The sequence below is a fragment of the Melospiza melodia genome, unplaced genomic scaffold (assembly GCF_035770615.1).
Source record: "Melospiza melodia melodia isolate bMelMel2 unplaced genomic scaffold, bMelMel2.pri scaffold_62, whole genome shotgun sequence".
Classification (NCBI taxonomy): Eukaryota; Metazoa; Chordata; class Aves; order Passeriformes; family Passerellidae; genus Melospiza; species Melospiza melodia.
The window spans coordinates 548,720-602,396 of NW_026948801.1; the positions used below are offsets into that span (position 1 = coordinate 548,720).

At 49.4% G+C, this 53,677-nt stretch overlaps 2 long non-coding RNA genes, 2 other non-coding genes and 1 pseudogene across 5 annotated transcripts; 1 reads left to right on the top strand and 4 right to left on the bottom strand.

The window, feature by feature from the left end:
• Positions 1-11,940: 11,940 nt before the first annotated feature.
• Positions 11,941-16,368, bottom strand: LOC134413956 (uncharacterized). 2 transcript variants are annotated; one of them, XR_010026619.1, is made up of 3 exons: positions 16,319-16,368; positions 14,757-14,849; positions 11,941-12,936 (listed from the first exon to the last, which is right to left on the bottom strand). It is a non-coding gene; the product is annotated as an uncharacterized LOC134413956 (long non-coding RNA). The 2 variants fall into 2 exon arrangements; XR_010026620.1 differs by having other exon boundaries at positions 14,757-14,852; positions 16,319-16,352.
• On the bottom strand, positions 14,539-14,621 carry LOC134413972 (small nucleolar RNA SNORD45). The gene has a single exon (XR_010026627.1). It is a non-coding gene; the product is annotated as a small nucleolar RNA SNORD45 (small nucleolar RNA).
• On the bottom strand, positions 15,625-15,707 carry LOC134413973 (small nucleolar RNA SNORD45). The gene has a single exon (XR_010026628.1). It is a non-coding gene; the product is annotated as a small nucleolar RNA SNORD45 (small nucleolar RNA).
• Positions 16,369-16,666: 298 nt separating the features above from the next.
• On the bottom strand, positions 16,667-20,894 carry LOC134413957 (uncharacterized). The gene is made up of 2 exons (XR_010026621.1): positions 20,716-20,894; positions 16,667-17,249 (listed from the first exon to the last, which is right to left on the bottom strand). It is a non-coding gene; the product is annotated as an uncharacterized LOC134413957 (long non-coding RNA).
• A 755-nt stretch (positions 20,895-21,649) lies between these two features.
• LOC134413970 (antigen peptide transporter 2-like) lies at positions 21,650-44,646 on the top strand (annotated as a pseudogene).
• Positions 44,647-53,677: the final 9,031 nt, after the last annotated feature.

Consider the following 53,677-nt stretch of genomic DNA (forward strand, 5'->3'; position numbering starts at 1 on the left):
TCTCCTTCTTAGGAGCTTTGCCTTCCAGGGCAGGAATATGTTTTCCTGCCTGGGAACTGGAATTCCCGCCCCTGGGAGTGTGTGCCATGGATCCCAGAGGGGCATTCCTGAGGCTCCCAGGGTGCTGCTCCTGCTGTGCCTCCCAAGGAGCTCTGCAGGGCCAGGGGACAAGGTCCAGCAGCTCTGTTGGTTCTGCAGTGCCACAATGGCTCCTGGTTCCATGAGTTTCCATACCGCAAACAGCCGTTCCTTGGTTCCCATGATGCCCTGCTGTGTCACCATGGACATTTGGGGTCATGAAGTTCTTCAGTGTCACAATGGCCTTCTTGGATGGGCAGTGCCACCATGGACCATTGGCTCCATGCAGCCCTGCTGGGTCACCATGGACTCTATGGTTCCATCAGGTTCTGGGGGTGTCTCCATTGTCTTCTTGGATCCACAGTGTATCACTGGACCACTGGATCCACGTGGCCCTGCTGTGTCACCATGGCCCCTTGGTTCCATGGGACCCTAGGGTCACAATTGACTCCTTGCTTCCACGTCACCTCCTCAGTGTCAAAATGGCCCCTTCGTTCCATGAGGAACACAAAAGTTTTGTAGCAACTTTGAAAAATTGTGCTTAATACACCTGGGAACATCTGTTTGCATTCAAGAGAGAGGTAAAAGGTGAGGATGGCACCAGTAGCTTCATCTGCAACACAGATCCAGGGAAAGGACAGGGACACAGAATTCAGCTGCAAGACTCAGAGAATTCTGCTCCCAGAGATCATTTATGCTCACACTGTCCCTTGTAGAAGGGTGACATCATTCCAGGCAGCCTGGACTGAGCAGGTGGTTTCTGAGGTGGGTTTGTTTTTCAGGAAACCCACTCAGGCTTTTCCATTTGCTCTGATTTGAAAATAAAACCAGAGAGAGACTCAAAGTCAGAAATACAATTTATTAGGAAAAAAAATAATGCAAAATAAAAAACACCGATAAAGTCAGAATATAACCTGTCACTCTGCTGGTCAGGGTGTTGGTAGCAGTCCAGTTGGTATGGTGGCTGCAGTCCTCCTGGAGTAGCAGATGTGGTTATGCTGGAGCAGCAATCCTGTAGTAGGGTATAGCCTACCTCTGAAAATCCAGTGGAAATGGCAGCTGTTGCTCTGGGGAATCCGGTGGAAAGGCAGCTTGTTTTGTCCCAAACCCCAGATAATATCCAAGGGGGCATGCTTAGCTCTTCCCCCCTGGGTGGAGCATCTCACAATGGGCTGATATTCTATGAGTCATGAGGTGGTCCATTAAAGGGAAATGGCTCCTGGAGGGCATTATCTCTCAGTCATGCAGAAAGGCATTGGGCCTGTTAACAGGAGATAAGGAATAAAACAATGCCCCTCCTGTTTCAACAGCTCTTGAGGATGGGAATAGAATACATCTTTATATTGTAACCTAGGACATCTCTCACCAATGGAAGGGTGAGACAGAATAACTTCATATTTGGCGTCATTTCATGCTCTGCTGGGAGTTTCCTGAGGGCTGGTAGTGCTGTTGGCTTCAAGAACAGTTTGGGTAATGGCTGTGGGACTGAGGGCTGGGTAAAAAACCAGAACAGTATTCTTGTATTTAGAGTCTTTTGCTACATGTCCAGTTTTCCTGCAGTTATAACAGTTTCCACTGCCTTTATTACATTCTGTATTGTGGGGAAGCACATTTGCTGCAACCAGCATTTCAATTGCACCCTTGGCTAGGCTGGAGTCACAGTCTGAGATCACCTGGCAAATGCAAGCATCAACCATCTGAGCAATGGTTGGCTCAGGGTCAAGGGGGAGGCTGTGAAGAACCTTTCTGCAGTCAATACTGGCATTACAGAAAGCTAATTTGCTAATAAAATAATCCTGGACCTTTTGATCATCTACCTGTTTTTCCAGGGCTTTCATAAGGTGCCTTATGATCTTGATATAGCTCTCATCCGAGCCCTGGTGAATGTAAGTGAAGTCAGTGTGGGGTGTAGAAGCATCAGGTGTTTGGAGGAGGGTGGACTGTGCAGCGCCTTTGAGATCTTCCAGTATTGACTGGGGGATGACTTTAGCCTGATACTGCAGTCTAGTATAGTCTCCTTCCCTGGTAATGTGGTCCATTGTGAGGCGTTGTCACCCTTCTTCCTCAACATAACCTTTTGGTAACTCATGAACTTTATTTATCCCAACTCCTTTCCAGAAAATAAATTCCTCAGATGACAATATAATTTTCATACACCATTTTAAATTTTGTGGCACCATTGTGTGGGTAGTAAATGGCACGTCCAGCAAATTGTTAAAATAGGGAGAACCCCTCCCATAATCCTTGGCAGCTTTACTAAGTCCTTCATTTCCCTATGGAGGTAGGGAATCCAAGATTCAGGTCGCACCTGTGCAGTATAAGCAGGGGCCAAAACCTAAATGGGAATCTATTCCCTATGGATTCCCAGGGGCCAAAACCTAAATGGGAATCTATTCCCTATGGATTTCCAGGGGCCAAAACCTAAATGGGAATCTATTCCTTATGGATTCCCATTTAGGTTTTGGCCCCAGCTTATACTGCACAGGTGCCACCTGAATCTTGGATACCACCTCCCAGTCCCCCTCCTTTGCAGCTTTTCTCCGCATCCTCTGCCAAGAATCCTTGGGCTCATCCTCACTCTCAGATAAGCTATCACTCTTTTCCTCTGTAGAGGAGGCAGGTCTGCTGGCAGAGGCGCAGGCCTTTGTGCCGACCGGCAATGCCTGGCATTGAAGGCTTTTGGTAGCCAAAATGGCTTCCTTCTAGTTGGTCCCATGTCCGGTTCCAATGATGTGGGAACTGGAAGAGGCTGGACTGGAGAAGGGGCCTGGAAGTGGAGAGGTGCAGCCTGCATTGGGGAGAACCTTTCTGCTGATAGGGGAGGGACTAATGTGGCAGTGGAATTCAACATTAAGGTGAGACCTGACACAGAGGAGGCACAGAGGAGCAAAGGTGGGAAATGGGGATGAAGGTGGGAGGGAATCAAAAATGGCGGCCTCTCTAACAGGAGTATTGCCATCTTGTGATTTATAGGAAGGAGGATTAGAACTAGGGAATGAAGGAATGTGGGTGAGGGAATATCTCAAGGCAGCATGGCCACTACCACCCTGAGGAGAGGACAGAAAAGGAGGGGAGATGGCAGACAGCAGATGGCTTGTCTGTGCCGAAAGGCGGGCTCCATCTCCCATCCTGTTCTCAGGGAACATGGGTTCGGGAATGTGAAGGGTGGTTTGAATAAACCAGGGCAAAGGGTTGGAACCATGAATTCATTAAATGATCCTATAAATTGAATGAAACAACAGATAAAATTTCTCAACTTTTAAAACCCCTTGTTTTTGTAAAATATAAAGCTTATCCCCAACAGCATCCCAAAACGATAACTGATAGATAGAATCAACAGAGATATCAGGAAGCTCCTCAAATAACCATGAACAATACCTTTTAAACTCCCTTCAGAAAATTAACTCCCCTCTAAATTTAAAACTCTCCAAAACTTAACAAAAACATCCTTTTCAGCTTGGGAATGAGTATTTCCCATAGCTGCCCCCAGTGGAAGAGGGAATGCCCACCCACAGGAACAGAAAATCAGAAGCCCAAACCCCTGGGAGCTCTTTGCCACTCAGTCACTCACTCTCAGTCTCACAGGCACAATCTCCAGCCAAAGTGGGGCTGTCAGAGAAGCAGGTCCCATAGATGTTGAGGGGATTGTCAACTTCTTCTTTAGCGAGATTAGATAAAACTCACTTCAGTGTTGTGGCTGACCCGAAGGGGTACAGCTTCCAGTGACGTCTGGCTGGCAGGATCACTGCTGGAGACACAAGGACCTCAAGGAATCTGGTTCCTCTTCGGGTGCCATGTGTAGCATCATGGCACTACTGAGGCCCTTGCAGCGTCCAGCACTCATAAGCCCAAACCTCACTGCTACCTTAGAAAGCTGACAGAATGAGCAGGATGGGTCTTCATATGATCTCCTGCAAACTGGGTTTATTGGTACACAAACAGGCTACACAGCTGAACAGGCTCCAGGGACAAAGGCAGGGTGTAGACTGAGGGAACAGGGCCTTATATGGGGTAGTGAGGGTGGAGCTGAGGGTGAGGGTCCAATGGATATGGGGGAAAATGGTGCAGAGGAGGGGTCAGAGCTGAGGTCAGCCAATAGGAAACAAGGGTGGAGGAATACAGCAAACTAGGGCAAATGGAGGGACAGAGAGAGAACATTCTAGGGCCAAACAAACGTGGGCAATAGGAGTTGAACTAGGGTGATTAGGCCAATGGGCCAATGGGGTAACCTAATGTAACATAAATCAGCATGCAAAGATCAATATGAGAAGAAAGCATCTCACCCTAACCTGAAAGCCTATTTCTCTTATCTAGAACCAGTGCTCCATGTCTGGGGGATTGAGATTCTGATGCTAGGCCTCTGGGCCTCCACATATCCTCACAGCTGGCCCAGGGCAGGTCTGGAGGGGTCTTGATGGCAGCTTGGGCTTGGCATACACTTGAGGAGGGTGTCTGTTTTCAACAGGGAGCTTAGGAGTTTTAGAGCGCTAAAAGAAAAGAAAAAAAAACCTCTTTGCCTGAGAGCAGCCAGTTCTCCAAGCTAAGCTGATGCCAGGTGAGTGAGGAGAGACAGGATGGGGTTTGGAAATGTGGAGCAAGGCTCTCCACACTGTGTCAGATCTCAAGACACAGCTTCTCAGAGCAGGCCAGAGCTCCTTAGCAAAGTCCCGGGGTCAATATCAGTCAGAGAAGGCTGCTATCATTTCTTCTCTAAATAGAACCATACACCCTTAAAACAGGAATGTGGATTTATTAGAAGCTCTTTGAAATATTTCTCCATAACAATAGAAAAAAAACTTCCTAGTGAACTGCACTTCAGTAGAGCAAAATCAAGGCAAAACCATGGTTTGTCAGGACTTGCTTGATTCTAATGAGCCCCATGGTGCATTTGGAGCTGAGCCCTTGAATCTCAAGGTCTGAGAGGAGATTGCACAAACCTTTCCAGGAGTCAAAGACAGAAGAAAACCCCAGAGTGTCTCAAAGCATGAATGAGTCCCACTGAGGTCCCTCCCCAAACATGGTCCTCATGACTCCTTGGAGGAGAGAATTGGAGACCAGATGGCACAAAAACCTCTCAGAAGCCTCACTGAGGAAAGGAAATTCCAAAGCACCTTAAAAACCATTCTTACCTCAAAGTATTAATGAGTTCCACTGAGTGTCAATACAAAGCTCTCAAGGAACTCGTTAAATCAGATAACTGAGGCCATGATTGCACAAATCTCTCATGGAGTCTCTATCAAAAGGGAAACACCAAGTACCTTAAAATAACTGAAGTACCTTGAAGCATTAATGAGCTCCACTGAGGGTTGTTACTGACAAAGCCTCTCCATGGACTAATTACAGCAGAAAATTGGAGGCTATGATTGCACAAAGCTCTCAGAGACTGCAAGGCCAAAGCAAAACCCAAAGTCCTTTGAAAAACCTGCAGTCCCTGCAGGGAGCATTCAGGAGCCCCCAGCGCCATTGCTGAGCAAGGCTCCCCAGAGACTCCTTCCAGCACATCCTTGAGGCCACTGGGATGTGGGCGAGGGGGGGATGCTGAGGGCAGGACAAGGGGCTGACAGTGCCCAGCCTGGATGGGGCTGTGCCAGGAGGCCCCCGTGCCTCAGGACAAGATGTCTCCTCACAGCCCTTGGTGGCACAGACCCTGCTGTGCCCCTGGGCAGCAAGACTTGGCTTCTCTTCCAGCTGTCATCAGTGCCTCCAGTTCTCTGCTCTGCCTGGGGCCTGGGGACACTTGCTCAGTCGTGTCCCTCAGAGAGAGCCATTAAAAGTCAAAGAAACTTTGGAGTTGGATTCTGACTTGGAGTTCTGGAGAAGTTTCTTCAGCTCCCTCTCAGGGACTGATGTTCAGGGCCTCAGCACAAAGCCCCAGAGGCTCATTATAGTCTTTGTGCTGTGTCTGTGCTGCTGAGCTGGGCTGGGCTCCTGGCCCAGAGGTAGCTCCTGGCAAGGGCAGCACTGCAGAGAGACAGCTCTGCCCAGGAGCAGCTCCTGTGCACAGCCCAGCAGGGCTGGGGCACTGCCTGCAGCCACCCCAGGCACAGTACAGAGGCACAGAGAGCTTCAATCAGGCAGGGCTGGGAAGGGGCTGAGAAGTGCCTGGGGCAGAATCACTGCCAGCCTTGGCACAGGAACCTCTGGCTTCAGGAAAATGCAGCTGCAGCTCCTGCAGTTATCTCCTAAAGCTGCAACATCCCAATGTCTACAGACTCTGTGAGTACATCTCTGAGTATTTCTGGTGCAGGGGAGGTGAAATGCTCATGAAGCTCTGATATGCTGACAGCTTCTGATCAGTCCCAGAATATTTCCAAGACAAGGATTTTGATAAAAATGAGGACATTTCCTAAGATTTTGTCTTCAGATTCCTAATACTGGAGAATGACATGGAGGGGGGGATAAATATTAAAGGACAATTACGAATTTTGACAAGTGCCTGAGACATCTGAACTGTTCCTTTTAGTGAACAATAGGTTCACAGGAGATCCCTGATGTGCCTTCAGCCACTCTGCCTATGGTCAGCAGCAGCATCACCCTTGCTGGAGTCATCAGGCTGAGTCTGAGCTGTTCTTCCTCCAAGCTGCAAACAGAACCTGCCCCCAGGCAGTGCCCTGCAAACAGGCAGGGCTCTGTAGGGCCAGGGAGAGTGCACAGAGATTTGGGGTCTGTGAGGGCTGGCAGGGAGAGATGAGGCACAAGGAAACTCCTGCAGGAGGAAAATCTCCAGGAAGCAGAGAGAAGATCAGGCAATGAGAGAAAACAAAACCCAGCAATGCTGTGGCAGGGAGAGTTGAGAGATGTCCACAGGATCCCCTCCAGTGCAGGCCCTCCCTCTGAACAAGCCCCCTCCCTCCTGTGCCCCAGCCAAGCCTCTGCCCTCAGAGCCGGGGCTCCAAGGCGTGCAGCTCCTCCTGTGCAGGCAGAGCTGCAGCAGAGCCGTGGGGCAGCTCTGCAGCCCTGGGCCCAGTTCCCTCTGCAGAGCACAGGGCTGGGAGCAGCTGCCTGGCACTGGGGGCTCTGGAGGGGGCACAGCTGGCTCAGGGTGACGCTGTCCCCAGTGCCCAGCTCTGGACAATGCTGTCAGTGCAGCCAGGGAAGGAGCTGCATCTCCCTTCATCCAATGCCATCATAAGGACACTTGGAAGTCCCTCTGAGATTTCAGTCCAGGCTGGGAGCTTCAACCCAGCATGCAAACCTGTCCTAGAGCATCTCTCAGTGAAAAGATCCATGGGGAATGGCAGAGGTGTTGTGACACTGAAAATGCTGCTGGGTTGGTGAAATGAGCAATGTGAGTCCTTGGCTACAAATTTGGAGCTGGGCTGTGATGGATCCATCTGCGCTCAGCAGTGCCTGGGGGTTTTTAAGAGAAACGTGGGACTGTGAATATCCTCCACCTGAGAAAAGTGAAAGCCCAGAGGAACTGCAAACAGAATGAAGTGACAGATCATCTGCCCCCAGTCTCCACTCATTATCTTGCCTCAGGGAAATCACTCTGTTCTACCAGAGGGCAGCAGAAATGCTGAGGGTTTCTGATATCCAAGAATACCAGGAAGTACATGGAAAGAGCTTAAAAAGAAAACATCAGAACTCTTCAACACAAGAGCATGTCTCTGTGTGTTACAAAGGAGGGTGTATGGGAAATTGCTTTGATTTTGGTTACTGGTATCTCCTCTAACCCTTCACTGTCCCTTTCTCCATGAACAGGTGCCCAAGTGCAGCCACAGCAAATGTCCAACAGCAGCTCCATCAGGCACTTCCTCCTGCTGGCATTGGCAGACACGCGGCAGCTGCAGCTCCTGCACTTCTGCCTCTTGCTGGGCATCTCCCTGGCTGCCCTCCTGGGCAACGGCCTCATCATCAGCACCGTAGCCTGTGGCCACCACCTGCACACGCCCATGTTCTTCTTCCTGCTCAACCTGGCCCTCACTGACCTGGGCTCCATCTGCACCACTGTCCCCAAAGCCATGCACAATTCCCTCTGGGACACCAGGACCATCTCCTACTCAGCATGTGCTGCTCAGCTCTTTTTCTTTTTGTTCTTTATCACAGCAGAGCTTTCATTTCTGACCCTCATATGGTCCAACAGCTCTGTGTCCATCTGCCAAGCCCTGCACCACAGGACCCTCTGCCCCCTGGGCAGCAGAGCTTGTGCCCACATGGCAGCAGCTGCCTGGGCCAGTGCCTTTCTCAATGCTCTCATGCACATGGCCAATACATTTTCCCTGCCCCTACGTCATGGCAATGCCCTGGGCCAGTTCTTGTGTGAAATCCCCCAGATCCCCAAGCTCTCCTGCTCACACTCCAGCCTCAGGGAACTTGGGCTCATCGTGCTTAGTCTTTGGTATTTGGTTGTTTTGTGTTCATTGTTTTCTCCTATGTGCAGATCTTTAGGGCCGTGCTGAGGATCCCCTCAGAGCAGGGACAGCACAAAGCCTTTTCCACCTGCCTCCCTCCCCTGGCTGTACCTCTGTTTATCAGTACTGCAGTATTTGCCTGTTGTTGCAGGCTCCCAGCCAGGTAATAATTAGCATTGACTCCATGATTGCGGAAGGCTGATCCATCGTTTTATTCTACTACATTACATCATATCATACTGTACTTATTAAGAAACTCATCCACTTTCAGACAGTCCAATACAGCTTTGATCTAATTGATCAATCAATCCTAACACCATGCAGTGGCCAGGCAGAGCTGTCAACAAAGGAAAGGCCCAGCCAGGTGGGGCAGCCGGGGATGCCGACAGCCTGCAGGGACAGAGGCGCAGGGCAGGGACTCCGTGGGACAGCCTGGGCTGCACAGGGCACAGGGATGGGCAGCAGCTGCAAGACAGCCCTGCCAGAGCCAACTTGGGCAGCACTTTGGCCATAGCTGCTGGCCCTGGGGCCAGGAGGGGACAAGTGACCCTTGCAGGCCTGGGGCCTCATTGCCTCCTTGTCCCTGCTCAGCAGCCTGGCAAGGGGCCGGCCCATGCTCCTGCCCCTGGCATTGCCCATCCCCACATGCCAGTGCTCATCCTGGGATGAGCCCTGAGCAAGGAGGGAGGGACAGGATCTGCCTGGCCAGGGGCTGGGGCTCAGGCCTTGGCCCTTTGCATTCCTCAGCACCAGAGACACCTTTGCCTTGTTTGTCCCCACCTGTCATCACTGCCTGCAGGGTTCTGCTCTAGCTGGAACCTGGGGACACTTTCTCAGTTGTGTCCCTCACAGGGATCTATTTAAAGTCCAAGAAACTTCAGTGTTTCAATAGAACTGAGTTCTTGAGAGTTTTGTGACATCACTGAGGGGGTTGTGACATCACAGAGCTAGCTGTGACATCACAGAGCAGGATATGAGGCTATAGAGCAGAGTCTGCCATCATAGAGGGTGGCTCTGTGGCATCAGAGAGTGGGTTGTGACATCACCCAGTGGCTGTGTTACATCATAGAGCAGGCTGTGACATCAGAGAACAGACTGTGACATCACAGGGTGACTTTGTGTCATTGGTCTTCTGTGATGTCACAGCACTGCTGTATGACATCACAAGGTGACATAGAGTTGGCTCTGTGACATAGCAGGAGGCTGTGTGACATCACAGATATGGCTGTGCGACATCACGGGGACAGTGTGACATCACAGAGATGGCTGTGTGACATCACATGGTCTGTGTGACATCACAGGGGCTGTGTGACATCACAGGGGCTGTGTGACATCTGAGGAGCTGTGTGACATCACAGGGGCTGTGTGAGGGCACTGGGGAGGTCACTCTGCCCCAGCTCCCCTTACAGCTCCCCCCAGAGCAGTCCAACCCTGCTCGGGCACAGTGGGGTCCCCTGTACCCCCAGGTCCCCCCGCCCCCGGCTCCGCAGCCTCCCCCAGAGGATGTTCCACGAGATCGACCCCAGAGCCTGACATGGGGACGGGGGGACGGGGCCCTGGGGGTGGCACAGGGGGACAAGGACCCCCCGGCAGCGTCCCTGTGTCCCCCAGGGCCAGAGCCTGGGCCAGGGCTCCTTCACCCTGTTACAAACAAGGGGCTGAGAGCGCTGAAAAAATCTCCAGCAAGGGAGCAGCAAAAACCAGATTGAATATTAAGGGAAAGCAGCACAGAGTTCCTTGGCAAGAGTCACTCTGCTCCTGACTGGACACTTCAGGCACACCAGGGAAACAAAGCAACAGCAAAACCAAACAGAGTCCAGGTAATCAAATCAGAAATGAACTGAGAACTGTCCCTGTGTGTGTGACACAAAGACAGTGAGGGCAAGGATAAAAGGAATACAGCCTAAAAGCTTAACAGAGCTCAAACTTAACAGGACTTAACTTGTACCTTAATGTTAACTGATACCTTCAAGTTCACAATTTTGCAAAAGAGCAGAGTGTAACAGCATTTAACCTAACTTAAACCTATGACTTTGCAATTTAACAGATGAAAAACACTTTACAATATTTAACTTAGCTTATAATTATATTAAAGGTAACAACTTAGTAACTAAGAACTACTCTTAGCAGCATTTAACTTCACTTACAGCTTGTGATTTAACCTTACCTACAAGCCTGACTGGCTCAGCTATCCAAGGCACTCAAACCCCTCAGAAAGCAGCATTTCTGCCACATTTCCCCAGCATAGGCACTCCTGTGTGCACACAGACACAAAGAGTCAGGGCAAGGCATCTGTGAGCAATTCCCCTGAGGGCAGGGAATGCTCCCTGAGGATGCTTTGGCATCTCCCCAGCGGGCAAAGGATTGAGCCTGGAGGAGTGGGAGGATCAGCCCACGCTCTGTGGTTGTTCAGGATCCCCGAGTGCAGCAAACGGGAGAGTTCCCGGCTGGGAGAGGCCCCACTCAGAGGAAGTCGCTGGCCCAGGAGAGCTCCAAGGGCTCCTTTTGGAGCGCTGTGCGCAGGGCCCCAAGAGAGGGGCTTCAGTCCCAGCAATTGCTCATCCTGGCCGCACTTGGCACCAACAGCTTTCTTTGGCAGGGTGAGAACAGGGATCTTGTGCCACTGAGGGAACAAAAACAGTTCCCAGGGCTGCTGCTAAACGAACCAGGAGCTGGCTGGGCAGCAGCAGTGCCTGGAGCAGACAGTGTTTGTGATGAGCTGCAGAGGAGCTGAGCCCAGGGGCTGTTGGCCAAGGCCAAGGCACAAGGAGCATTTCTCAGCTGGCAGGGCGGCCTCAGAAGGGGAAGGGGGGATAATTCACCCTGTCAGTGAGCTCCCAGTCACTCCCAGTATTTCCACATCTGAGCTCCAAGTGCTGCTCCCAGCCCTGATCCGTGGGGATGGGAATGTCCCGCTCCCTTGCTGGGGCAGGCTCACACCTGAGCCAGGTCTGCAGGGCAGGACCTTGCCCTGACCCCAAGCCCTGTCCCAGCTGCAGGATCTGCTTCCCATCGGCCTCTTCCTCCTGCGGCCCCAGCCCAGCTCGGTGCTGAACAAAGGGGCTGGGCTGGGGCCATCCCTCAGCAGGGGCTGCTCACCCCCTCTGCCCCCTCCCCAAATTTCCTCTGGGGCAGCAGAGCTGGGGCAGCCCTGTGGAGAGGGACAAGGGGGTGATACCGGCATGGGGGGTTCACACACAGCCCCTGGGGATCCCCCCTCACTCCCACAGTGCCAGGAACACAAACCCCTCCACGGAGCCCCTGTCCCCCAGCAGCACCTTTTGCGCAGGGTCTGGGGGCAGCTCTGGGGGTCTGGGGGGTCACGACTGCCCTAAAACTCCCTCCCAGCCCCACAGCCACTCCAGCTCCATCAAACCACCCCCCAAATCCCTGCTGTCCCCCACACCCCGAACCACTCTGTGCAATAGAAATGGCCCCAAGATCCATCAAAACTCTTTCCCACCTCTGCCAAGACCCACCCAAGTTCTCTCCAAGCCACACAGCCCTTCCCAAACTCCCAAAACTATCCCACAGACCCCTCCAGAGCCCCCTTAACCCCTTCCCAGCTCCACAAATGGAGCCAAGAGCCACCAAAACCCCTTCCAATCCTCTCAGGATCCCCTAAACTCCTTCCCAGCCCCCCGTGGCACTGACCAGGAGAGGCTTGTGGACAGGAACATCCACAGGTGAGAGCAGCTCAGGCACTTCAGCAGCGTTTTAGGCACTTCCATCCCTTTGGGCTCTTCCCAGAGGCTTAGGGATGTTAGAGGGAGGACTGCAGATGGGGATGAGGGATGCCAAGAGTGGGATTTTGGGGACTAGCTGTTCCTCCTGCCTGACTCCATCTCTAGAATTCACCAGGTGTTTGATGTCCATAAAAACCTCCAGACCACCAGGATTCAGCCACCCTCAAAAAAACCCAAACCACCAAAATTCAGCAAAAAAACACCCACCAAGGAGTTCCCCTCTCTGGTCTCCCTACTTTGCAGTTCAGGGGCTCCCTCCTGTCTGGGCTCCTGCAGCCCCAATGTGTATTGGTGTCCCCTCTCTCTGGGCTGCTGGGGCAATCCCAGAGGTTCCTTCCCTGGGCTCCCCAGGTGAGTCAGAGGGGCCCAGGGGTGCTGCCTGTGCAGGGTTCCCGTTTCAGCACCCAGGGTACCCAAGGGTGAAAAACGCCAATCACTTGTTTTTAAAATTTTAAAAGTTTAATAGTAATAAAATGGTTATAAAAATAGCAATATAATTAGAGCATTAGTAATTTGGACAATTAGGATTTAGGACAATATGAGACAACAAAAGCAAAGAGCAACAGATGTCCAGGTACCTTTTTCTGGGCAGCATAAGCCCATAAAAGGACACACATTAACCGAGGATTAACTCTTAAAAACAATAACCTGTTGCATATTCACACACCTCATACATGATGCATAAATTCCATTCAAACACAGGATTCTGTCTGGTCAGTGTCAGCTTCTTCCTCTGAATCCTGATGGCATCTTCAAGCCTGAGGGAGGCAGGAAGCAGTTAGTTTCCTCTGATAAGAGAGCAATAAATTCTCTTTCTCTGAAAGATTTAGGTGTCCTGTGGCTGCCATCTTGCTGCGAGTACCTCATTCCTTTCTTTAAAAAATACCTCACATACACAGTTTCTATTTTAACATTATGTTATAACCTAAACTATATTTAACACACTTAAAAAATCAATTAATAAATCAATACAGCATAACATTCTAACATAACACATAATATTCGTTTTAATATTTGCAAAGAGCCAATCATAAAATATGCATTCTTCACACCATGGGTGTCCCTTGTCCATGGTGCCACCATCTCCGGGCTCCTGGGCTCCCCCTTATTGGGGTGTCCGACACCGCAGGCTGCAGAGGCTCCCCCAGCTCCGAGGCCCCCTCTCCGCTGTGCCAGCCCCCAGCCTGCCAGGCCCGGGCCATCCCCCCGTGGCTCTGGGCTGATGCTGCAGCGCCTGCCCCGGGCAGCCCGACTCCCCCCCGGGAGGGTCCCCCGCAGCCCCGGCCCAGCGCTGGTGCTCTGCCGGCACCAAACACCGGGACCCCCAAAATTCTGCCAGGCCGGAGCCACCGAGGGGTGCCCGGCCCTTGGCCTGCTATAGATACAGATTGCAATATTGGCTTTGTGCAAATGTTAACATGGATTTTATATGGGTGCTGTTAAAATAACTTTGTTATAAAGATACAGTTTTTATTTCTGTTGTTAATTATAAGCTTAGACATAATAGTGATGTAGTTGATATAAGTGTGCTTGTGTTACAGTGCCTGCTTGGATGGGATAACATCCAATGAACATGGGATGAAGACACCTGGTACAGATGTGCCAGCTATCAGCACTCATCCTCTGAAGGCAGTGTGGGCAGCGGCCAAAACTGAAGATGATAAGAAAGGACCAAAACCACAACCAAGGAATACACATGCCCTAAAAAGGTGGAACTGAGGAGGACTCATGCTAAACAGGTCTTGGAATATGGAAACTTCTTTGGGAAAAAAGTTTACTATGCATAAGTGTCACAGACATCTTTTATGGAAAATCCTTTCCTTAGGATTTTTCCTCCTGAGAAGCTGAGAGGCCTCAGGAACAAACTGTAAACATTGATTATCTGCTGCTGTGAAACACAACAGGGGGATCTGTGATTGGTCTTATGTGGATGTTTCTAAGTAATGGCCAATCACAGTCAGCTGGCTTGGACAGAGAGTCCGAGCCACAAACCTTTGTTATCATTCCTTCTTTTGCTATTCTTAGCTAGCCTTCTGATGAAATCCTTTCTTCCTTTCTTTTAGTATAGTTTTAATATAATACATGTCATAAAATAATAAATCAAGCCTTCTGAAACATGAGTCAGATCCTTGTCTCTTCCCTCATCCTTGGACCCCTGTGAACACAGTCACAGTCAGACTAAACAGCAAGCTGCAGACTGAACTCACAGATGCACATTTCACCTCAATCCAAATGGATTTCTCCTCTGGAAAATTCCCCCTCTGCCTCAGAGCCCTTGTCTCAAAGTGGTCCCAGCCTGGCCTGAGCACTCGACGCCAGCAGAGGGAAAAGCTGCACTGCCAGAGGGATTGGGGGCTGGCCGGGCCTCAGAGTAATTCAAGAGCTAAAGTGTGAGAGACATCAGAGCCGCTCAGATAATACATGCCAGCGCTCATCCCGGGCCCGGCCAACGCCTCCTCCTCCTCCTCCATGGGAACCCAGGGTCGGTGCTTCCCCAGCCCTGCGGCTGCAGCCCGTGCCCGGTGTGTCCGTGCCCAAGGGCTCTGGGAGATGTTGAATTTTCATCTCTTTCTCTCACCTGCAGCTCTCCAGGCTGCTGGTCAGGATACCCTCTGGGCACCAAGGCTTCTCCACGGGTCTCCCTCATTTGGCTGTTCCCTGTTCCTCAGCACTGCTGTGACCAAACCATGGGAAAAAACTTTCATTATAGATGTGTATTTTTGAATTGGCTTCTGGCAAATATTCACATGAATATCTTCTGTGTGGTGTGTTATAAAGTTATGCTGCATTAATTTTCCTAAATAGTGTGTTAAATATAGTTTTAGGTTGTAACAAAGCAGCAAAATAGAAACTCTGCTATGTAGAATACTATTTTCTTAAAGAAAGGACTTGCAGCAAGATAGCAGCCACAGAACACCTAAACCTTAGAGAGAAAGAGAATTTATTGCCCCATTATCAGGAGAAATGAACTTCTTCCCCCCTTACTCAGCCATCAGGATTCAGAGGAAGAAGCTGACACCGACCACACAGAATCCTGTGTTTGAAAGGAATTTATGCATCATGTATGAGATGTATAAATATGCAACAGGCTGTTGTTTTTAAGGGTTAATCCTCTGTTAACCTGTGTCCCTTTTCGGGCTTATTTTGACCCTGCTTTCCACAGCAGCCTCTCTCTCTGTTTTAGAGTTCAAAGGACTCCCTTATCTCTGTCCTTGGCTGAAGCAGTTTCTTAGTGCACAGGCTTTGGTGAGAACAGGCAGTCAGACTAAACAGCAAGCTGCAGACTGAACTCACAGATGCACACTTCACCTCAGTCCAAATGGATTTCTCCTCTGGAAAATTCCCCCTCTGCCTCAGAGCCCTTGCCTCAAAGTGGTCCCAGCCTGGCCTGAGCACTCGATGCCAGCAGTGGGAAAAGCTGCACTGCCAGAGGGATCGGAGCTGGCCCGGCCTCAGAGTAATTCAAGAGCTAAAGCGTGAGAGACATCAGAGCCGCTCAGATAATACATGCCAGCGCTCATCCCGGGCCCGGCCACCGCCTCCCCCTCCTCCTGCTGCTGCTGGGGCCCTCCCAGCCCGGAGCCGCCGTTTCCAGCGCCGAGGGCCGCTCTCTGTGGCTGCAGCCGGGCCCCGCCACAGCAGCCCTTGGCCCGGCGCTGGAGCCGGTGCCGCTGTTGGCAGCAAAACCCCCCCCGGGCAGAGCCGCCCCGGCCCGGCTCTTCCCGCGGCCCCGGCTCGGCGCCGCCGCCATCGCCCTCAGCGCCCTCAGCCCTCCGCCGCCTCGCCGGGCCCTGGGCCTCAGCGCCCTTCGGGGACCGCGCTCGGGGCAGCGACCGCTCGGGGCACCGCGGATCGGTCCAGCCCTGCACCGGCCCCGCTCGGGTACCGCGGATCGGCCCGGCCCTGCACCAGCCCCGCTCGGGCACCGCGGATCGGCCCAGCCCTGCACCAGCCCCGCTCGGGCACCGCGGATCTGCCCAGCCATGCTCGGCCCCGATCGGGTACCGCGGATCTCTCCAGCCATGTCCGGCCCCGCTCGGGCACCGCGGATCTGCCCGGCCCCCCCAGCCCCGCTCGGGCACCGCGGATCCGCCCGGCCCTGCACCAGCCCCGGGCCCGGGCCCGGCCCGCACCACGCACCCGCTGCCGCCGCCGCCGCTCCGCTGCCAGGGACACGCGGCCGGAATGGGCAGAGCCGGGCTGGCAATGGGACCCGCCCGCAGCCGCCTCCGCCTGCCCCGGCACCAATCAGCGTCTTCCACCCAACGCAATGGGCATTTTGAATAACGCGCGGTTTCTGATTGGCTTCTGGCAGATATTCAAACGAATACTTTATGTGTTACGTCAGAAAGTGATGCTGTATTAGTTTTCTTAAGTAGTGTGTTAAATCTAGTTGTAGGTTGTAACAAAATGTTAAAATAGAAACTATGCTATGTAAGATACTTTTTTTTTTAAAAAAAGGACTCACACCAGTCAGCAGCCTAAATCTTTCAGAGAAAGAGAATTTATTGCTCTCTTATCAGAAGAAACGAACTTCTTCCCGCCTCACTCGGGAAGAAGCCGTCAGGATTCAAAGGAAGAAGCTGACACTGACCAGACAGAATCCTGTGTTTGAATGGAATTTATGCATCATGTATGAGGTGTGTGAATATGCAACAGGTTATTGTTTTTTAAGGGTTAATCCGTTGTTAACGTGTGTCCTTTATCAGGCTTATTTTGCCCAGAAAAAGGTACCCGGACGTGCATAACTCTTTGCTTCTATTGTCTCTTATTGTCCTAATCCAAATTGTCCAAATTATTATTACTCTAATTATATTGCTATTTTTATAACCATTTTATTATCATTCAACTTTTTGAAATTTTAAAAACACATGATTAGCGTTTTTCACACTTTTTAACACCAATTCGTACATTAAAAGCAGGCATAGCTTTATTTTGTCGCTGGGATCACCCAGCCCCAGCTCTTTCACTCCCCAGCTGTGTCACAGGTGAGCAGGGAGATGATGCTGCCTCAGGAGCTGGGGCCCAGCACCCAGGTGCAAGTGAGGTGCAGCAGTTCTTTTCAGGGATTCTGAAGGTGAAGGAAAAGGAAGTTTATTTTCTGACTGTAACATTTATAGGTTTTTAAAAGTGACCATGGATTGGAGGCTGAAAGTGCCACCTCTCCAATGACACTGGACAAACCAAAAGTTTAATAAATTTCTTTTCTTCTATAAAAGAATGCAAAACAAATCTCAGGAGCTCATTCCTTCCAGAAAGATTATTGATACTGCTCTAGAAGGCACCTGGGAACAGCATCTCAATCCTGCCCATGTTTTCCCAAAATCGCTCTCTGCAGCAGGAACAGCTGGGTGCAGTTGTCACTGCAGATGTTCAGGCACCCAAAGCAGCTGCAGCTGTTTGTGAGCAGCAGAGCAGATACTCCCTGTGCCATCACCTTTCCATAGGGATACAGAAGCTCTGGTTCTGGGGTATGTGATCCTGGCTGCTGAACTCCAGGGAAATCCACATTGGTCATTGGAAAACCCACCTGAACTTTTCTTTTAAGTGTGATGGAGAATTGTCTCTGCATCCGGGGACTACTGTGGTGCTCAATCACCTGAGGAGTGTTGGGGTGTGCAGGAACCCTACAAGTAAGGGATCAATAATCCCTGGACAGAAACTGGGTAGCTCAGGATCAATAATCCCTGAACAGGAGTTGGGCTGCTCAAGAGAAATAATCCCTGGACAGAAACTGGGTAGCTCAGGATCAATAATCCCTGAACAGGAGTTGGGCTGCTCAAAACCAATAATCCCTGGACAGAACTTGGGCTGCTCAGGATCAATAATCCTGGATAGGAGCTGGGTTGCTCAGGATCAATAATCCCTGAACAGGAATTGGGCTGCTCAGGATCAATAATCCTGGACAGGAGCTTTGTAGCTCAGGATCAATAATCCCAGGACAGAAATTGGGCTGCTCAGGGTAAATAATCCCTAGACAGAAGCTGGGCTGCTCAGTTTTAATATAATATATGTCATAAAATAATAAATCAAGCCTCCTGAAACACGGAGTCAGATTTTCATCTCTTCCCTCATCCTTGGACCCCTGAGAACACAGTCACATAGCTCCCTCTCAAATACATCTGCATGCAATTTCACAACAGGTTCATAACATATTCATTCTACTGATTTCCTGTTACATTTCCTGTGAATTTTTCTTTATCAGAAAGAATTCCTGGGGTCATTTTGACCCTGCTTTCCACAGCAGCCTCTCTCTCTGTTTCAGAGTTCAAGGGCCCTCCCTTTATCTCTGTCTTGGGCTGCAGCAGTTTCTTAGAGCACAGGCTTTTAACAGAACAGGCAGTCAGGCTGTCACAGATATCTCTCCTGAAAAATCCTTTCCTTAGGATTTTTCCTCCTGAGAGGCCTCAGGAACAAAATGTAAACATTGACATTATTTACTGCTGTGGAATGCAACAGGTGGATCTGTGATTGGTCTCATGTGGTTGTTTCTAATTAATGGCCAATCACAGTCAGCTGGCTCAGACTCTCTGTCCGAGCCACAAACCTTTGTTATCATTCCTTCCTATTCTATTCTTAGCTAGCCTTCTGATGAAATCCTTTCTTCTGTTCTTTTAGTATAGTTTTAATGTAATATATATCATAAAATAATAAATCAAGCCTTCTGAAACATGGAGTCAGATGTTCCTCTCTTCCCCAACCCAAGAACCCCTGTGAACACAGTCACAGTGAAGTTCTACCTGTTTGCTATTGTAATCACCAGTCGTTTTAGTTAATCGCTCCTTTTGTATCGGGATGGCCCTGCCTGAGGCTAAATTGATGGCCCTTCTCTCCAAACAGTGAGAGGAGGGGATATGGGGGGGGGGCATCAGAGAAAATGCAAAATAACCTCGGGACCAGCATGCCATGGGAAGCAACCCCACCAAACTTACCGAAAAAACCCCAAAAACAACGAGCCAATACAGAATTAAGAGATCAGAGTGATGTCTGGAGGTGAGGAACAAAGTACCGAGCCTGCAGAGATGCTGAGAACCTTTGTTGCCTCTCACCCTGAGCAAAGACCTCAGCTGCCAGGCTGTCACAGCCCAGCTCTGTGATGGCTCAGCGGGGATGGACAGAGGGGTCAGGGGTGTTATAAATAAAAAAATCTGCCAATTTTTTGGGCAAAAAAGGGTTGCAGAGTGAACCAGTTATACCAGTTGCTGCCAAGGTGAAGTGTCGCAGACATCTTTTCATGAAAATCCTTTCCTCAGGATTTTTTCTCCTGAGAAGCTTAGAGGCCTCAGGAACAAAATGTAAACATTGATTATCTGCTGCTGTGGGATGCAACAGGTGCATCTGTGATTGGTCTCATGTGGTTGTTTCTAATTAATGGCCAATCACAGTCAGCTGGCTCAGACTCTGTCCTAGCCACAAACCCTTGTTATCATTCTTTCCTATTCTATTCTTAGCTAGCCTTCTGATGAAACCTTGTCTTCTATCCTTTCAGTATAGTTTTAATGTAATATATATCATAAAATAAAAAATCAAGTCTTCTGAAACATGGAGTCAGATCCTCATCTCTTCCCTCATCCAAGAACCCCTGTGAACACCGTCACAGGTGGGACCCCCAGCTCTGCCCTTTAGTGGACAAAGCTGCACTTTCCTCCTCCTCCGAGTCACCCTGGGAGCAGTTTCGGACCCATCGAGCTTCCCAACCTTGAGCTGATCACTTTTAATAAAGGCATTAAAAAGGAGAAAAAGTCTCCTGCCCTGTTTATTTCACCCGGTGTCACCCACCTACCCAGCCCCAGGGGCCACACAGCGCCTGAGGCGTCCTCCTCCTGTGCCACCCGGTCGGTGACATGGCCCGTGAAGTAGGGGGCGGCCACCTCACCGGTGAGGACACAGCATCAGCATCCCCACGATGGGTGGTGACCCATGAATTGAGGGAAGAGGACTGGAAATTGTATCCTGACCACTGCCAAAATTGTGTGTTGAACCCCAAAATCAGATCCTGATTTCCCAAACTGGGTGCTCAAAACCTCTAAATTGGGTCCTGACCCCTCAAATTGGTTTCTGACCTCGCTCAAATCAGATTCTGCCTCCCCCAAATTGGGTCCTGACCCCTCAAATTGGCCTTGCAACCCCCCACGGCATCCTGTCCCCCTCCAGTTATGTCCAAAAAGGCTCAAAATCAGATCCCAAAGCCTCTCAAAGGGGTCCTGTTATGTCCAAATCGGATCCCAAAGCCCCTCAAAGGGGTCCTGCTATGTTCAAATCCTCCAAATCAGATCCCAAAGCCCCTCAAAGGGGTTCTGCCATATCCAAACCCACAAATCGGATCCCAAATCCCCTCAAAGGGGTCCTGTTATGTCCAAACCCACAAATCGGATCCCAAAGCCCCTCAAAGGGGTCCTGCGCCTCCGGTCGGGGTCCCCCCGTACCGAGAGCAGAAGCCGACATCAGCTCCCCATCAGCGTCCATCGCCCGCGCTCGGGCCCCAGCAGGGCCAGGAACCGGCGAACGGGGGGAGACAGTATCGGGGACACGGGGACCTGTGGGTTCTGCTGTGTCCGGTGGGTCTCGGTCTGTCCTGCTGGCTCCCGGTCCTGCTCCCGGTTCTTCTCGCCGGTGGTTCCGGGCAGTCCCGGGGGCCCGTGTGGGCCCCGGTGCTGCTCGCAGCGTGTCCCGGTCCGGACCGTGTCGCCCTCGGACGGTCCCGGTGTGGTCCCGATGCCGCCCCAGTCCCTTCCCGGCAGCCGCCGCCGTTTCCCGGAACGCGCGCGCGGGAATCCCGGCCTGACACGCCCACGCCTGAAATAACGCCTGTGATTGGTCAAAGCGGAGGTGACATCATCGGTTGCCAGGCAGAGGGGGCTGGAGCGGGTTGAGAGGCGAAGGAGGCGGTGCCCGGAGGGGGCGGGGTCTGGGCGGGAGGAGGCGGGGTCTGGGCGGGGTTGGGGGCGGGGTATGGCGGGGAGAGGGCGGGGCAGAGCAGGATGGGCGGGGGCTCGAAAGCGAAACCTTAACGGAGCTTTTGGGAGCTGAACTGGGAGCGCTGGTGTGGACTGGCAAGTGCCCCGAGCTGGACTGGGACCACTGGTGTGGACTGGAGAGTGCCCCAGGCTGAATTTGGAGCACTGGTGTGGACCACTGAGCACAGGGGTCCGAACTGGGAGCACTGGTGTGGACTGCTGAGCTCAGGGGGCCAGACTGGTAGCACCATAGTCTGGACTGGGAGAACTGGTGTGGACAGGGGAGCGCCCCAGGCTGGACTCAGGAGCGCCCCAGGCTGGACTGGGAGCACTGGTGTGGACTGGTGAGTGCCCCAAGCTGGACTGGGAAGTGCCCCAGGCTGAACTGGGAGCACTGGTGTGGACTGCTGAGCTCAGGGGGCCAGACTGGGAGCACTGTAGTTGGACTGACAGCACTGGTGTGCAGAGGGGAGCGCCCCAGTCCTAACTGGTTTTAACTGGTGTCTCCACAGGCTGTTGCTCATTCCCCGGGAACCCCACAGAGAGCACTGTCCGTACTGGTCCCACCATGGCGCTGCCACCCGCCGCTCTCCTGCCCAGTGTGATGCTGGTGGCTGACGCCCTGGCACTGGTGTTACTGGTGCCGCTGGTGCCGCTGCTGGCGCCGCTGGGTGTGCTGGGCGTGTGGCTCGAGGCTGCCCTGCGCTTGCCCATCCTGGCCGCGGCCACCCGGCTGCCAGCCCCTCGCCGTCCTTCCGGAGCCACTGCGGCTGCCGTCACGGCCGCCGCCACCCCCACGGTGTTCGGAACCTTCCGGAGCCTCCTGGGGCCGCTCGGGGCTGGCCTGGGGCTGTTGGCGGCCGCAGCGCCCGCCTGGCTCGGGGTCACCCACGCCGCTGCCGCCCTGGCCATGCTGGCCTGGGCCGCGCCCCCAGCCCCCAGCAGCGTCCCCGAGACCCCCGGAGGCATCCCCAAGGCTCCCAGCAGCGTCTGGCGCGCTCTGGCACTGACCTGGGAGCAGAGGAACGTCCTTGGAGCTGCTGTCCTCTGCTGGCTGTCGTTGGTGGGTGACTGTCTTGGTTTAGGGCAAATTTGGGAGAAAACCTCCAAAAGGGGCCCCTCCAGAAAGCAAACCCACACAGCCCGTCCCCAAACCAGTTCAGGAAAGATTCCTCAGAGAGAAGTGGAAAGAACCTGTTTATTTAACAGGCAAAGCACACAAAATGAACAATACCAGATGACAACATTCTTTCACCACTCTGAAAAAGATGACAAATTCAGAAAGTCTCTCTTGGGGGTGGTTGCTCTGTTCTCAGTCCCTCTGGTCCTGGGGCAGCTGCTGCAGCCACAAAGTGCAAACTCTCGGTGTTCTCAGGTCCCGGTCCGGAGCAGGCTCAAGTAGGTCCAAAAAAGGGAAAGGAGAAACAGTCCAGGGAAAAATTCAGACTGCTTAGCTAAACTAAATAATGAGGGGAAACAAAAGCAAGAGCGAAGCAGGAGCAAAGCAGAAGCAAGAGAAAATCAAAACGCCCAGCAAAAAGCAAAAGCAGCACCATGTACAGCCCCGTGTCTGTGTCCCGCCAGCCGTGGGGGAGCGGCTGATAGCAAAACCAAAGTAAAACTTTCACTCTTCAGTGCCAGTCTTGAAGGCACAGAACATGATATCCAGCATAAACAGAACACACAGATGGGGATACAAACATCCTAATGTCACCTTAGGACATTGACATGTGGTGACAGGCATTGACACCCCCGATTTGGGCTCTGCAGCCCCAAATTGGGAACCCCCCAATCTGGGATACCCCACCAAATTGGATGCTGGCACCTGAAAATTGAGTGTTGAGCTCCTAAATAGGCAATGACCACCCTAAAATAGAGTGGTGGCCCTCCTAAATTGTGAGTTGACCCCTTCAGTTGGGTGCTGACCCTGCAAAAATGGGGTGCTCACTTTCCAAATTGGGTTTTGACCCTGCAAACTTGACTGTTGGTCCCCCAGAATTGGGTGCTGACCATCAAACTAATGGTCTGATGCCCAAATATGGATGTTGACCTCTAAGACCTGGGATCTTAAGGTCCTGATCTCCTATGTTTAGGTTCTAATCCATAAAATTGTGTGCTGAACCCCCCCAAAATTGGTACCGACACTTTAAATTGGGTGTGAAATCCCTAAATTTTTCACGAAACCCCCCAAATTGGGTCCTGACTTCTCTAAATTGTCTCCTGCCCAAATCGTGTCCCGCCTTTCCAAAATTAGATCCCCGCTCCCCAGACCGGATCCTGCCCCCCACAAATCAGGGTCCCCCTGTGTCAGTGGTCTCACCTGTGGTGACACAGCCTCGGTGACACCCAGGGGAGATGGCAGGGCCGTACACCACCGGGAAGGTGCTGGATGCCATCGGGAGTGGGGACGGAGTCACCGCTGGAGCTGTCGGGATGGCGGCGGCTGCTGGAGCCACAAGGTGGGTTGGAGCATTCCCAGGGCCTGTCCCCATGTCCCCAATGTCCCTGATGTCGCCGTGTCCCTGTGTCCCCACAGGGTGCTGTTTTCTGGCTGCTGGGGGTCTCTCTTCATGCTGTTGATGGCGCGTCTCCGTCAGAGCCTGAGCCTGCGGCTTTTATCCCACCTGGTGCACCAAGACCTGGACTTCTTCCAGGGAACACCAGCAGGTAACAGGGTACGGCCCAGCCCCATCCCACCCAACCCATCCCACCTGTTCCATCCCATCCCAGCTAGTCTGTCAACCCAGTCCCATCCCCACCATCCCATCCCATCCTATCCCATCCCATCCCATCCCATCCCATCCCATCCCATCCCATCCCATCCCATCCCATCCCATCCCATCCCATCCCATCCCATCCCATCCTATCCCATCCCATCCCATCCCATCCCATTGATCATATCCCATCCCACTGATCCCATCCCATTGATCCCATTCCATTGATCCCATCCCATCCCATTGATCCCATCCCATCCCATCCCATCCCACCCCACTGCCACCATCCCATCCCATTGATCCCATCCCATCCCATCCCATCCCATTGATCCCATCCCATCCCATCCCATCCCATCCCATCCCATCCCATCCCATCCCATCCCATCCCATTCCATTCCATTCCCACCATCCCATCCCATTGATCCCATCCCATCCCATCCCATCCCATCCCATCCCATCCCATCCCATCCCATCCCATCCCATCCCATCCCATCCCATCCCATCCCATCCCATCCCATCTGTCTGTTATCCCATCCCACGACTCCATCCCCATCATTCCCATTCCCACCATCCCATCCAATTCCATCATATGCCATCTTCCTGGCTTCATTCTACTCCAGTGTTCCATCCTGTCCCCATCCCACTTTCCCATTCTAGCCACTGTTCTGTTCCCATTATTCTCACTCCCGTGCCTCCACCCTGTTGCGTATCCCCAGCTGCCTCCCACCATCCCATCACCCCATCCCACCATTTCCTTTCCCACCATCCCATTTCCCCTGTCCTGCCCCATTCCACCCTGACCATCTCCACAGCCATTCCCATCATCCCATCCCACTGATCCCCATTACATCATTCCCATCCCAAATGGGATCATCCAGGATAGGATCATGGTCTCACCCACCACTATCCCAACCTCTTTTCCCACCCTACAGCTGACCTCCTGGCTCAGTTTTCCACGGAAGTGCCATGGGTGTGCAGGGCAGCACCGAGTGGAGCCAACCAGCAGCTGCGGTATAGTAAACCCCTCAGGTTTAGCCAGGGCCCCTTGGAGAATAGAATGCTGACACAGCGGCAAAGAAGTTTCCTGTCTCCAGGGACATCTGCCTTGTACCTTATCCCTATAGCCATGTAAGGCAATATGTTGTTAACCCTACTATTGGGCACTTATGGTCACTCTAACACCTTTGCCATTGGTCAGGATTGGATCCGGGCCAAGGGTACAAAAGTAGCATACTGTACCCCTACTAACTCGGAAGAAGAAGAGCTGAGACCCTTCACGGACCCTCCAATAAAGCCATACTCGTGGAACAGCCAGCGTCTTCTGCTTCTCCTCTCTCTACCGTCTGCTGGAGCCTTAGGCCAAGGGAAAAGCTACCTAGCAAGCAAAAGAGCTTGAAATCATAAGAGCTGCCTAATCACTAAGAGCTGAATATTCCCTGCTTGCTAAGGCTGTCCCGCAGCCTTAGTCTGAGAGCGAGCTGGCTTCTAGCACCCAGTCCCCTTGGGGACTGAGCTCTGGAACTGTAACAGCTTGCATAGGATAAGACCAAGCAAGGCTCATTTACTGCGGAGCCTTATGATGGCCCTGGTGGTGGGGGGGTTCATGGTGGGGCTGGCACCGGGGCTGGCACTGCTGGCACTGCTGGAGGTGCCCCTTGGAATCGCCACCCGCTGCATCCAGAGCACCCGCAAACAGGTCAGGAGTAGGAGGGAAAGAGTGGGAGGGGACTGAAGAAAGGTGGGAATGGTAGAGCTGGGATGGAGGCTAGGGGAATGGGATGGTGGGGATGGGATGGGATGGGATGGGATGGGATGGGATGGGATGGGATGGGATGGGATGGGATGGGATGGGATGGGATGGGATGGGATGGGATGGGATGGGATGGAGGTGGAAATGGTGGGATGAAAGGGGATGAAGACGAGGGGAATGGGATGATGGGGATGGGATGGAGAATGGAAAGGAGGACGATAAATGGTGGGATGAAAGGGGATAAAGACCAGGGGAGTGAGATGGTGGGAGTGCTGACATGAGGATGAACAAAATGGTCGAGATGGGACTGGTGTGGATGAGAAGAGAAGGATGAGATAAGGTGGGATGGTGGGTATGGGATGAGACAGTGGGGATGAGGATGGTGGGATTAGGAGAATGGATGGGAATGGTGAGGGTGAGAGAGAAGGGTGTGGGATAGCGGGAATGCAATAGTGGGGATGCAGTGGGTGTGGTGGGATGGGATGTGGATGGTGGGCCAGGAAGGTCACGTGGGAAAGTTGGAGATCCCCTGTTGCTGCCACAGGCACTTCAGCGATCCATGCTGGAAGCATCCGCCCGCACAGCCGCAGGGGTGCAGGAATCTGTTGCTGCCATCGAGACCATCCGAACCTTTTCGGCAGAGGAAGAGGAGCAGCACAGATATAACCTGGCCAAGGAGCTTGTTGCCCGATTGATAAATGACACAAAACTCGGATAAGTTTTGTGGGTGCTTTATTAAGGGCCCGGGGAGCTGGGGGACTCACGTCCCAAAGTCCGAGCCCCCAAATTCACGTATGGGTGCTTCCCTCTTATACATGCGATTCACAACAAAGTCTCCAAGAAATAATTTCCCGTTCCCCTTGCCTAGCCTCCAAGAAACAGTTCCCCGTTCCCCTTGCCTAGTCACAGACCCCTTGTGATACATTCCTTGGTTCACAAACAAGATCATTAATCTTCTGCTTATCTTATTCTAAGAGCATTGTATACTGCCTCCAGACAGGTTAGCATTCTTACTTTCCTGCACTAGTTTAATTATTTATTAAATCCCTAAGACTACCTGCTAGGTTACACACAAAACCCAACACACTTTCAATGGCTACAAAACTACTTTTTAACAAGCCAGTTCACACAACTCACTATAATTAAACATTTTGCTAAATTTCATTTCTTTTCCAACATTTCCCCCCTTTTGAGCATCCTTCAGTCCTGCTGCAAGGATGCTCAATCAACAGTATTGACAGTAACATCTTCATAACGAGGTGGGGAGTGTTTTTCATTCTGCTGCCCGCGGGTCATCGCCTTCAGCAACCGGAGAGATCGCCTCTTTTCCTTTTCGATCACACCTAAGAGGCATCTATATACAATCCATATAGTCACTAAAAATACTAAAAGCATTAGTACATACTGTGTAGCAGATGCAATCCAGCCAGACAGGTGAAGCCCCAAAGAATCAAATACTGCTTCTATCCAGTTATGCTGTGCTTCCTTTTCAATTTCCTTGGTTTTTGTTTCTAGTTCTGCCAGTTGAGAAATATCTTTCTCAACTTCAAGTGTAACATTTGGAATGTGTACACAGCAATGATCTATTCTCCTACTCAGGTAACCACAAACTCCATGCTCTTTTAACAGTAGCAAATCCAATGCCATTCTATTTTGTAGGGTCATTCTTGATGTAGCTTGCAATTGCAAATTTAGATCTTTAAATCCCTTCTTAGTAGCTGCTGCCAACCTTTCTGTCTGTCCTAACAAATTGTTGAGCATTTCCCTGTTTCGATATGTCGCTACCGGAGGGAATAATGACTCCAATATCCATCCAAATTGTACTCCTGAGCCAGGTTCATGCCACTGCTCCTCTAGGGATTCTTCCCTCTTTCTGAGTCCTTTCCTTTGGATCAATCTATTCTGTTTCCAGTATGGACACAATGTGGGAACCCCTAGGGTGATTTGTGTTACTGATCCATCTAGAGGTAAATGTGTGGTCCACTGTCCATGTCCCAACACCCAGACTAGATTTCCAGGGCTGTGCACAGTAGTATATCTGCAATCTATAGGTCCATCCATAGACTCTCTGCTAACCGTGTGATCATACCCCCTACACTCGCATCCCCACTTTAATGCCATTTTCACCGGTACCAATCCAATTCGGTCTTCTGGTGTATCACATGTAAAAACCTCAGTACAATTCCAATCCTCTTTCTGCGATCTGAACTCTCAGGAAGATGTAGACGTGAGAAGGGCCCTATAATGTGACTGATTCTTTACTCCTGACCATTGGATGCACCATTGTACTTCCCCAAGGTAAATATAGTGTTCCAAAACACTAGGTCCCCATAATGTCTTCCAACTATTCCAGGAGTCAAAATTCTGTGTGACATTCTGACAACTCATCTCATTTCGTTGGGATTTCGTTCTTATTCGTACTGTATTGCATGGCTCATCTATTGGGGTTGCAATTAGACACCTCCTGGTATTTTGAATCCAACCATAATGATTGGATTTCTTTTCACATTCCTCTCTAGTCATAGCCCGAATGGTCATACACAAATCCCTCCATACATCTACTGGTTTGGGAACTGACTGGCAGGACCATGAAACATTCTTGAATGTTTCAGGCATTTTGGTTACCGGTATTATTCCCCAGGGAATTTGTTCACCTGCAGCCTGTGGTAATGGCAGGCAAGCTGTTATTTTAGTCACATTCTGCATGATCCCAAAATCTCTGATTAATCCTACCACTAAGTTTTCCTGCTCAGTATTTTGTTCTATTGTATCATTAACCTCCCGTCTACTCCTTCTACCGTGTCTCTGTAAGGATAACATCATTCTGTCATGCCTCCACCATGCATTTCTTATTCTAGGATTAGTGACACTCGACCACCCACAACCTTTGCCTTCCTTCCCCCACCAACTTGTCCCGTCCTCTATTCTGTCCCAGGTCAGTCCCTATTTTGCTTCCACCATTTGACCCAAAGGTTCCTTTGATATCTTGATCTTACTAGGAAGGAACAATTTACTCTGAGAGGTGGCCCATCCCACATGTCCACTGCCATTGATACTGGATTAACCTTTATGTTTTCAGCACGATCCCCTGTCCATGGCAAAACCCTCATACTCACTCTTTTGTAATCAAAACTATCCCGTATTTTGACCAAACATGTATATTCTCCCATATCGTTTGTGGTTACCTTGGTAAGATGCAGTACTGTGTTTCCTTGTTGTTTATCCTGATCCCAACCGACTCCTATCTTGCCTCAGCTTCTTTCAGCCCCCTGTTGCCATATTGCAATAACTTCACCGCCCTCAACTCTCTGGCTGTCAAAGATAACACAAGTTAGTTGAACATCCATCCCTTCCATGACTGTAACCTTTGTTTCTTCAACCTGTACTAGAGTAGACCCTTGAACGGGTACTAGTCTCATGATCGCTAGCAGTAATATAATTAAGAAGGCGGCTTTGCGCAGAAGATCATCCGGGTTGGAGACACTATCTGGGTTTCCCATTGGAACGGTGCCTTCTTTACCCTGGTGTAATGGATCCAAGCATCCATCCCCTGGACCTTCACCGCCGTGTAGGTCATCATCATCACCTGGTGGGGTCCGCTCCATGATTCCTGTAGCGGATCCGTGATCCACTTCTTGACGTACACCTGGTCCCCAGGCTGGATGTCGTGGACAGAATTCTCCAGCGTGAGCGGTCTATTCCACTGTAACGTATTTCTTAAAGAATTCAAGATCTTATTAAGTGACATAACATACTCTGCAATTGCCTGGTCCCCACTCACATGCACCTCCCCTTTTAATACAGTTGCATGATATGGTTTGCCATATAATATCTCATATGGACTTATGCCTACCTTTTCCCTTGGTTTAATTTGAATCCAGAGTAGGGCCAAAGGCAAAGCTTGAGGCCAGTGCAGTTTAGCTTCCTGGCAAATCTTTTTGATTTGTCCTTTCAGGGTTTGATTCATCCTTTCCACCTGCCCACTAGACTGAGGTCTCCAGGGGGTACGCAAATTCCAGGTTATATCTAACAGTCGTGCTAATTCCTGCACTACCCCGGCTATAAAATGCGGACCCCTATCTGATGACAATCCTAAAGGTACTCCAAATCTTGGTATTATTTCTTTTAACAAGGTTTTTACCACCTCCTTAGCCTGATTAGTTCTACATGGAAAAGCTTCCGGCCACCCTGAGAACGTACATACGTACACTAACAAGTATCTGTATCCCTGTGCCCTAGGCAGTTCAGAAAAATCAACTTGCCAGTAATCTCCTGGTTGTGGCCCGACTTGCAACTTTCCCATTTGTATTTGTCTCCTAACTACTGGATTATTTTTCAAACATACCGGGCACATTGCATTAACTCTTTTTGCCATTGTTAACATCTGATTAGAGATTATCTCATTCTTCAAAAATTTTACCAATACTTCTGCCCCCCAATGATATTTATTATGTTCTGATTCCAAAATAAATTTCATTATGCGGGTAGGTACCACTATTTGTCCCATTGGTGTAACGTACCACCCAAGTTGATTCTTCTGTGCCCCTAGCAAGTTTATTAGTTTTCCATCTTCTATTGAATATTTGGGCTCCTGATTCAGGTATGGGGTAGCCGGATTTGTTCTTACCGGTACCAATGCCATTTGAGTCCATACTTCCCGTGCCACTTGCCGTGCTGTAACATCAGCAAATCGATTTCCTCTGTAAACGTCTCCTTCCGCAGTCTGATGTCCTCTAACATGCATTACTGCAACTGCTTTGGGACTGTGTACTGCATCCAGTAGCTGTAGCACTTCTTCCCGGTGCTTGATGTTGGTTCCCTGTGAATTCAAAAGCCCCCTTTCCTTCCATAACGCCCCATGTACATGAACCACACCAAAGGCATATTTAGAATCTGTCCAGATATTAACCCTTTTGTCCTTGCTCAAATACAGGGCTCTGGTGAGTCCAATCACCTCTGCCTTCTGGGCCCAAGTTCCAGGTAACAAAGCCTTTGCCTCTATTACCTGATCCAATGTTACCACTGCATACCCGGCATAGCGAGTCCCATTCTCGACAAAACTGGATCCATCAGTGTATAGTTCCCATTCAGGTTCTTCCAATGGTTCATCCTTTAGGTCAGGTCTCCTGGCATATACTTGTTCAATTACCTCTACGCAATCGTGCACCAGTCCCCCAGCCTCCTGGTCACTGCATAAAAACTCTGCTGGATTAACATGATTAGTAGTCCTTATTTCAATATCATCCTGTTCTCTCAGGATGGCCTGATATTGCAACATTCGACTGGATGATAGCCAGTGACCCCCCTTTTGCTCAAAAATGGCCATGACCATATGGGGAACAAATACTTTCATTTTTGCCCCCAAAGTCAATTTCCGGGCCTCTTGAATAAGAATTATTGTTGCTGCCACGGCTCGTAAACATGAGGGCCACCCGGAACTTACCAAATCCAGTTGTTTAGAGAAGTATCCCACTGGCCTCTTCCAGGATCCCACCTTCTGGGTGAGGACCCCCAATGCCAGTTTTTGCCTCTCATTCACATACAACTGGAATTCCTTGGTCAGGTGAGGGAGTCCTAGGGCTGGGGCCTCCTTTAGTGCCTGCTTCAATTCCTGGAAGGCCTTCTTTTGCTGTGTCGTCCACTCCAACCGATGCTGCTTCAAGGCCTCATACAGTGGCTTGGCTAGGAGACCGAAATTCATGATCCACAGTCGACACCATCCCACCATTCCTAGAAAAGATCTCAATTCCTGATGGTTACGAGGCAATATTGCCTCTATTTGGTTTACTCCCAAACGTCTCTGCCCTTGTGTGATTTCACAACCGAGGTAAATAACGCTATTTTTGACCAATTGAGCTTTTTCCTTAGAAACCCGATACCCTGCTTGGCCAAGCATGTTGAGTAATTTAATTGTTAATTCCACACACATTTCCCTTTTCTTAGTAGCCAGAAAGATGTCGTCCACGTACTGCAGGACTACATACAAGGATGGGGATATTGTTACCTGGGTTATCTTCCATTCCTCCAGCTCCTTGGCCAGTTGGTTTCCAAAAATAGTAGGGGAGTTTTTAAATCCCTGTGGGATTCTGGTCTACGTAAGCTGCTTCTTTCTCCCAAAATCAGGACTCTCCCACTCGAAGGCAAAATATTTCCTACTCTCTACTGCCAGTGGGATGCAGAAGAAGGCATCTTTAAGGTCAATCACTGAGAACCATTTAAACTCCTCCGATACAGATGTTAACAAGGTATAAGGATTAGCAACAACTGGATGTATGTCTTTCACTATTTCATTAATAGCCCTTAAGTCCTGTACCAAACGGTACTTACCATTAGGTTTCTTTACTGGAAAAATTGGAGTATTATACTCCGATTCACATTCCTGTAATATTCCTTGAACCAAATATTGTTTAATTAACGGGGCTACTCCCCTCCTTGCCTCAAGCTTCAAGGGGTATTGCTTTATCCTCGCTGGTCGGGCCCCTTCCTTTAGTTCCACCTTTACTGGCTGCGCAGCTTTAGATTTTCCGGGGACCCCTGACTCCCATACCCAGGGTACTACAGCCTGCTCAATTTCTTCTGGAATAGGAGAGGCATCCACTTCCTTGATCACAAAAATGCCTGCTATTTGTTCCTCAGGTATTTCCAATTTCACCCTTCCCCCTTCAAATATTATTTTCACATTAAGTCGGGACAACAGGTCTCTGCCAAGGGGTGTGGGGCAGTTTGGCATATACAAAAATTGGTGATCTAATTCCTTCCCCCCAAACCTAAGATTTAAAGGTTGTAAAAATGGTTGTTCCTCTAGCTTCCCTGTTGCCCCCACCACCTGTACCGTTGTGTCACTCAAAGGCCCCAATCGTCTATTGAGTACAGAATACGTAGCTCCAGTGTCTACCATAAATTCTTGATCCTTTCCATCTATTTCTAAAACTACCCTCAAATCCTTTTCTAGTCAGCTTTGATTCTGATAGTTTCCCAAAACTAGTGCTTGAGCGGCCTCTGCTGATCCTCCCATAAATCCTCCCACAGGAACGTTCTCCATTGGACCTGTCCTTAATCCCATGTTTCCCATGCCCATACCTCCTCTAACCAGGCATTCATTTTTCCAGTGTCCCAATTGTCGGCAAAACGCACACTGGTTTGGATCCAACCTCCCCATGTTAGGTGCAAACCCAAATCCTTCCCAACCTCTTGCCATCCCCCTCTGTCTGCGATTAGGTCCTCCCCGACCTCGACCCCTAATGGGTCTTCCTCCTGCCCCTGTCTGTTGCATTACAGCCAGAAAACTAGCTTGTTGTCTTTTTGCAGTTTCTTTTTCCCTGTTGTTGTATACCTTCCACGCTACCTCCAGCATTTTATCCAGACTCCTAGTATCCTCTCCTTCCAGCTTTTGTAACTTTTTCCTAATATCCTCTTGTGATTGCCCCATAAACAACAATGCCAATTGAAGTTTTCTCGATTGATCCTCTACATCTAAATTAGTTAACTTCCGAGCCATGTCTTTTAATCGTTCTAAAAAGGCAGACGGAGACTCATTCTTGTCCTGCTTGACTGAATACAACTTAGACCAGTTCATAGTCTTAGGTATTCCTGTCCTAATTCCTTCCACCAACAATTCCTGATATCGTTTTACAGCCCTTATTCCTCCCGTAGAGTTTGGGTCCCACTTAGGTTCCTCACTTGGTAGCAATTCATCAACTGTCTCATTTAGTTGTCTCAACCGAATTTCCTCACGAGCCTTTTCTCTAGTGGCTCTAATAACCATTTCCTTTTCCGTGGAATCCATTATAGTATCTAATAATACCTGTAAATCATTCCAGTCCGGATTCTGAGTCTTTATTACCATTTTAACCACCCTTTGCCACCCTTTCAGGATTCTCCCGATAACTCCCCGCTGATTGCTTCCATATTACCAAATCCCCGGGGGAGAAAGGCACCTTTATAAGTATCCTTTCTCCCTGTGGTCCCACAGCTTCCCTCAATCGCGCAATTAACTGTGGCCCCTTCTGCCCCTTCCTTCCCTTGCGAGTCCGCCCTGCTAATGGAGTTCTTTTAACACTCTCATTCTTTTCACCATCACCACCATCACTATCACTCTCACTAGATCCCGTTTTTATAGCTATATCCGCAGGGGGAGCAGGGGGCACATTAGGAGCAACCGGAACCCTCGGAGGTGCTATACAATAAGACAAATCTTCCTCGACTGAAGGATACAAATTACGCTCCTTTCTTTCTTTACATCCCACACACTCCCTCTCATCATTCACTTCTAAAACCAAAATACCGCACTCCTTTTGCCATTCCTCTTTCCGGTACAAAACGAAAAACAAATCCAAATATGGTATTTCATCCCATTTCTCATTTCTCCTTAAAAATTGCATCAAAGATTCCATTATCCCCAATTCCAGTGTACCATTCACCGGCCATCCCACTTCTCCAATCTCATATTCAGGCCACCAATGATTACAATAATCTATCATTTTACTTTTATCCTATTCTTGATAATACCCCTCACTTTTCCACCGTTTCAATATACAACCTAATGGTGTATTTCCAGGTATTTTACCATTGGCTTGCACTAAGGTTTTAAAAGTTTTAAAAGACATCATATTACAACCTTTAATTCCACCTTTAATCCCAATAAACCAATATACCTTAAACCAATATACCTTCTCGCCGTCCTTCCCTAAAACAAACAGGAGGCGAGTTCCAGTCCTGCGTTCTTAGACGTCTTATGGCCGGAGCCTAGGCTTTTTTTACCAACCACCAAATCCAAATCCAATTATCATCTTTTTCCAATATAAAGCACCTTCGGGCTTACCTTGGCAGTTGTCCGACAGGCGCGGGGTCGGGTACAACCGATGTCTCCCCGAGAAGTGCTCGGTGCCGGCTTGGAGTGGATCGGGACGCGAACCGCCCCAGCAACCTTCGGAGTCCTGCCGCGGTCACCAGAAAACTGTTGCCCGATTGATAAATGACACAAAACTTGGATAAGTTTTGTGGGTGCTTTATTAAGGGCCCGGGGAGCTGGAGGACTCACATCCCAAAAACCCGAGCCCCCAAATTCACGTATGGGTGCTTCCCTCTTATACATGTGATTCACAACAAAGTCTCCAAGAAACAGTTTCCCGTTCCCCTTGCCTAGCCTCCAAGAAACAGTTCCCCATTCCCTTTGCCTAGTCACAGACCCCTTGTGATACATTCCTTGGTTCACAAACAAGATCATTAATCTTCTGCTTATCTTATTCTAAGAGCATTGTATGCTGCCTCCAGACAGGTTAGCATTCTTACTTTCCTGCACTAGTTTAATTATTTATTAAATCCCTAAGACTACCTGCTAGGTTACACACAAAACCCAACACACTTTCAATGGCTACAAAACTACTTTTTAACAAGCCAGTTCACACAACTCACTATAATTAAACATTTTGCTAAATTTCATTTCTTTTCCAACAAGCTGAGGCTGAAGGAGCAGATAGAGCTGGAGCTGGCAGTCTTCGTCCTTGTCTACAGGGTCAGGGGGGACTGGGAATCAGAACAGCAGAGAATGGGGAGGCCAGGATCAGGGATGAGGACACTGGGAATGAGAACACTGGGACCAGGAATGGGAAACCAGTGGCTGAGATGGGGGCACTCAGAGTACAATGGGGACACCAGGAATGGGGACAACAGAACAGGGACACTGGGAATGGGGGTACTGGAAATGGGGACACTGGGACCAGGAATGGGAAACCAGCAGCTGAAATGGGGGCACTCAGAGTACAATGGGGACACCGGGAATGGGGACAACAGAACAGGGACATTGAGTTCAGGAACAGGCATGGCAGGAATGGGAATGGTGACATTAGAAACAGGATGGGGACACTGGGATAAAGGTTGGGAACATCGGTGTGGTGGTGTTTGCAGGTCCCCAGGATGAGAAAAGAGACAAAATTCTTGACTTCATGTTTCAGAAAGCTGATTTATTATTTTATGATATATATTATATGAAAAGAAAATTATATACTAAAGAAAGAGAAAGGAGACATTATAAAGCTAGAAAGGAATGAATAATAAAATCTTGTGACTCACCAAAGAGTCTGACACAGCTGGACCTGTGATTGGTCATCAAGTAAAAACAACCACATGAGACCAATCAAAGATGCACCTGCTTCATTCCACAGCAGCAGATCATTATTGTTTACATTTCGTTTCTGAGGCCTCTCAGCTTCTCAGGAGAAAAATCCTGGTGAAAAGATTTTTCAGAAAATATGTCTGTGACACATCAGGATCAGGAATAGGGACATCAGGAGTGAGATGGGGACACCAGAACTGGAATGAGGACACCAGGAACAGAGATGAGGCCACCAGGAACAGAGATAAAGACACAAAGGAGTGGGATGGGGACAGGCAGAATGAGGACACCAAGAGTGGGTTGGGGGCAGATGGAATGGGGACACCAGGAGTGGATTGGGGGCAGATGGAATGGGGACACCAGGAGTGGGTTGGAATGGGGGCAGATGGAATGAGGACACCAGGAGTGGGTTGGGGGCGGCAATATCCCTGTCCCACCTACAGGTGATCAAACTGTCCATCCGGGTCATGGTGCTGGAGCCACCAGCAGCTCCATGACGGATCCATCACTCCTGGGGTCCTCGTCACCTTCCTGCTGTACCAGGACAGAGTTGGTAGCCATACCCAGGTGATCCCATGGAATGCACGTGTTTGTCCATCCGACCGTGCTTCTGTCCATCCCGGTGCCACCCCCTTCCTTCTCCCCAGGTGCTGCTCTACAGCTTCAATGAATTCCTGACCAACGCAGCTGCTGGACAGAGGATCTGGGAATACCTGAATTGGAAACCCGCAGGGAATGTCGGGGGGACGCGGAAGCCCCCTGAGCTTCAGGGCCATTTCACTTTTCAGAAGGTCTCCTTCACATATCCTGGAAATCCAGAGCACCCTGTGCTGAAGGTGGGTCTGGGGGGAGGTGGGGTTTCCCAGGGGTGGGAATTTTGGCATCACCTGCTGTCACAATCCATCCCTACGAACAGGTTTCTTGATAGTTCATGGATTGATCTCAGGGTGCAAAAAAACCAACACGGCACAGGGGGTTTGCAGTAATAAAACAAATGCAGCTTTATTGAATGACCACAACAAAATCCAATAGAGGGATTAAGGGAGAGAAAAAGATAAGAGAGAGAAAAGAGAGAGAGAAGGAGGGGGATATAGCTACCAAATGCAGAGACGAAATCCTTTGGTCCAGTCCAGTCGAGGATCCGCCTGTTACGTCGGGGAGATCTCAGGTTTGCAGTCCATCTGGACCCCAATTATACTCTTTTTCGATGGGGGAAGGGGAATGGATTTTGCAACCGAGTCAAAGGTAGTTTATTGTATCTTCGGGGAGGAAAGAATAATGTTTGGAAAAGGGGTACGCACAGTCCATGTTCAGCAGTGGGCGTGAGCCATTGTTTTCGTGGTCCACTGCTCACACCTGCAACATCCATCTTGCTTTGGTTAGCTTGCCTCCCCCACACACCTCTCCCAGGTTGAGGGTCTCAGTCCCAGTCCTTGGAAAGAGTGTGGGGGGCCTTTACACATGGGAGTTTCATGTCTTGGTCTTTGATGGAGAGGCTTCTTACATCTCAGTCCGTCTGTCACAGCAGTTGTAAGAAGAGTGAAGGGTCTTTTGTGGGGGACCACCCAAAACTCAGGAGAAGTCCAGCCAGGCAAAGAGGGGACAGCTTCCAAGGCTACTGTTGCAAAAAGGCAAGGTGCCCCCTTCTTCTTCTCATTGGGCTCAGTGTAGCATATAGTAAATACACCTGTGGACAACAGCTTAACAATGCTCTCAGGTCTCGGGGCCTTGTTGGCATGTGACTTTCTCCTTCACAACCAGAGATTTTAGACAGTGGGGACTCTTCAGTGGTCCCCCAATGATGATGGTGAGGCAGATGAGGAATATTTCAGACAGACTCTCACACTTGTCCCCATCCCACAGGACGTGAGCTTCGAGGTGCGCTTCGGGGAGGTGACGGCGCTGGCGGGGCCCAATGGCAGCGGGAAGAGCACGGCCGTGGCGCTGCTGGAGTGGCTGCGGGATCCTGGCAGCGGGACGGTGCTGCTGGATGGGATCCCGCTGCCAGAGTATGAACACTGCAAGGTGGGACAGCAGAGACACTGGGAACACTGGGCATGGAATGGGGAAAATGGGGACAGGGGTCAGGGGACAATTGTGATGGTGTTCACAGGGGTTTTTGGATGAGGGAAGAGACAAGGATTTGACTCCATGCTTCAGAAGGCTTGATTTATTATTTTCTGATATATATATTACATTAAAAGTATACTAAAGGAACAGAAGGAAGGATTTCATCAGGAGGCTAGCTAAGAATAGAATAGGAAAGAATGATAACAAAGGCTTGTGGCTTGGCTCTCTGTCTGCGCCAGCTGGGTTGTGATTTGCCATTAATTACAAACATCCAACATGGGCCCATCACAGATGCACCTGTTGCATTCCACAGTAGCAGATAATCAATGTTTACATTTTGTTCCTGAGGCCTCTCAGCTTCTCAGGAGGAAAAATCCTAAGGAAAGGATTTTCCATAAAAGATGTCTGCAATAAACAATGAAATGGAACTGGAACCACAGGATCATGGGAGCAGAAATGGGGATACTGGGAAGAGGATGGGGACATCAGGAATAGGGTGAGGACAACAAAAAATGGGATAGGAACATTGGGAAATGGGATGGGGATGAAAGGAATGGGGATGGGAAAAGTGGGAAGTCAGGGGTGGGGACACTGGGGACACAGATGGGGAGAATGGGATCAGGGATGGACACTATGGGGACACCAAGGTGGCATGGGGTCATGGAACAGGGGTGGGGACACCAGGAGCCAAGACAGCATCATAGGGCTTGGGGCTGGGGCAGGTGGTGCTGGTGGAGCAGGATCCCGTCCTGTTTTCTGAAACGATCCGTGAGAACATCCTGCTGGGGCTGGAGCACTGCAAAGAGTCAGAGCTGCGGGAGGCCGCCATTGCTGCTGGAGCCATGGAGTTCATCCAGGGGCTGGAGCAGTGCTGGGACGCTGGTGAGAGCTAGGGGGATGGATGGGCCACCCCTGGGGCACATCCCCCTGATCCCAGGATCCTCTGGCAGCGATGGGAGAGCGGAGTGGGTGGCACATGGTGGGGTGTGCGGGGGATCCCTGAGGTCACATCCCACTGATCCCATGGGATTGCTCACGCAGGTCAGATCCCACTGATCCCATGGGATTGCTCACACACTGGTGAGGGAGTGTGGGGGGTAGGGGAAAGGGGGGGAACCTCTCGTGCTGGGATCCCACTGATCCCAGGGTCCCCCCCGCAGAGGTGGGGGAGTGTCGGGGGTGGGAGAAGAGGGGAGAACTCCAGGGCTGCACCCCACTGATCCCCTGTGGTCACTCCCACAGAGGTGGGGGAGCGCGGGGGGCGGCTGGCGGTGGGGGAGCGGTGCCGTGTGGCCCTGACCCGGGCTCTGCTCCAGTGTCCAGCCGTGCTCATCCTCGACGAGGCGCTGGATGATGGAGATGATGGAGCGGTGAGTGGGGTGGGATGGAGGGGGTTGGTGTGGATAGGGGTGCAGTTGGTGAAAATGGGGTATGATGGGATGGCTGGGATGGCTGGAATGGGATGGTGGGATGAGGTAGTGGCAATAAGGGATAATGATTGGCATGGAGTGGGAATGATGTGATGAAGACAGGGATTGGGTGGGGTGGTGTGGGTCAACGAGGTGGAGAAATAGGACAGGATAGTAGGATGGGATAGAGACCAGGGGTGTAGGATGGCAGGAAAGTAGAATCAAAGGATGAAGACAAGGAGATACGATAGGGTGGGGTGGGATGGGGTGGGAATGAAGGGGATGGGAATGCTGGGATGAGGACAGAGATGGAGTGCAATGAGAAGGGTTGGAGTGGTAGGATGGGATGGGACAGTGGGAATGGGGATAGTGTGGGCAGGATGGCATAGTGGGCATGGGGATGGGATGGAGAACAGGGAGATGGGATGGTAAGAACAGGATGATAGGATTAGGGTGGGACTGAGAGTGGGGTGGGATTGGTTGGTCGGGACTGGGTGGGATCAGGTGGGACAGGGTAGGACTGAGTTGGATGGTTGGCATGAGGGTTCTCTGATTGGATGGGTTGGGATGAGCGTTCTCTGAGCTGGATGGGTTGGGATGAGTGTTCTAGCTGGATGGGTTGAGATGAGGGTTCTCTGAGCTGGATGGGTTGGGATGGGAGTTCTCTGAGCTGGATGGTTTGGGATGGGAGTTCTCTGAGCTGGATGGTTTGGGATGAGTGTTCTCTGAGCTGGATGGGTTGGGATGAGCTGGATGGGTTGGGATGAGTGTTCTCTGAGCTGGATGGGTTGGGATGAGAGCATTCTCTGGCCGCAGGCACAGCGCTGGGTGTGCACTGGGCCGGCCAAGACCGTGCTGGTCGTGTCCCACTGGCCGCGGGTGCTAGACGGGGCCAATCACCTGGTGCTGCTGGAGCACGGGGCCATGATGGAGATGGGAACACCAGTGGAGCTGCGGGAATGCCGCGGCACCTACAGCCACCTGCTCCTTGGAGGAGGCAGCACTGGGCAGCCCCCGGGATGGGCAGCTAGAAGGGGGCTGCATCTGGCAGGGAATAAAGTGGAATCAGCCCCAGTGTCCTCATTCCCGGTGTTTGTGTCACCAGCCAGCTCCTGGTGTCCCCAGTCACAGTGTCCTGTGAATCTCTTCTCCCCACATCCTCAGGATCCCATCTCCCTGTGTCCCCCATGTCCCCACTGTGTCCCCCAGGTCTGCCCATTCCCTGGATGTGTGTGTATCCCCTGTATCCACCATGTCCCCATGATCCCTGGTCCCCATGTCTGCTCCTGCACATGGGGCACAGGGTGGAAAATCAATCCCAAGGAATGGATCTGGGCATGGGTGTCACGTCCTCATCTCACTCCTGCTGTGCTCACTCCAAGTTCCTGGTGTCCCCAGTCCTTTCCCAGTGTCCCCATCCCCAGTGTCTTTATCCCAATTCCCAATGTCCCCTTTTCTATTCCTCATTCCCTGAGAGGAAGTGCTGGGCACTGGAGGATGGGACTGAGATTTATTGCCCAAACCAGGGTATTTATACATGAGAAATAAAACATTTTGAACAACTGTAATTCTTGTGTTTAAAACATGGGAAAACAGGAAGTCAGTCTGTTGGGAAGGGCTGCTGTGTGATGAGTGGGAACAGCAGGATGAACTCTGCCAGCAATTTGTGGCTTTCTGCAGGGAGAGGGAAGGGGTTGGACCTGCACCATAGATCATTCAGCTGGTGATGAGAGTAAGAGTTGGTGTCACCCTGTCTCTGTTGCCATGGGTTGCATCTGGCTGAAGAGCCCACAGAGAGCAAGGATCCCACCAGATCCTACTGCATCCCTTGTACCCCAATCCTTCTCCACCAACACCACCTGATCTGTTTTGGAATCCCCTCAATCCTGTTCTGGAATCCCACTCCAATGCTGCCCCATCCATCCCACCTGATCCTGCTCTGGAATCCAGCCCAGATACACTTTAGAATTCTACCTGATCCTGATCTGGAATCGTGCCCTGGTCTGGAATCCTGCCCTATATCCCTTCTGGAATCCCGCACAGATTCCCCTCTGTACCTGTGGTCAAGCAATTGGTTTCTCTGCCTGTTTCTGCAGAATGAGAGGATCCATGAGATTCCAGCATGGATCACACACCAGGATTCACCTGCATGGAGGTGATCCAGAGCTGGATCTGCCTCTGTGTTAGGTGACATGTGGAGGGTGAGGGGCACAGGAGACAGACACCACTCACCCTGATGTTTGTGTGGCAAGAGAGGGTTTTGTTTTCCACTCCCTCCTTTATACAGAGCATTTGAAAGGCCTGGTCTGGATGCTGTCATTGGTTTGAACTCCACACCCCTTTGGGTCCTGGGCCACTGAGATGTCTGCAGGCTTATGAGAGATCAAATTGGCCAAAGCTCTTGTCACTGAGCCCAGGGGCTGGCAAGGTGACACCAACATCTCACCCTTTCCTTTCTATAAATTTTGATTTGCATTATAGCTGCAGCATTTATGTCCAGGAACTGCTAGGGGAGAGCTCAGGTAAATATGCCCCAGGCATTAGGCTTATAGGTTACAGATTGCAACTTATTTGTAAAAACAACAAACCATTTAAGCCTTGAAGAAAATAAAACAGTCTGTAAGAACAAGAATCATTCAACCCTTATTAAAGAAAGAAAAACAAACACAAAAACTAGGAAACAATCTGTAGACAAGGAAAACAGTTTGTAAACAGGGGAATAATTTGTAAACAGATGAATCTTTATGTGAACTGCAGTCCCAGATTTCCATGAGGTTGTCACCAATCACTGATCACATGGCTCTGTGTCTGCTGAGGGTTTATCAAGAGGTGCTGTCAGGATGCAGTGCAGGCTGGATGCATCTGGCAGGTACCCAATGTGTCCCACTGTCTGTTGGAACACATGAATGTCCCCAAGCCCAGGTAATGAGATCCCAGGGACCCCCCTCAATGTATTGGTAAGGAGGTCTCGTGCCATTCCCTTGGATTTGGGCAGCTGAACATCACACGATTGCATTGATAAGGAGTGATTTAGCATAACTGGGTTCAGGGATTTTCCTAATACTGTTAAGTGATTTAATGTGTATAGAGCTTTAGCTATTCTACTCTGTGGGGTCTCACCACATACCTCCCTTTTGTTTATTAACTATACCTTTTCAGGCACCATGTGCTCTTTCCACTATTGCTTGTCCAGCTGGTAAATGACGGATGCTGGTTTGGTGTGATACACCCCAGAGCTGTAGAAATTGCCTGGTTTTCTGGGAAGTGTAGCAGGCCCTTTATCAGTTTTGATGGTTTGAGGAATGCCCAAGGCTGCAAAAGCTGATTGCCAGTGTACCATGGCACCCAGTCCCCTTTCCCCTGTGTGTACTGTAGCCCATATTGCTGAGGAAAAGGTGCCAATTGAGACGTGAGTGTGTTTTAAACAGCCAAAACCAGGGATGTGTGTGACATCAATTTGCCAGATTTGCAAAGCACACAGTCCATGAGGGTTCACTCTCATCTGCAATGGTGCAGCATGACCTTGACAGCACAGATGCTAACAATATTACAAACCTCTGTGTTTGACAGCTGAAATTGCTGTTGTAAAGCTCAAGCATCTTGGTGGAAAAAAACTGTGCAGTGCCTTTGTTTGTGGAAGCACATCTGGCTGTGGTGCTGAATGGGTACCAGAAAAAGGTACCCGGACCATCTGTAACTCTTTGTTTTTATTGTCTCATATTGTCCTAAATCCTAATTGTCCAAATTTTTATTACTCTAGTAATATTGCTATTTTTATAACCATTTTATTACTATTAAACTTCTAAAATTTTGAAAAACAAGTGATTGGCGTTTTTCACGCAGTGCCTGACACAACATCCCATGGACAGGGAGGTCACAGGATGTAAAAAACGCCAATCCTGTCACTGCTGTGTCCCGGCGCTGCACCAAGGACATCCCCCAGCATGATGGCCATGTCATCCCCAAGGGTATGACAGGGTGTCCCCAGTGTCACCACGCACCCTCATCTGCTGTCCCTAAAGTGGCCATTCCCATCCCACCAGGGGTCATCTGCCTGATGAGCATCTACGGGACCCACCACAGCCCAGACCTCTGGCCCGAGCCTGAGGTAGGGCTACCCTATGAGGTGTCCCTTGAGGAAGCAAAGGGAGTCGACTACATCCTAACTGATCAGCATCGAACTCCGATTTATTGATCTAGCTTACACTCTTTTATAGTGGTGTTAATTAAGCTTATACATATTACAAAACCCGAGCTCATCATAGGTTGCAGATTACAGACCAACCCCTCTTTGTTGCCGATACGTGTGGTTTTCTTGTTGAGACTAATACTTGTTTTTCTCATCCTGTTATTGACTTGTTATTAACTGTTCTCAAGGCCTCCATGTTTTCCACCATGTTTTTTCTCATCACTTCCTCAAGGATATGGTGTTTACTGTTGTTAAGGGAAAAGCCTGAGAACTTGCTGCTCACAGCTGCCTTTTATTTTTTAGCCAGCTGTATATGTTCATGGCCTTTTTTCCTTCAAGCCATGTCTGAGCAAAATTCTCCAACAAATTCCACATTTTTCTTTTTTGCGCAAGGAGGTTAGTCTGACAGGTTTTTTCTATCATTCTACTGACCATATTTTGAATATAATTAAAAATACAAGGTAAAATAAGCAGAAGCATTAAAAGCACATCTAATACATTAAAAGCACATCTAATATCTCTACAGTATATGTCACAAGGTTCCTCAGCCATGGTCCAAGCAATGGCTTTTACTCCAAAGGGTTAAAACCACCCCCAACTGAGCCATAATGTCCTGCCTTATCAGGCATTGCATGGTAGGTGGTAATTGGACTACTGAAAAGGAAAGCTGTTAGCTGTTTTTCATTCATGTGAACGCAGAGAGGAGGCGAACGGCTAGGGCTAATAATGCTGGAATCTACTCCAGTGTCCAACAAGCCTGAAAATGATCCTTTCTGTCCTTGAAATTCCATTTCCACCCTTTTCTTGGGTCTCTCAGAAAGGTTCAAAGCCAGTAAGGTAAGTCCTCCGGTGGATTCAAAACCATTTTCCCCCCTCTCTTGTCCTTTCATAGTCTGTAATCCCTTAGTCATTTGGCTCAAGTGGCACCAGCTGAGCACTTCTCAGTCCTTTGTTAATTTGGAGTGGTGGGAAAAGAGTATGCACCATAACATATAGTCCACATCAATGACGCCAGGCAAAACAAATAATCCCAATGCAGATGATCTTCCAAAAAGCAAAACACCCACCGTGTGACCCTGTATAACAATAGGTCCGTGAATCCCTGTCGGGATCTTCTGTGGGTGCAGGGTCATCAGCATAACTTCTACGGCAGCTGCCGGTTCCAAGCCGAGGCTCCCTGTGGTGTCGGGTGGTGCGAGAGGGTGCTGATGCTGCAGCGACGACTTCTGTTGGTGCGTGGTCACTGTGGTTCTGGCACCAACTAGGCGTTGAAGGCAGTGCTGCTGACGTTTGAAGAGGTCCAAGAGCAGCTAACACCTGATTTTGAGAGGTCTTTGCCTGTTCTTGTAAGCCTAGCCCTAACTGTGCTATGCATTCATTTCCAAGCCCTTGCCAATGAGCATTGAATAACAATTGCTGAGGCTGAGTAAAGATCAATTTAGCTATCTCATGACAATCATTCACCAAAAGAGGACTGGCATCAAAAATACAATCTAACATCTATTTGGCTGGCTCACTTTTCACTCCAAACTGACTAACAGTAGACCTCAGCTGAGACAGCAATTTCCAATCAAGGGCTGTAATAGTAGCCTGCATGCCCCCTCCTGTGGAGAGATTTATTAATAATTGGTTAGCTGAAAGGCCATACTGACATAATGCCGCTGGTTAAGCTGAGAGAGGGAAGTCAGCAGTCAGTAAGCTGAAAGGAGAAGTCAGCAGTCAGTGACCAATGACAGGCAAGGACAGAATGCCCTTGCTGCAACATGAGGATAGGGAAGAGAGATTCTCCCTGAGAATATGTAGAAAGTATCAAAAGTAGAACCATAGGAATGCAGAAGTAGGCGTAGTTGCTGATATGTAACTAACCAATCCTGAGCTCAACTTTTGCAATATGTATGAAGCTCATTATGAACTGTATTTAACCTGCTGTACTGATCAATAAAATTGGGCCTGTGATGATCTAATTGATGTCCTGGTCTCCTTCCATCAACAAATGGTGGAGAATGCGGGCAACGCCGAATCTCTGCCCTTTTTTCTCGGATTAAAAGAAAAAGGGGATTACGCCACGGTCGAGGAAGTTGGGTTTGGGTCCTTGCAGCCGGGACGGTGCTGGAATTTGAAGCACCCTTGATGATCACAATGGTGAATCAAGCCAATACGTATCGCAGGAGCCTGGAGAGCTGCAACAGCGCGCGCTGATTAATAGGTATGGATAGGCAAGCAGCATATGATTTATTCGCCGCGTATTTAGAATGGCGAGGAATAAAAGGGATAGATTTAAAAAAGGAATTACCAGGGTTATTAGCCTATGGCCATGCTAAAGGTATCTTTTCTAACCCTCATACAGTTCATGAGCTAGCAGAGTGGAAGAAGTTTGGGGAAATACTGTGGGATACAGTGTTAGACGATGATAAGTCAGCAAAGAAATTAGGAAAGTTATGGCGGGTGGTGTATAACACGTTACTTCAGCAAGTCTCTGAGAGAAAGGCAGCAGAAAGGGCGACAGAAGCTCATAAGAGGAATATAGGGTATGGTCGTGAGGATGATCCCCTGGCACCTTCTGTAACTATGATACTTATGCCTAAGGGTCCCCAGCAAAGTGGTGTGGAGGATTTTCCTATAGGCGCAGTGGAACCGTCTGCACCTTTCCTGTCAGAGGGGGAGGGCGAGTCGGATGGTGGGGGTAAGAGCAAACCAGCTTTGCCTCCGCCGCCAGCTTTGCCTCCGCCGCTTCCCTCGAGTGAGCCAGCTCCGGTTACGGCTTCGGCGGGGGGGCTGCTTCCCCCGCGCGAGCCGGCTCCGCTCGAGCTGGCTCCAGTTTCACTGTCAGCTCCAGCGGGGGGGCCGGTTCCCCCGCGTGAGCCAGCCTCTGCTTCACTGCCTTCCCCTTGCGAAAGCTCGGTGTCTGTACCGAAGCGCCAGCAGCATAGCACCCTTAAAGAGTCTGATCCCATCCCAGGGGCACACCGTGATCCATGGGGGGAGATGGCTAAACAGAGGAGGGAAGCTTGGGCTGCTTTGGCAAAACAAGTAATGCAAATGGGGGATGGCGAGGCGGTGGAAGTAGCTTCTAGTCTTGCATGTCCGGTCACATACACACCACAGTATGATGCACAGGGGAACCTTACGCATAATATAGCAGAATATACTCCCTTAGATTGGAAGCTGTTAACTCAGCTACGTTCTACGGTTAGTCAGTTTGGAGTAAAAAGTGAACCTGTTAGGCAAATGCTAGATTATCTTTTTAATACTCAGGTTTTATGTCCTAATGATTTAAGAGGAATAGTTCGGTTGATATTAACTCAGCATCAGCAGTTATTGTTTAATGCACATTGGCAGGTGTGCCTTGCAAAATAGCAATCCAGCAACCCAAAGAGTGTTAGCTACTTTAGGGGCAAATTAGACTATTGAGGAAGCACTAGAGGGAATGGCATTAATGCCAACAGCTTCACAGGCATTTATAGCAGAAGCCTTAAAGGAATTAAGATTAGGGTTACAAAAGCAAGCAGAGTCTACTCAGAATCAGGTGTTAGCTGCTCTTGCTCCTCTCCGAAGCGGCTCACTGGCATTCACGCAAGGAGTTTCGAGACCATTCATCAAGTGTTACCGATGAGGCAATGAGGGACAGACACAAGTTGCCGCCGTGACATCGGAGACACCAGCTGCTGCCGTGACATCGCTGCTACCTCCTGTCTGCAACCCGCAACAACAGGGAGCCTCGGCTTGGATTTATCAGCAGCAGTAGAAGTCACGCTAATGACAAACCGGCCTGAGAGGATACCCACTGGAGTAAAGGGTCCTCTTATATTAAATGGACAAACATGTGGAGCATTATTGCTGGGACGTTCTTCTACAACTATGTTGGGATTATTTGTTTTGCCTGGTGTTATCGATGTGGATTATACAGGGGAAATACAAATCATGGTTTACACCCTTTATCCTCCGATTAAAATTACAAAAGGACAACGCATCGCACAATTGGTACCACTATCACAAATGACATGGGGAATACAATCTTTTACTGGGCAAACACGGGATGAAAAAGCTTTTGGCTCTACTGGTGTTACACTTTTAACCATGGATTTACAAAATAGACCAAAGCAAAAGGTTGAAATTACTTATGGGCATCAAAGCATAACCCTTTATGGATTATTGGATACAGGAGCAGATACCAGCATCATTTCTCCAGAAGCGTGGCCACAACATTGGCCCCTATTTCCATCATCAAACATGCTCACAGGAGCAGGAAGATTTACATTGGCAAGCAGATCGCCGTCTTTGTCTGTGTGCATTGAGAATCAACAAATATTTGCTGTGTTTTCAATTGTTCAACTGCCTCCTACAGTTTCCTGCTTAATTGGAAGGGACATTTTAACACAATTGGGAGTGGTGTTAACTAATCAGTACCCTTTGGGGTAATTGCCATTGCTTGGACTTTCCCCATTCCACTCACCTGGAAAACAGATACACCGGTGGTGGTTAAAGCAATGGCCATTAAAAGGGGAGAGTCTTATGCACGCCCATGAATTGGTAAAGGAACAGCACACACAGGGATAGTTTACAAACTCTGGAATTGTTAGCAGTAGTATGGACAGTGTCCAACTTACAGGAGCCTTTAAATGTGGTTACAGACTCTATGTATGTTGCAGGAGTAGTCAAACAAATAGAGGAAGCAGCAATTAAGGAAGTGAATAATAAACGATTGTATGAGTTACTGATACAGTTAAGGAAAGCTTTACAGGAAAGAGCAAACGGTACCCTTAAGCAGTATATTGAAAAACATCAAGATTTGGCAGATCCACAAGCATGTTTGGCTAAGGTTTTGTATGTGATTAACCATTTATGCATTTTTGGGGAAGATGATACCCCTCCTGCAATGAAACATCATCCAAGGTCAGGTCAGGAAAATACTAAGGAAACAGAGGTCTGGGTGAAGTACAAGAACCCGAGTACAGGATTATGGGAAAAACCTGCAAAAGTATTATATTGGGGTCGGGGGTATCTTTGTGTTTCCTCACCTACAGGACCTTTGTGGGTGCCTGCTAAGTGGACTAAACCTGTTTTTGATGCAGCCTCTGGTGGACTGCCTTACGGAGGAGGACAAGGAGCGACTGGGGAAGAAACTGCTTCTAGTCCTACAACCACTACTGTTACAATTGAAGGGGTACTCGGAAGCGGTGGACAGAGCACTGACACATCACTACCAGATGGCCCAGGAGTTGATTGGTTTTATTGACTCATTATCAACTTTTTGCTTAACAAATCCAGCGAAAGAACATTGCCTTGACTGTCACAATCCACATTGTGCTGCCTGGATAGCCCTGCGTTGTGGGGGTTGTGATAGAACATTTTGGATAGAACAATCATTATTGTGGGATTTGTGATGTCACACTTGTGAACACGAGCACACGTGGGGTAAAAGTTGGCAAGATGAATTAAGGAGACAAACAGGGCAAAACGCATATATAGCTTTAAGTCTTTATGAGTCTCCTGAACAGAAAATTCTTGCTTATTATCAATGGGAGGTACAATGTATTGTGAATAGAATTAAGGTTCAAAGTAAATCACGTATAGTTTCTATAAGGTGTAGGAAATTAGTGCCTTTAACACAGCATTCAATTGTAGGACCCTTCAAAGGGGATCCTGATAGGGCATTAGATTGCTGCATTGACAAGTTGCAAAAATTGAGTTTACAAGTGGCAGGACCAGTAAAATTAGGAGCAGCAAGATTGAAGACAGATAAGAAAAAGAAGGCAAAAAGGGGACGATCTCATTTGAACAAAGATATCAGTGATTGTTAATTAATTTTCTATGATTAGGACAATTTTACAATTGTGGGACCCTCGGGAGGATATAGTTGTTGAAGAAGATAATGAACAGGAACTACGGTTACGAAATAAGATATGCCTTGTATTAAAGAAAGACCTTGAGCTGTTAGCCTCATATAGTAAAAAAGCTGAAGAGGCTTTGCGATCACCACCATTGAATTGGTTGCATTGGGTTGAAGAACCAGACTTTTATACTGGTCCTTACTTACATTCACTTCCTTGTTATGTTTGTAAAAGGGATAATGATAAGTGCTATGCATGGATAGCTTTGCATTGTGCAGATTGTAATCAGGTTTATTGGTATTCACAGAAGTCATTGGGATATTTATGGTGTGCACCTTGTTTTGGAAGGTGGATTCGAAATTTTATCTGGGTTAGAGCTCTTGAACAAAGTACTGGCCTGCCAGGACGGACAGGATTACAGCTTTTTGAGAGTGTAGAACAAGTGGTTATAGCATATCTTAGGTGGAAGTTGCAGGAAAACCTTAGAATATTTGAAATTAATAAAGCCTCACGCATCATAGCAGCTCGCTGTAAAGCTGATTTGCCTTCAAACTTACCTCATGCTATACCTGTGAGCAAGGATGCTGATTTAGAATTAGATCAGCATATTCAAAAATTGACTCAGCCTTACAATAGACAATCTAGCAAACCAGGGAAAAGACAACGAAGAAAGGAAAAACAAAGCAAGCAGAAAGAAAAATGAGGTTTGTTCTTGTTATGCTGCTCAATGCTGTAGCAAGTGAAGCAGTAGGAATAACACACTTTAGTCAATCAAGGGAAAATTTATGGGTGACACTTGCTAATCAAACTAACCAATCATCACTTTGTCTTAGTCTTGGAGGAGTCACTAACCCATTTCGAACATGCCTGGTGGGACTTCCGGTGTGGTCTCCTGGAGAATTTTGTAGTTTGATAAACAATCAAACCTTATGTATGTCTAACATGTCAAACATCACATTGCCAGTGCAACAAGGGTATACTGCAGGTCAGAGTGATGGCTATCGTCAATGCTTACTAATCCAATCACTTAACACCTCTTTGCATTCTCCTCCTGAAGAATTGGATCTTTTTGGAAGTACAAATGCCAGTATGTCTAACACTACAGCTGGCGGATGGTTTAGCTTCAAATTTTTGGATGCTCAGAATTTAAACCAACCTAAAGAAACATGGGCCACCCTAGATTCATCTCTGAATGTGAGTGAATTCTCTCCACAGCATTACAGTCAATGTAACGGCACAAATATCACAGCACCAATGAAACTACCCACAGGAATATTTTTGATTTGTGGAGATAGGGCGTGGAATGGTATACCAGCTAAACCACAAGGTGGACTCTGTTTTTTGGGAAAATTGTCATTGTTTCACCCTAATGTGTCCTTGCTAATGCAGCTGAGTCAAAATTCAAACAGGAAAAGACGTAGCATACATGACTTAGACTGCAGCCAGATAGGAGATCCACAGTTTTGGGGCACATTCAAACAAGTGGTGGTTTCAACTATCTTGCCAGGAGGATCTGCCAATAAAGCCATGAACTTAGCAAAACAATTAGGATGCTGGGCAAGGGATGAGCTGAACAAGACATCACAAATTCTAGACATGTTAACCGCAGATGTGCAAAGTGTTAATCATGCTGTTTTGCAAAATAGAGCTGCTGTAGATTTTTTGCTCTTAGCACAAGGGCATGGATGTGAAGAGTTTGAGGGAATGTGTTGCATGAATCTGTCTGATCATTCAGTGTCCATTCACACTAAGATAAAAGAATTGCAACAGGGACTTCACAAACTTAAGGAAGAAGAAGGTTTAGGAATTGACGAATGGCTTAAAGGCTTAGGACTTGGACCGTGGCTGAGGAACCTTGTGATCTGTGCTATAGGACTTCTGGGTGTAATCTTACTGTTTTTGCTTATTTTGCCTTGTATCTTTAACTGTATTCAAAACATGGTTAGCCGTACAATAGCAAAAACATGGCAAACTAATCTCCTTGCTCACGAAGAAAACGGGGGAAATGTGGAGAGATTTATTAATAATTGGTTAGCTGAGAAAGGCCATGCTGACATAATGCCGCTGGTTAAGCTGAGAGAGGGAAGTCAGCAGTCAGTAAGCTGAAAGGAGAAGTCAGCAGTCAGTGACCAATGACAGGCAAGGACAGGGTGCCCTTGCCGCAACATGAGGATAGGGAAGAGAGATTCTCCCTGAGAATATGTAGAAAGTATTAAAAGTAGAACCATAGGAATGCAGAAGTAGGCGTAGTTGCTGATATGTAACTAACCAATCCTGAGCTCAACTTTTGCAATACGTATGAAGCTCATTATGAACTGTATTTAACCTGCTGTACTGATCAATAAAATTGGGCCTGTGATGATCTAATTGATGTCCTGGTCTCCTTCCGTCGGCACCCTCCCTCTTGCGGATTGAATACAACAGGACAAGCCAGCTGGGTAGCAGCGCTGATAAGCTCCCCATCCCCCTTTTTCATAGCGTCTCTGGCAAGTGCAGCTCAGGCCAACCTCCGCTCCCTTGCAATAGCCCCCGCTAGGTCATTTTCCGCCCCAGGGATCGTCTCATTGATTTTCGGAAGATTATTGGGCGGTCTTGGCCATAGTTCGTGTTGTTCAGGGGGTGTGGAAGCCTCAGAAGCGCTCTGTGTAGCCTGGCTTAAAGCAGAAGAGGGCGGCAAAGCAGGTAATAAGACCGTCCTCATTGCAGGGGCTAATGGTAATCTCCTATCCTGATCGTATCCCCTGTCCTGACCGTAATGTTTATTACACCCATGAGCGGCGGTAGCCTGCTGGGCAGCCTCTTTCTCAGCCTGAAACTGCAGTAATTCATTGCGAACGACCTGCCATAATTTACCTAACTTCTAGGCAGTTTTATTGCCCTCTAAAGTAGCCTCCCATAATAAATCACCGAATTTACGCCACTCCGTTAACTCGTGAACCGTATGGGGGTTAATGAAAACTCCCCTATCGTAGCCACAAGCCAAAAGCCCTGGTAAATCCTTTTGCAAATCTGTCCCCTTAACCTGCCTTTTTTGTAAAAAGGCAGTAAATAAATCATATGCTGCTTGCCTTTTCATACCTAAAATCGTCAGCGCTGTTGCAGCCTCTTCAAGGTCCATGCAGCACGTATCAATCGGGCTGGCCTGTACAACACCCGAGGCATGACGCGTCTCAGCTTCTTTTTTATCCGCTTTTTTTTTTCTGTTCTCCGCGTTTTCTGCCGTCCCGGCTGCTTCTCAGGACCTGAGCCGTGTCTTCACTCCTCCGTGGTGCATTGCCATATCACGATCATGTGTCACCATTTGAGGAAGCAAAGGGAGTCGACTACATCCTAACTGATCAGCATTGAACTCCGATTTATTGATCTAGCTTACACTCTTTTATAGTGGTGTTAATTAAGCTTATACATATTACAAAACCCGAGCTCATCATAGGTTGCAGATTACAGACCAACCCCTCTTTGTTGCCGATACCTGTGGTTTTCTTGTTGAGACTAATACTTGTTTTTCTCATCCTGTTATTGACTTGTTATTAACTGTTCTCAAGGCCTCCATGTGTCCCTGCCACCACAGTGGTGACAGCTGTGTCCCCTCAGTGTGACTGTGTCGGTGTCACCCCAGGTGTTCAATCCTCTGAGGTTGTCTGGAGAACAGCAAGGAACGGTCCCCACTGTCCCTCATCCCCTTCTCTGCTGGCCCCAGGTATGTGCTGGAGTGGGGACAGGAGTGTCCCCAAGTGCCACCCCTGTCCCTGGCTGGGTTCACAGTGAGATGACAGTGACAGTGGGGACGTGGTGGCAGGAACTGAATCGGGCAGAGCTTTGCCATGGCTGAGATGAAGGTGGTAGTGGCATTGACACCGTCCTAGTTGGTGCTGCAAAGGGACAACGTGAGGTCACCCCCGCGCTGCCAGCCCGAGCTGATCCTGCGTGCCAAGGATGGGCTCTGGCTGCTGCTGGAGCCACTGGTGGGAGTGGCCTGAGTGACACGGGTCACCAGGACATGGGGACATCCCACAAGGTGGGTGTCACAGCCAGGGGAAGAGCAGGGAATAAATGGTAGCATGTAAGGGACAGTATCATGGTGGTGGTGGGGATGTGTTGTCCTTGGCCATGGGACACCTCATGGCATGGACATGTCAACCCATGGACTTGTCCCCTAGGCCACTTGTGTCACCATCCATGGCCATGTCCCCCATGTCCTCATCCATGGCCATAGAGCCCCATGTCGCCATCTCTATCTGTGACACCCCCCCATGCCCAATATCGCCATCCACAGCCATGTTCACACCCATGTCCTTGTCCCCATCCCCAACATGTCACCACCCATGTCCCACAATGTCACCACCCATGTGATATTTAAATGTCTTTATATTTACCCCAATGTTGGGTGAAGGGCAAAGAAAAATGAGAGAAAATAAAGGCCAAAATAAAAGCATTTACGTGTCCATGCTGGCTGAGGATCCAT